This window comes from Capra hircus, chromosome 14, assembly GCF_001704415.2.
Source record: "Capra hircus breed San Clemente chromosome 14, ASM170441v1, whole genome shotgun sequence".
In the NCBI taxonomy this organism is placed as follows: Eukaryota; Metazoa; Chordata; class Mammalia; order Artiodactyla; family Bovidae; genus Capra; species Capra hircus.
This window is the reverse complement of record NC_030821.1, coordinates 65,903,395-65,975,483: the sequence shown is the minus strand read 5'-3', so window position 1 is coordinate 65,975,483 and position 72,089 is coordinate 65,903,395. Positions and strand designations below refer to the sequence as shown.

The 72,089-nt window shown below is 39.5% G+C and overlaps 1 protein-coding gene across 5 annotated transcripts; it reads right to left on the bottom strand.

The window, feature by feature from the left end:
• Positions 21,036-62,783, bottom strand: FAM91A1 (family with sequence similarity 91 member A1). 5 transcript variants are annotated; one of them, XM_018058543.1, is made up of 24 exons: positions 62,451-62,783; positions 57,549-57,633; positions 56,228-56,379; positions 54,628-54,685; positions 53,870-53,937; positions 53,067-53,180; positions 51,755-51,845; positions 51,284-51,346; positions 48,443-48,549; positions 47,835-47,873; positions 47,218-47,330; positions 46,683-46,798; positions 45,741-45,853; positions 45,336-45,422; positions 42,799-42,931; positions 38,932-39,080; positions 37,240-37,374; positions 36,994-37,107; positions 33,320-33,392; positions 31,203-31,352; positions 28,775-28,879; positions 28,127-28,250; positions 26,892-26,961; positions 21,036-21,479 (listed from the first exon to the last, which is right to left on the bottom strand). In XM_018058543.1, the coding sequence occupies exons 1-24, from the start codon at positions 62,520-62,522 to the stop codon at positions 21,234-21,236; spliced, it is 2,577 nt and encodes an 858-aa protein (XP_017914032.1). In that variant the 5' UTR covers positions 62,523-62,783; the 3' UTR covers positions 21,036-21,233. The 5 variants fall into 5 exon arrangements, with proteins under 5 accessions (XP_017914032.1, XP_017914030.1, XP_017914031.1 ...); XM_018058541.1 differs by having other exon boundaries at positions 53,067-53,198; positions 62,451-62,768; XM_018058542.1 differs by having other exon boundaries at positions 45,741-45,850; positions 53,067-53,198; positions 62,451-62,768.

The following is a 72,089-nucleotide window of genomic DNA, read 5'->3' as shown; positions in this document are numbered from 1 at the left end:
TGGGAAAACTCAGCAGTGGCCACAGGACTGGAAAAGGGCAGTTTTCATTCCAGTCCAAAGAAAGGCAATGCCAAAGAATACTCAAACTACCACACAACTGCACTCATCTCGCATGCTAGCAAAGTAATGCTCAAAATTCTGCAAGCCAGGCTTCAATAGTACGTCGTGAACTGTGAATTTCCAGATGTTCAAGCTGGATTTAGAAAAGGCAGAGGAACCAGAGATCAAATTGCCAAAATCCTTTGGATCATCAAAATAGCAAAAGAGTTCCAGAAAAAACATCTATTTCTGCTTTATTGACTATGCCTTTGACTGTGTGGATCACAATAAACTGTGGAAATTCTGAAAGACATGGGAATACCAGACCACCTAACCTGCCTCTTGAGAAATCTGTATGCAGGTCAGGGGGCAACAGTTAGAACTGGACATGGAACAACAGACTGGTTCCAAATAGGAAAAGGAGTACATCAAGGCTGTATATTGTCACCCTGCTTATTTAACTTATATGCAGAGTACATCATGAGAAATGCTGGGCTGGATGAAGCATAAGCTGGAATCTAGATTGCCTGGAGAAATATTAATAACCTTAGATATGCAGATGACACCACCCTTATGGCAGAAAGCAAAGAACTAAAAAGCCTCTTGAAAGTGAAAGAGGAGTGAAAAATTTGGCTTAAAACTAAACATTCAGAAAACTAAGATCATGGCATCTGGTCCCATCACTTCATGGGAAATAGACGGGGAAACAGTGGAAACAGTGTCAGACTTTATTTTGGGGCTCCAAAATCACTACAGATGTGCAGCCATGAAATTAAAAGATGCTTGCTCCCTGGAAGAAAAGTTATGACCAACCTAGACAGCATATTAAAAAGCAGAGACATTACTTTGCCAACAAAAGTCCATCTAGTCAAAGCTATGGTTTTTCCAGTGGTCATGTATGGGTGTGAGAGTTGGACTATAAAGAAAACTGAGTGCCGAAGAACTGATGCTTTTGAACTGTGGTGTTGGAGAAGACTCTTGGACCGCAAGGAGATCTAACCAGTCCATCCTAAAGGAAATCAGTTGTGAATATTCATTGGAAGGACTGATGCTGAAGCTGAAACTCCAATACTTTGGCTACCTGATGTGAAGAACTGACTCACTTGAAAAGACCCTGATGCTGGTAAAGATTGAAGGCAGGAAGAGAAGGGGATGACAGAGGATGAGATGGTTGGATGGCATCACCATCTCGATGGACATGAGTTTGAGTAAGCTCCGGTAGCTGGTGATCGACAGGGAGGCTTGGTGTGCTGCGGTTCATGGGGTCCCAAAGAGTCGGACACGACTGAGCAACTGAACTGACTGATATATTATATAATGTACAGTAAAATGTATTATACATTATATAATAAAATTGTATATATAATGAACTACATACACAATAAGTCTATATAACAATATAGATTTCATTATATAATGAAATGTACAATAAAATTATTACAACTCTCTTTCTCCCTTGATCCTCTGATTATAACAACGGGTAAATTTCATTTTGGAGCTACTGTATCTTTATGCCCAAGGCTTGGCAAATCTCACTTTTTAACATAGAGAGCGAGTCCTCAAGATCAGAGCCTGACACAGGGCACAGAATATAACTAGAATTTAGTATGTTGTTTTGTTTTCCTCATTTTTATTTTTAGTTACCTTCTTTTTACAACATGGCCTTCCATTTTTATTAGTAACAAAGTTTCCTTTTAAAACAGATATAGTTACATGTAAAAGTTTTATAGAAGATGAATAGGAAAAAAAAGTATTTGGACAAAGCCAAAAAAAAACGTAATTTATTTAATGTTCAGATTGTTCTTGCTACGTGCCAAGCACTATGCCAAATGTTTCACAAACATTAGCTCGTTTATCTCTGGGATGAGCCTAATGGGTGAAGTAACTCGAAGTCACACAGCTAGTGCAGGCAAGGCTTGAATTGAAGACCTCAGGGTGGGGTCCTGAGGCGTGGCTCCCACCCTCTGCCTCTCCCTGAAGCTCTGTCCCTGGGACAGAGGTCAGTAAACATTGCAGGGGAGGGTAGTGGCTCTTTGGGAGGTGGTAGGTTAATGATGAAAACCATGTCTTGATCAACTGTCCTGTATTTAACTTCATTGTTGTTTATTAGTCACTCAGTCGTGTCCAACTCTTTGCGACCCCATGGACTGTAACCTGCCAGACTCCTCTGTCCATGGGATTCTCCAGACAAGAATACTGGAGTGGGTTGCCATGTCCTCCTCCAGGGGATATTTCCGACGCAGGGATTGAAACGGGGTCTCTGCATTGCAGGCAGATTCTTTAACATTTGCGCCACAAGTGGTGAAATTCAGGTCTTGATCAACTGTCCTGTATTTCACTCCCATCCAAAGACTGCTCCAGGCTCTCCTTATGACTTTGACTCCAGGAACTCAGCATACCCTTGGCCATGCAAGGGTTAAAAAGTGGATTTGGGAGCAGAATGCTACCAGTGAGTCTCCTGACTTCCCCTGCTCTGATTCTCAGCAGTCTTGACACAGCTAGCTTCTTCCTGTCTTTTGTCTTTCCTGTTCTGGAGCATACCATGTTTCACCCCACCCCTTCTCCCAGCTGGTTTTAATTTTCTCTAAGACTTGTTCTCTGGGAAAGTGACACGAGATAGCTCAGAAATCTTAAACCTGATTTCTTAAAGAAGATGCTCCATTTTATTTTAAAAATAATAAAATAAAACAATTAGAGAACTTCCCTAGTGGTATAGTGAGTAGGAATCCACCTTCCAAAGCAAGGGACACAGGTTCAGTCCCTGGATCAGGAAGATTCCTTATGCCTCCGAGCATCCCAACTACTGAGTCTGTGCTCTTCAACTACCGAAGCCCACACAGCCTAGAGCCTGGCCCCACAACAAGAGAAGCCACTGCAGTGAGAAGCCTGTGCACCATCACACCCTGCTTGTCACATCAGCAACAAAGACCCAGCGCAGCCAAAAATTAATTAATTAAAATATTAAAAATAAAATTTAAAAATTTAAAAGGTAGCAAAAATGTGTTCATAAAAAAAAAAATAAAAAATTAGAGCATCAAATTCTTTACAATACCAAAAAGATTTATGAAGACCTACCTTACTCTCTCATCTGTACTTATAATGAAAACTGTGCTTAAGCAAAATAATAATAATTTGTGGGCCTCTATTATGGCTGGTAATTCTTTTTCGTGATGTTAACAACTTTTTTAGGGAAGAATCAATCTCACTAGAGATAATAATTTCATTTTCTTTGCAGGGGCAGGTAAAGAAAACAAAATTACAGGAGGCTTTTTTTTTTCACATGCATATGCTAGAGGATTTTTTGCATAATATGCGATGGTGCTTCCTGTCATTGGAACAACCTGATGAAAATGCTAATTCAGAGCCTGAGCGACTTAGGCTGAAACAACATGAGCACTCACAGAACAGGGCCAGAAACTGCCTGTCACAGCAGCAGGATGACAATGGCTCTTATCGTGCCTCCATTCCAAAGTGCTCTGCTGTTTCTCCCCACTTCATCTCATTTGATGCCAGACACGTCCAGCTGCTGGTGGCTGAACTCCCAAGCGTCCTGCTGAAACCCACGCGAGCCAGAGAACTCAGGTGTGTGAACCCAGGATCTTTGCCAGTTGATACAAACAGCATCAATCAGAGAAAATTATAGTGCTATTTTGGGAGCTCAGAGGAAATGAGACAGGGGAAAATATGCTAAATAGACAGAGGTTGGATAAAATCATGGCAGTGAACAAAAAGAAGGCTAGCAATTGCAAACAAGTCCAATAAATCAACTGTAATTAAAAATTATATGAATGAATGACTCGGGTGAGGGTATGCCCAGTTGCTTTCACATACATTATATCATTTTGTCCCTCACTAAGCATTTCTATGTGCCAAGTGTTGTGGTAGGGGTCAGGGCTACGAAGCGGAGAAGGAAGAATTGGTCCACACCTAAGAAGAAAGTCTTACAATGATAAGAAACTCTATCACACATTATGCACAAAATCCCCTAGCATCTGTGTATAATATATAAAAGGTTATATATATGCATATATAAGATTATATATTAATATAAAAGATTATGTATATATACATAGGAATATAAAATCTTATATATATATATATTCCCTTTGAGTGAAGAGAGGGCCACTGGAGGGCTTTGAGAAGCAGAGAGACAAGATTTGACCTACAATTTTCATGGACAGCTCTGGATTCTGAATGGAGACCAGACTATAGAGAGTATAGTGAGACTTCTCCTGAAACAGACAGGAGACACACTAGCTTGGGTCAGTACGGTAGTGACAGAAGTGGGGCATAGGGGCCCGCATCACTTGGGCTCACCCGGCAGGCGACAGGGAACAACTCTCCCTCCCTGTCTGAATCATTGACTAACCCTCCAATGGCGCTTTCTGAAGAGCTATGCTCTTGATGTCTTCCTATTATGCCTCTCTTGAAATGTCTGACAACTCTTTGCTGACTTCCTGCCTTGTGAAACCGATAGCTCAGAATTTGTTTTGTAGCTCTGCTGGTGAAAGATAGAGAAAAATGATTACCTCTATCTCCTGAAATTAAGCAGACAATGACTCCTACTAGAGTACAGAAATAAAGATAAATACCAATTCAAGTCAACAGACTTACTTCTTTACTGCACAGACATGCCAGCAAGTCCACACAGCAGTGCTTAGGGAAAGAAGCAGTGTGCTGACTGGGGGCCATGTCCCCAGTCATATGCAGGAAGCAGAGATCACTTCTGGGAATGGAAAACATGTGGTACTTAGAATGTGTTTTCATTATGTAAAGAAATGAACCTCGGTTATGATGTATAAAATCCCTGGGAAAAAATTCTAGAAAGAGTGCGACTAACAGATGTTTCATCTAGCAACTGGCCTGCTTTGAGTCATTGCCCCAGAGCACATGCTACTTAAGTTTTTATTTATCATTACTCTTCTTTTTTGGTCCTTTCCTCAAAGTTCAAATCACTAATTGGCTCTTCTGACCACACTTGGGACTCTTAAGTGCCAGGATTTTAACAAGGCAGCAAAGTTCACCCAATCCCTTTAATCTAGGCAGCAAGTTTTCCTCTTTAAAAATTTCTATTAAGTCACCCTCTCGTATATTTTCCCTCTGTGCTGGCACTTTATTATTTTCCAATAAACAGAGAGAGGGGGACAAGAGGGAGGTGGGGGAGAATGGAACTTTCAGATACAATGTTGAGTGAATGAAGCCAGACACACAAAAAGTACATGTGATATGATCCTGTTATACAAAGTATGAAAATAGACAGGAAAGAATCAAAGCTGTTAGAATTTAGACTCACGGTTTGCTCTTTGTGGGGAGTAGTGACAGGTAGGGAACAAAAGGGGTTATATGGGTACTGGCGATATGTCCTGTATATTAATCATGATGCTAGTTATGAGGATCAGTCCATTTGGAAGAAATTCATTAATCTGCACACTTGTGATGTGTGAGCTTTTCGTTTTGTTTGACTGTTTCATTGTGGCGCACAGCATCTTTGTGGCCACTTGCAGCATCTTCCTCTCAGCCTGTGGGCTCTTCACTGTGACTTGTGAACTCCTGTGGGATCTAGTTCCCTGACCAGGGATCAAACCTGTACCCTCCACACTGGGAGCACTCAGTCTTAACCACTGGACCACCTGGGAAGTCCCAGCTTGTGAATAAACACTTTGTACCACATTAAAACTTTTTTTAAAAAGGAAAATACTAGCCATCTTCACAAGTATGAGCCCCACCGGGACTTTCCCGGTGGCTCAGACAGTAAGGAATACGGAAGACCCAGGTTCAATCCCTGGGTCAGGAAGATCCCCTGAACAAGGGATTGACAACCCACTCCAGTAATCTTGCCTGGAGAATTCCATGGACAGAGGAGCCTGGCAGACTACAGTCCATGAGGTTGTAAAAAGTTGGACATGACTGACTTAACACACAGCCATCTTCACAAAAATAACCGCATCCAAATACTGTGAGAAATAGTTGACACTTAACGTATAAAGTGCATCCCCCATGGACCAGGCAGTTCTGAGCACACTGTGGGTAAATTAGCTCATTTTTATCCTCAAAAAACTACTCTGCAAGGCAAATACTAAGGTTATTCCCATTTTACAGATAAAGAAACTGAAGCTTGGATAAGTAACTTGCCTAGCATCACACAACTTGCCCAGAACACCCTGAACTTTGGATTTGAACCTAGGTTATCGGAACTCCAGAGCTCATCCTCTTAAGAGCTGCACCTTATGTCAGAGAAGCGAGGGCACTGAAGCTAGAACAGGGACTGGGATTCCTAGCTCATGTCGCCCCACATGACCCCAGACTAGCATCTTTCGCCTGGACTTTAATGCCCCTGTAAAGTAAACAGGTGGAGCCAATCATTCTCTAGCAGGGCCGCACAGCACAGTCCAGGATTTTATCATTCCTGTCCCCTGCCCACTGCACACCGGTAGTAAGCTGGTGATTGTCACAGTTAAGGCAGCACCACACTTGTCCTCCTGTGTGGTTCCTAAGAGGATGGTGCCCTGCCATGGTTGAAAACCATTGTGCCACATGGCTACTGTAACAAATCACCAGCCTTGGATATGGATATGGATAATGGGAGAAGTTACACTTGCGGTATATAGGAGGTATATAGGACATCTCTGTACCAGCAAGTCAATTTTGCTGTGAGCCTAAAACTACTAATAAATTCTATTAAAAACAAAACAAAACAAAAAAACTAGGGACTTCTCTGGAGGTCCAGTAGTTAAGAATTTGTGCTTCCACTGAAGGGGGTATGGGTTCGATCACTGATTGGGGAACTAAGATCCTCATGCTGCAAGGCACAATCAAAAAAACAAAACCAAAAACTAAGGCTACAAGCAAAAATATGGATCATGCAACAGACACACTGATGAGCAAAAGAAGCCAAATACAAAAGGGCACAAACTTCATGATTTCATGTATATGAAGTTCAAGGTCACAGAAAAGTAAGGTGATAGAGGTCAGAATACTGGTTACCGCTGCAGGGGAGGGAATTAGCTTGGAAGGAGCAAGAGAATTTCCTAGGGCTTTGGGAATGTTTATTTTGGATCACACACACACTCAAATTTGAGTCTTCGGATTTCATGAAGAGGGCAGAGATGGAGAAGTGTCGAGGGGCTATTCCATAAAGACAGCCTCACTGGAGCAATGATTTAGGGCTGGTAGAATCTAGACTGAGTCACTAGCCAAGTTTCTTTTAGTCTATCTTCTCTGTAACTTCTCAGTAGAAGCATATTTTATATCGATTCTAGGAAGACAATTTATTTTGTCAGTTTCCTTAGCCTTTGAAATGGATTGAGTGAGCTCGGTTGGTACAAGTTAATTTGGAGGACTGTAACAGAGGGTATGTAATTATCTGCTCAGGTTTCAAGTTACTCGAATCCCAAACATGGGCTTTGAGAGAGTCCCATAGTTTTTCCTGTTTATATTCAAAATCAGAGATGCTGGTGAGGCGTCAGAAGTGGCTGGAGGATCTGTTTGAGCTGTGACCCATTCGTGCCCCTGCAGTTCACACAGGTCTGGAAATTTGATTACTGCTCAGCTTCTAGAGAGAAATGATGTGTGACTGAAAGGCTGAATTCATGAGTCTTTTTTTGTGAAGGAGAGCAGTTTGGCAGGTGACACGGCAGCTGCAGAGGTAACAGCAGGAGCAGAATGTTGAGCGGCGTGTGTTTGGCAGGACTCCCTGAAGGTGATGATGCTCTGTCCAACTTCTAGATATCAGGAGCTCTCACTTTTTACCTTGGGTGGTCCTGGCATCAATCTTTGAAGTTGAGTCTTATTATTTCCATTTTTCGGATAAGGAAAGTAAAGCTCAGAATGATTAAGCAAACTTTACAAGTTCACTTAGCCAGTATCCTGAAAACCAGTGTCCCAGCCTCTGTTTTTAGAAAGCATGGTTCTAACAAGTGTCCTGACACACATCGGGGGAAACACAGAAGGGAAGGTTGCAGGAAGATGGAGGACTGGGATGATGCAGTTACAAGCCAGGAAATTGCCCAGAGCCACCAGAAACAGGAAAGACAAGAATGAATCCTGCCCTGGAAGCTTGGGAGGGAGCATGGTCCTACTGATACCTCAATTTAGAACTTCTGGCTTCCAGATCCATAAGAGAATTTTATTAAAAAGTATGGTTCTGAGAACCATTACATCCTGGCTCCTAGTGGGGGCTGTTCCCCACTGTGTCATCCACAGCATGAAAACTCAAGATGAGTGACGGCTGGACTGAAAAACTATTACAAGATGGAAAGAAATGCTCCAGCATGTAGACACAATTGTGAGTGATCCCCATAGTCTGAAGAACTCATTGAGTTTATGAGCTTCATTAAGTCCAATGAACAGTGAGACTCAAGAGTCTAAGTACTTTCATGGAATGGGAAACTTTATTTATCTAACTCCTTATAGTATACCAGCCCTTTTCAAGTGAAAGGACTATTCATCTTCTCGCACAGTAAGGAGCAAAGGAATATTCCTAAGAATAAAAACATAAATTGGGCAAGGAAGGAGGAAACGTATTAGGTATCTTCATGTTGACCTTTCTGTTCACACTGTCTATTTAAATCTTTAACGCATCATGGTGGCTCAGAGGCAGAGAATCTACCTGCAATGCAGGCAACTGGGGTTCCATCCCTGGGTTGGGAAGATCCCCTGGAGACGGAAATGGCAACCCACTCCAGTATGCTTGTCTGTAGAATTCCACGGACAGAGCAGCCTGGTGGGCTACAGTCCATAGGGTCACAAAATAATCGGACACAACTTAATGACTAAACAACAACAAAAAAGGGAAAAGGTACATCTCTATTTCACAGAGAAGGAAGTCAAAGTTCAGACAAGTGGTAGAATTTGCCCAAAGCCACACTCCAGGGAAATGACTGAACTGGTATAACGGAGAGAAGTCAGACAGCTCTGTGTGCAAATTCAACCCCAGTAATTCCTTGATCAGTGACATTGAATAACTTATCTCACTTATTTGCGCTTTGGTGTTCCAGTCTAATAAATAATTTATTATTTAGGATGTTTTGGGTTACATGGAATAGAAAACTCAAATCAAAATGCCTTATAAGGTAAGGAAATTTGGGGACCTTCCTGGTGGTCACACAGTTAAGAATCCACCTTGCAATGCAGGGATTTGGATTCCATTCCTGGTTGGGGAACTAAGGTCCCATAAGGTGCATGGTATGGCCAAAACAATTAATTAATCAATTTTTTAAAAGATAAGGAAACTTTATTATCTCATCAGATAAGAAGTTCCAAGGTGAGAAAGCAGGCTTAACTAATTCAGTGAATCAGTGACATCATTAGAGATCCAGGTTCTTCCCAATTCCCTGCTCTGCCATCTTCCAAAAGTTAGCTTTGTCCTCCAGTCTAGTCTGCCCTTGTGATGGTCTCGAGCTTGCTGCCACTGCTCCAGGTGTCACATTTAGACAGGACAAAATCCAGAGGAATGAAAGAGGTCAGTTCTTTTTATATGATTCTTTCAATTAGCAAAGAAGCCTTTCCCAGAATCCCTACCCCAGTGGATTTGTTCTCAAATCCCATTGTCAAGAATTGAACCATATATTACATCTAAACCAATCACTCTCAAGGAGAATGGAACTAGTATGGCTCACTTAGACCAATCAGGATTAACTTCTGAAGTAAATACACCTAAAGAGTAGATTCCCAAACAAAATCAGGTCATTCAATGCCAGCAAAGAAAAAGTTTATTGCATAGGGTAACATGATGTCTTCTAAATAGGCTTGACAGGTGAAACACAAGATACCCAGTTAAATTTGAGTTTTTGGGTAAATGGAACATATACTTTTACCAACAATTTATTATTTATTTAAAATCAAACTTAACCAGACATTTTGTATTTTCATGTGCTAAATCTGGCAAACCTATTCTAGAATTACCAAGATTAAGAGGAGAGAAACATATGGGGTATAAAATTTCATCTTCTCGTAGAAGTGGCCCTGGGTCTTGGTTTAAATTTGGTGGAAAGAATAACGGGGCTTTTGGACTTCCTTGGTGGCCCAGTGGTTAAGACTCCACACTGCAGGGGACACAGGTTCAATCCCTAGTGGGGGAACTAAGATCCCATATGCCATGCTTTGAGACCAAAAAAAAAAAAGTAAGAGGGCTTTTATAAAACCCCAAAAATGTGAAGCAGGAACACTTATGCACAACGGTATGTCTTATAGATTGTTATCTCTGTTCTTTCTTCATTCTGACCTTAATTCAAAGAAAAACTTTCACTCACAGTAATAGTTTTTCTTTGGAAGGAATCAGATCTTTCACTTTTGAGTCATTTTCAGGGGCTAAGGCACTTGGGCTGTGTCCAACTCTTTGGGAGCCTACTGACTGTGGGCCACCAGGCTGCTCTGCCCATGGACTTGGTAGCCATTCCCTTCTGCAGGGGAGCCTCCCAACTACAGGCAGATCCTGTACCATCTGAGCCACTGGGGGGGCCCAGTCTGACCTGGTGTTCAGCTGGCTTCTTTACCGCTAGTGCCATTGGGAAGCTCTGTGTAATGAAACCTCCATAACAAAACCCGAAGGACTGGTTTTGGGTGGCAAACACGTGCAGATGTGGAGACAGTGGTACAAAGAGAAGCAAGACTTGTCTCGCCTGAATCAAGATTCCTAAACATACACTTCACTGCCGCAGAGAGCCTGGAGTCCTTGGGTCATGTGTCTTGTGAAGCGCTTCTTGGGCGTCTATCCATTCAAGATTTGGAAAGATCGTCACCATGGCAACAAGGGTCAGTGTTGGTGTTCCTACTTTGTTCTCTTGATGAGCCTTAGTGAGAGTGAGAGGCACTCTGTGGTGCCCGACTCTTTGCGACCCCATGCACTATACAGTCCATGGAATCCTCCAGGCCAGAATACCGGAGTGGGTAGCCTATCCCTTCTCCAGGGGATCTTCCCAGCCCAGAATCGAACCGGGGTCTCCTGCGTTACAGGCGGATTCTTTACCAGCTGAGCTATCAGGGAAGCCCTAATGAGCCTTAGAAAAACCCTAAATGCCTGATTTTCTTTTCAATTCGCTATTTTATATTCTTCTGGTCAGCCTCTTCTATGGTTGAACCACAAATATCAAGTTTTTAAATTTTCTTTCTTGTAGCTGCTGTGATCAAATTCAGACAAATAAAAATTCAGCAAGAATGTTTGGAGTACTGTAGATGAATGACAATTGGCAAGATGTTTAAACTTAGAAACTGTCCAAAACACTTTTATATAATTTAAATTTGTTGAAAACCTCTGAAGGATGAAGCAGCAATTATAAATATGTCTCTTAAAGACGAGAGGTTTTATTAAGCACACAAAGCAAATGATTAAACAGAAAAAAAAAAGTAAAAAAAAAAAAAGAAGAAAATTCGTTTCTTGTTGTACCAAATGTCCAGTTTCATTATTTAGATACAACTGAAGAGATTGACAATGGGTAGAATATAGTCACGATTATTATCTCTTACACTAGGCTTGTTTTATGATTTTAACATCTGAATTCTTCTCCACAGACCTAGATTATCCATCAAGCAGAGACGTTTACATTTCAGAGGGATAGGAGATGAACTCTGAAAGGAAACAATTTGACAAGAGAATTGTTATCTCTTTAGAGAAAATGTCAGAGAAAATAAAGAAGAAAATGATTAAAAAAAAAAAAACATGGTTGAGCTTAATTATAAGAACTTTGTCTCAAGTTGATTAATTCATAAAGTAGGTTCTTTGTGTAGCCTGCCTGGGTCCTTGCAGGAATCATGCAAGGATGAAGAAAGAATATAGAACATAGGATCTGAAGACACAAAATACTTCTCAATCCAAGCCGTTTACTTCATTTTCCCTGTAATTAAAGACGATTCCTGGGACCTCTGTGTCAGTCCAGTGGTTAAGACTCTGCTTCCAAATCAGGGGGTGCGAGTTTAATCCCTGGTTGGGGAACTAAGATCCCACATGCCATTTGGCCCCCCCCCCCCAAAAAAAAAGACATGATTCTCTTCTCCAAGAGACTCATACTTCCGATGTCATACTTTCCCTTTTCAGAGACAGGACTTAGCATCTTTTTTGCTTTCACAGTAATCCACAGCGTTTGAATCAAGTCAACACCTGTATTTTGACCACCGGTCATGAGTCATACCCACCATGAGCCCACACAGTCTTCGAATGAATAAGATTCATTTCAGGCTTACCTTCTGAGAGCTCAAAGAGCAATCTACCCGCACTGTTTCTAGCTACCGCGGGATGTCAAGATATAAAGGCGCAAGCCTCACCCAAAATCTTTGCCCTTAATCGGGTGATGCGAACACAAAAGCAACAAAGATTCTACTGACATTCAGAATACTTAGGTGACTCAGCTTATTTCCAGATGACCAGAGGCATGCAGCTTTCTCCTGACTGCAGAAAGCAATGTTCTTTTTATCCTTTTGTTATAGTATTGTATTGTTATAGTATTGTATTGTTATAGCATTGTTTGCTTTACAAACACAGAGAACTTGCCATTACTTTAAAATGCCTAACACTGTCTTGCTCCTGTGTGTCCATCCTTTGCATAGGATATACACTCCTGCACTCCCCGTCTGGCAAACTCCTATTCTTTTTTTTCTTTTTTTACTGTTTCCTAAAGAGCCTCAGAACCAGCATTAGGTGTTGTATTTATTTATTGGGCTTGAGGCATGTGAGATCTTAGTTTCTGAACCAGGGATCCAACCCACGTCCCCTGCATTGGAAGCACAGAGTCTTACCCACTGGACCGCCAGGGAAGCCCCACTCCAATTAAATTGCCACAGCAGCCTGTTATAAACCCCACCCTGACTCTCTTCTCCTTTCCTCTCAGCACAGCACCCTCCTCTGCGCTCTGCACCTCTTCCTAAGCAGCCGTAGGGTACCACCCTTCCTCGTTGTGTTATGGTCAGCTGTGTGCGCGCTTCCTCTTCTTGGCTGAACGCCTTTGGGAGCACACAGCCCCATTCATCTCAGGGTCCTCTGCACAGGTCATGGGTAATGACCTTGTTTTTTATTAGTGGTCTTGCATTTATGTAATTCTCTACCTCTGGAAATTTAAGAAGTGTGTCTTGTCCAATTATTGCACACATAACCTAAGGATAATTGCTCCATTTCTGGAAAAACCAAACCTGTATTTCTAACTATCCTCAGAAAAAAGACCTTGGTTTTCCCGGGCTAATAAGAGAATAATTCATTTAATAAGAATTCTTTGAATGCCTTCACTGTGTCTAATGAGAGGAGTCAAGAAAATTAGAAACCCTTCCCGCACAATAGGAATAGTTATTGCTATTCCTGATATTTAACAATACAGTCATTAGTATTGTGTCAGATGTCCCCTGGCCCCAATCTAATCTGCTCACATTTGCCTACTAGAAGCTAGCGGCTCATCCTCGACTTCCCCACTTATACCGTTTTTGCAGGAGCACGGGCTTTGCTGGGGCTGTCTCACCATTTCCTCCCTTGCTCCCAGCTGTGTGGTTCTGAAACGGAGCAGGACTCTATGGTCCTTGCGCCCAACCGTGTCCTCGCCCTGCCTTTTGTCCGTGGAAATCTCTAGTCAAAGAAATTTAACCAGAGAAATGAGAAATACAGAAATAAAGGAAAACAGTCAAAGGAGAATAAATAACAATAATTTAGACCTTTAGTTCTTTCTCAAGGACTATAGATAATATTCTGAGCCATATCCTGTGAGCTGTCTTACCGACACGAAAACACCAGGTGGAGGTTAATTACATGCTGACCAGCCTGTACCCAGGACATGAGCTGCCACAGTTCCGGGAACTGGCCTCAAAGAAACAGGAACAAAGGGCCCTGGAACTGAAGAGTAACTGTACCTTAAACAACCAAGATGATGCTGGTCAGACCACTGATGACCAATGTGAAGATGACTGTCAGAGAGGACGGCTGTTTCTGCATGTAGCCCCCCTCACCCTGTCCGTAAGAGCTCTCACCCTCTGCTTGTCAGCAGGGAGAGGGGGGCGGGAATCGGCCTTTGGACAAGATGTCTGCCACCCTCCCCATCCCTAGTTGCCAGCATCTGAAATAAAGCACTTGAGAACTGGCCACAAAGAAATGGAAACATGTGGACCCTGGAACTGAAGATTAACTGTACCTGAGATCAAATTGCCAACATCTGCTGGATCATCAAAAAAGCAAGAGAATTCCAGAAAAATCTATTTCTGAAATTTTATTGACTATGCCAAAGCCTTTGACTGTGTGGATCACAATAAACTGTGGAAAATTCTAAGAGAGATGGGAATACCAGACCACCTGATTTGCCTCTTGAGAAACCTATATGCAGATCAGGAAGCAACAGTTAGAACTGGACATGGAACAAAATACTGGTTCCAAATAGGAAAAGGAGTACGTCAAGGCTGTATATTGTCACCCTGCTTATTTCACTTATATGCAGAGTACATCATGAGAAACGCTGGGCTGGAAGAAGCACAAGCTGGAATCTAGATTGCCGGGAGAAATATCTATAACCTCAGATATGCAGATGACATCACCCTTATGGCAGAAAGTCAAGAGGAACGAAAAAGCCTCTTGATGAAAGTGAAAGAGGAGAGTGAAAAAGTTGACTTAAAGCTCAACGTTCAGATCATGGCATCTGCTCCCATCACTTCATGGCAAGTAGATGGGGAAACAGTGGAAACAGTGTCAGACTTTATTTTTTGGGGCTCCAAAATCACTGCAGATGGTGACTGCAACCATGAAATTAAAAGATGCTTACTCCTTGGAAGGAAAGTTATAACCAATCTGGATACCATATTAAAAAGCAGAGACACTACTTTGCCAACAAAGGTCTGTCTAGTCAAGGTTATGGTTTTTCCAGTAGTCATGTATGGATGTGAGCATTGGACTGTGAAGAAAGCTGAGTGCTGAAGAATTGATGCTTTTAAACTATGGTGTTGGAGAAGACTCTTGAGAGTCCCTTGGACTGCAAGATCCAACTGGAGATCAGTCCTGGGTGTTCATTGGAAGCATTGATGTTGAAGCTGAATCTCCAATACTTTGGCTACCTCACGTGAAGAGTTGACTCATTAGAAAAGACCCTGATGCTGGGAGGGATTGGGGGCAGGAGGAGAAGGGGACGACAGAGGATGAGATGGCTTGACGGCATCACCGACTCAATGCACATGGGTTTGGGTGGACTCTGGGAGTTGGTGATGGACAGGGAGGCCTGGTGTGCTGCAATTCGTGGGGTCACATAGAGTCGGACACGACTGAGCGACTGAAATGAACTGAACTGAACTGAAACAACCAAAATGATGCTGGTCAGACCACTGATGACCAATCTGAAGATGACTGTTAGAGATGACTGCTTTTTCTGCATGTTGGTCCTTTCCACCAACCCAGCCTGTCTATTGGCTTTTGAGGGGCAAACATCCGGAACTTCCCCCCACCCCCAGCCCCACCCCACAATCTTTTGGTAACAGATCTCCCACATTATCTTCCAAGCTTCACTGAATTCTTATTGCTCTCTTCTGACACTCTTATGAGGTCTCACATTTATCAACCAAATGGACCTAACTTAAGGATGTAAGTTACACAACCACTAAGATTTAGACCTAGAAGGTCTCAGAAAAGCAATGAGATAGCATCCAAAGACCATAGATGGGGTTTCATTTCCCCTCATTGTTCAGTATTTTTTTTCATATTTTCCCTTTGGGAGGGGTGCCCTCCCCAACAGACCTCCCATGCTGTTTCATCAGCCAGAATTAGGTCACACAGCCACTTAAGGACCAACTGCAGGACAATCAACCGGGAGGAGTAAGTCCCAACGTCCTAAGTAGTTATCCACGCGAACCCAGTCCTTTAATGGGGCTGGAGGCAGTGGGTGACGAGGGGGGCTGTAAATGAATTCCGCTTCCTCTGTTGTCCTCATGAAGTGAGGTCCCTCAGAGAAAGGATTAAAAAGTGAGACACTGCCACCCACTGGAAGAGAGAAGCCTGCAGGCAAACAAAGCTACTGAAACCGCTCCAGCCCTCAGCTGCCTGGACCCTGAGCTTTACACACAACTCCCACTCTTTGCCCACAGGGACCTGGACAGTGACTTTTGAAATACCAGCAATAAAAACACAGAGAGATGAAGTTACGAAAAGTTTAATTGGGCAGCTGTTCCCTTTGGGCATTCTAAATTTTCAGTGGTTTTCAAAAGATAGCAAGAAAGGCCTAAATGTGGGTTTCAACTTGATTGTCCTGCCCGGCATTCAGCAGATGCCTGCCCGGAAAACGAAAGCCATTCATATATTTTTTTTCCTCATGAGCAAAACATATGAAAGCAGACTGCTGCCGTTCTCGCTCATGGTCCCCAACCTTTCTAGCACCATGTGCTGCTTTCGTGGAAGACAGGTTTTCCAAGGACCAGGGAGTGAGTCGTGTTTGGTAGGGGAGTGGGGGGAGGAGGGGGAAGGGATGGTTTCAGGATGATTCCAGCACATTACATTTATTGCACACTTTATTTCTATTATTGTTACATCAGCTCCACCTCAGATCATCAGGTATTAGAATGTAGAGGTTGGGGGCCTCTGATATATCTAACACAATTTACCCTAGCTCCATTTACCCAAGTCCCATCATTTTTTTTTTTTTTTTTTTGACATGCATGCCAGGCATGCCTCTACCAGTTAGCCTTTGCACAGACTATTTCTTCTCCCTGAACACTCTTCCCTAGATGTTTGGCCCACATTCTAAGCCTTTGCTTAAATGTCATCCTCTCATTAAGGTCTTCTCTGACCAGCTACTGATAAATAGTAATTCCAATTCCTAATATTTCCCATCCTTTTCACTATTTTTTCCTTAGCAATTACCACCTTCTAACCTGCTATGCAATTTGTTTACCGTCTCCACTAAAATGTACACTCCACGAAGACCAGAATTTCTTATTCACTGATCCATCCCTTTCCTAAACTAGTACCATGTCTGCCATTTAGTAAATCTACAGTAAGTGATGAATGTACACATGAAAGAATATTATTTACCCTCTAAATGACAGTGAGCTCAGAGTGCTTCACTCTGTGTAATCATAGCTCTCATGACTTTTTTGGGATTTTAGTCCTATTTTTTTACTCTTCCAAATTAAATCTATTATTTTCATTCAGAAAAGAAATTTAAGGTTAATCAGTATCTTTGCTTAGCATTCCTCTCATAAAGACATTCCTTGTGAAAAATTTTTTAATTTTTTTAAGATTGATCTAATGATAAACTTGGTCTTTTTATATTTGAAAATGTCTTCTCCACACTTGTTCTTGAAAGATAGTTTTGCTGGATTCGCAATAGTTAGGTCCATAGTCATTTTCTCTAAGTACTTTAATGATGTAATCGAATTGTTTTCTGAGTTCATTACTGATTAACACTATCGATAAATACGATGCACTGGATTCCTGTATCTCTGGATTCCCATCTTTCGTCTGTTGCACATCTTTCCAGGCCATTTTCTCTTTGGAATTGATCTCACTTCATCTTTTTGTATTATCTCACAAGATAAAAGGACAGCAAGAGTACACTATGAAAAATAAATACCCCTAAATTCAGTAATACAGAGGAAACAGACCAATTTTGTGAATGATATAAACTACCAAAACTCACTCAAGAAGACATAGATAATGTGAATACACCTATTATAGAAATTTAATTTGGAGCTCAAAACATTTCCAAAATAAAAAACAGAGAAAGAAAATCTACAAAACAGTCACCCAACAAAAATCAAAGAAGTTACAGAGATTTGCTAGGTCAGTTCTCCATTTGATCTATAGAGTCAATATAATTTTGATTAAAATCTTTGCAGGCTTGTGTGTAGATGTTGAAAAGCTGATTCTAAAATTTATATGGAAAGGCAAAGGAACTGTAAGAGCCAAAATCAATTCAAAAAAAAAAAAACAACCCTGCAAATTTGGATGACTAACAGTATCCAATTTCAGCATGGTATTAAAAGGACAAACACAATGATCAATGAAACAGACTTGAGTGCTCAGAAATAGATCCAGACCAAAAAAAATGTCAATTGATTTCTTAAAACCACTTTATTGAAGTACAATTTACATGATAAAATTTACTTGAGTGTACAGTGCTTTTTGAAAACTTGAGTTGAACCACCATCAATCACCACGACCCTTTTATAGCATTTCCAGCACTCCAAGAAGATGCTTCATGCCCATCCGCAGCCACTTCTCATGTCCCCCGCAGGCAACTATGATCTGCTTTTGTCTCTACAGGTCTATCAACCGATTTGTTTCAATATTTATTTGGCTGCGCTGAGTCTTAGTTGTGGCATGTGGGATCTAGTTCCCTGATGAGGGATTAAAGCCAGGGCCTCTGCTTCGGGAGCATGGAGTCTTAGCCACGGGACCACCAGAGGAGTGCCCATCAACTGGTTTTTGACAAAGGTGTTACGGTGATGCAGCAAAGAAAGGATAAACATGTACCTCATGCATTAAAATCAGCTCAAATGGGTCAAAGACCTAAACATAAAACTATGCACTTTGAGAAGAAAATGCTCCATCTTGGGTTTGGTGATGAATTTTTAGATAATAGCATCAACAGCACAATCCATTTAAAAAAAAAAAAAAAACCACTAACAAATCAGACGCTGTCAAAATTTAAAACTTTTGTTCTTTACCTTAAAAGACACTGTGAAGAGAAGGAATAGACAAGACAGACTGGGAGAAAACACCTGCAAAGCGCGCATCTGATAAGACTTGCGCTCATTTACTGAGCTCTTAAAACTCAGTACTCCTAATTTTTAAAATATGAGGAACAGATCTAAACAGATACTTCACCAGAGAAGATACATGTATGGCGAATAAGCGTATGAAAAGACGCCCAACATAATTTTTCACTGGGAAAATGAATTATTTCAACCACTATAAGATACCATTGCAATGGGAACCTTTATTCATTGCTGGCAGTAATGGAAAATGTCATAGTCGCTTTGGCAAGTTTGGCAGTTCCTTATAAAGTTAAATACACACTTACCAATGACTCAGCAATCCCATTCCTAGGTATTTACCCAAGCAAAATGAATTGTTTATATTAAAATTTGCACATGAATTTTAAATGACATTGATATGTCCATACAATCAAGTACTCAGCAACAGAAACAGAGCTATTGACTCACACAACACATATGAATTTAAAACGCATTTTGTTATACACAAGTGGCTAGGCTTAAAAGGTTACAAACTGTACAATTCCATGAATTTATATGACATTCTGGGAAAAGCAAAATTATAGGCACAGGTAAGTGGCTGCGAGGTGTAGGGTAAGGGGTTGAGTACAAAGGGGGACTTTTAGGGTGACATTCTGGATAGCACAGGGATGGTGGGCGAACACATGCCACGCATTTGTCAAAGACCTGGTAGAGTAAATTTTATTATGTGGGAAAAATGTAAAACTTTCTGGAGAAAATGAAAACTCTGCACTTTGGGTTTGTGATGTCAAGGGATCCCAGATGGAATGCAGTGTGTGACAAGCGAATCTGTTTTGCAAATGTATAACTTCAATGAAGCGAACAATGAGTGTGACAAATGAATGTTTTGCAAATGTATCTTATAACTTCAATGAAGGGAACAATGAGCTGTACTAAGTTACTTTGGAAAATGTTTTGAGTGAGTACTATTTAAGGTTAATGGAGAAGGCAATGGCACCCCACTCCAGTACTCTTGCCTGGAAAATCCCATGGGCGGAGGAGCCTGGTAGGCTGCAGTCCATGGGGTCACTAAGAGTCGGACACGGCTAAGCAACTTCACTTTCACTTTTCACTTTCATGCATTGGAGAAGGAAATGGCAACCCACTCCAGTGTTCTTGCCTGGAGAATCCCAGGGACGGCGGAGCCTGGTGGGCTGCCGTCTATGGGGTCGCACAGAGTCCGACACGACTGAAATGACTCAGCAGCAGCATCTAAGGTTAAAGACAAAAAAAAAAGTACTTAAAGGAAGACTATACCCTAGTTGGTCAATCTGTTTCTCACAGGGGTACAACACAGTTATTCTGAAACCATTGTATAAGATTTAAAGCGTTCAACAAATAAGCAGATAAATTGTAGATAAAAGGAGCCAGGTTTCTCAGAATGAAACTTATGGTGCTGAATGAGAATCAGTTTAACTGAATATGCCAGATCTAAACATAGACATGTGTGCCCATATACTGGTCAGTATACATATTTATACCCCTTAGGTCATTTCACCGAAAAGGCAAAGGCAAGCACACCTAAACCCCCATCTTGCTTTCTAAATGCCATTCTGCAAGAAAGGAACCAAGGCTCCTTGGGGAAATAGCTAATTCTAGGGCTGGCACCAGGTAACACCTACAGTGCTAGAAAGTAAGATTAGTCTTAAAAAAAAACAAAAAGTTAAAGGATTTAGAGGCCAGCTTCAAAGAGCTCCCAATAGGCAAAGCTAAACAATTTGCACAACAAAATAACAGGTATACTGAACTTTGACTCAAAAGTATAAAATAAATAATCATGCTTATGTACTAATATAAACAAGTGACCAAATAAAGGAAAGGAACAAATCTTTTTAGTATAAATTTAATTGGAGGCTAATTACTTTACAATATTGTATTGGTTTTGCCATACATCAACATGAATCCGTCACAGGTGTACACGTGTTCCCCATCCTGCACTCCCCCTCCCACCTCCTTCCCCATCCCATCCCTCTGGGTCATCCCAGTGCACCAGCCCCGAGCATCGAGCCTGGACTGGAGATTCGTTTCACATATGAAAATATACATGTTTCAATGCCATTCTCCCAAATCATCCCACCCTCTCCCTCTCCCACAGAGTCCAAAAGCCTGTTCTAGACATCTGTGTCTCTTTTGCTGTCTTGCATACAGGGTTATCGTTACCATCTTTCTAAATTCCGTATGTATGCATTAGTATACTGTATTGGTATTTTTCTTTCTGGCTTACTTCACTCTGTATAATAGGCTCCAGTTTCATCCACCTCATTAGAACTGATTCAAATGTATTCTTTTTAATGGCTGAGTAATACTCCTGTGTGTGTGTGTGTGTGTGTGTGTGTATATAACAAATCTTTAAAAGAAAATTTGTAAAAAATATAGATACCACTCCTTCCCTTTGAGTGTGGGCTAGGTTGAGTAACTCACTTTCAAAAAAAAAAAAGAGTATGGCAAGTGAAAAAACCTGCAGACACCATCACTGTGACCAGTGAAGAGACGTCACTGGTAACATCTGTTAACTATGCGACCCCTGATATGAGGCACTGTGGAAGGGCGCATGGCACCTGTGCCACCCTCCCCAACAAACTACAGCCTCCAATCTGATAAACACCAGATGAGCCCACTGTGAGGGCCAGCCCACCAAATAACCAAATAGTGCTCTTCACAGCCTCAAGGTCAGGAAAGACTGAGAAACTGTCAACAGACTGGAGGAGACGGAGGCAGTGATGACTAAATAAATGCACCATGGAACCTTGGACACGGTCCTGGAACAGAAGAGAACATCAGAGGAAAAATAGGTGAAAATCAAACATAATCCGTATTTTAGTAAATAGTATGGTACCAATGTAAATTTCTGAGTTTTGACAAATGCGTCATAGTTTATATAAGGTGTTAACATTAGGGGAAGTATGCGGAAGGGTATAGGGAATATCTCCAGATTACCTTTGCAATTTTTCTGCTAATTTGAAATTATTGTAAAATTAGTTTGTTGTTGTTGCTTTTGTTTTTTCTTTTAAAGTATAAAAGCCTCAGCACTAAAAGCATGCTTGTATTTTAAATTATGAAAGGGACTTAATAGAAGATTATACACATTTTCACAGCAACTTGATCAACACCACAGTTTATTTGTAAACATATTATAGTGTCAATAATCAAATTGACAACACTTTATACATTTCATTGTATAATATTAACATCATACCAGAAAAAAATCCACTGTACTCAGTTACAGTTTTGGTATTTTAAAACCTTTAAATACAAACTGTATTTGAAACACTGAACATAAAAGAGAAACACAAATGGCAGAGAAAAGTGGAAACAGGTAAAAGAAAGCATTATTCCTGAAAAAAAAAAAAAACAGAATTATCTGATTACAATTTTTAAAGGAAAAAAGGAATCAAGGAAGTAAGATGATCTTAACAACATAAAGTTACATTTCTTCAGACCTATGTGAAAGGTGAAATTGTACCATTCTAAATTCTATGTCTTTTTTTTATATTTCTTTTTTCTCTTGGTTTCTGAAGTTTGCCAACGGTTTAAGCTACATTAAGGACAAAAAAAGAGGAGGGAGCGCAAAGCCAAATGAAATTTAAATGTCTGCAGAAAAACTGGATAAAAATTCCTTCATAAATTTTCTTTGGCAAATAATAAATTCTATATTTTACCTTTTTGTTGAATAGGATCAACACATAAGATTTAAGCAACGCATCTCGACATGAGTTAAATGTATGAATGAAACAAAACCAAATCCACAAAGTAAAGCATAAAAGTGGCTTTCACATTTTGCTAACAGCTCTAAAAATGCAGGTTCTCCGTCTTTAAAAGTACGAGAGGCCTTCAGCTGGAAGGAGACTCTCCTCATACACGTGAGAGACCAGAGGTGGCCACATGCTTTCTCTTGTACTTTCCCTAAAATTCATGATCAGTATTAGGTTCCATTTCTTCCTCTATTATCCCTCAAAGGAAATATAGCAGCAAATCACCCCCATATTTTAAGTTTTAAATTCACCAACAACAGGGTTCACTACCAACTACAGACATTCAATGCTTTATTAGTGTACATGTCATCACCATAGGCTTAGCTTGTTAACACAGAAATAAATAAAATAACTACAGTTAATCTGAACAAAGCAAATGAGATTAAAGAGCCCTGATCAAATGAAATACTTACAACAATCAGGTGAAAAACTATAAAAGTTACATACATACCTAATAGCACTAGGAATGTACAGTATCAATTATTGGAAAAATAAATGAGTGATTCACAGTTATAAGAAATTATTTTAATATTAGTATTTTTCCTTTTATAGACAAACATTTATAACATACACTTGGTTTCCACCTCATATAAGACAAAGGAGAATACTAAACGTTACTGCATTTACCCCAAACCCAGCAGTGACTGTGCCACAGGTCACCTGCTTCGAAACATTGAATAGGCAGGCCATGGCACTGAATCATGGCTATGCTAACAGCTTTAAGAAAGACAGATATTTCCAGAAGTATGTTAAATACACAAATGTCAGTTCTATAAATAACAACAATTATCAGCAAAAATGTTCAGGTTTAACCTTCCCAAATTTTCTAATGCTTTAAATATTTTAGACATATGCTGTTTGACCGGTTAGTTTGGTTATAGTTTTAAACTAGCAAACCGTTATTCTATGAGAAGAGCTAAACTATAACACTGCACAAACTTCCCAAGGAAGGTAACTCGAAAAATCTAAAAAGTGATTCCAATTATTCTAATTAACATTTGAGATACTAAAAGAATCAAGGACTGAAGAAAAACATTTTGAAATTACTCGATTTTTCTTTATCATTTTGTCTAAAACTAGTCACATAAATTTAAGATCCAAATTGCCTAACAATGTGTCCTCACAGCAGGTTTGTCGCTAAAATGTTTTGATCAGAAGACATAGCCTCAATGCCCCTAAATGTATTTCTAAGCTAAAATCAAAATCCTTGGTTTGAAACCTCAAATCCAATTCCGTAACAACTCACGGGTAAATGAGTCAGGGAGAAAACATGCAGCAGCCACAGCTACAAGAGTGGAAAATAAATTCTATTTTTCCATAAAGACTCTATGAAAATATAAAGCCCCAAATGAGCGACAACGCAAGTCCACATATAAACATTGTTTAAAAATAGAATGTTTCCCAAGCTTCTTATGAGATGTCAATGTATAGTCATAGTCTGCGTTAAGATCTTCTAAGTCAACGTTAAGCCATACCTAACTATGCTGATTTGCATACCTTTAACAATGTTCAATTGATATACATAATTTACAAACATCCACAGCAATTCGTAATGCCCCATCAGATCATCTCTCAATAATGGATGTTAACAGTTTTATAGTTTTTCTACTTTAAATACCAAGAAGCCTTTTCAGAAGAAGAGTTCCACCTCTTCCCATGATCCCTTAAAGAGTAGGTAACAAAATATAAAACTAAACAAGATTTATGTTTGATAAACTAACATATAAAATTACCATTGCAATATTCATAGTGACTGCTTATAAACATAACAGTCATCAGAAAGCCTATAAAGTATATCCTCAGTTTTATAAAAGAAACGCAGATTGTCTCAAGGTAAAAAATACAGTGCAGGCTGCTAAAAAGCTCTGTTGCAACAGGAGGTGCAGGAATGAGGAAAACTTCTGAAAACATGAACAAGTTCCCCAAAGTTTAACATCAGTTAAGCATGAATTGCACTGCAGCAGCAGGAAGCTTTTTAGTGGCTGGCACTATAAAGCTAACGTTAAGAAAGAAAAAAGTCAGAAAGGGTGGGCAACAAATGATGTGACCAAATTATTGCAAATGGAGATTAGCAATAAGAAGTGACGAGGGTGATCGTCCACTCCACTCCGTTAAGATTCCATCTTTAAATACTAAGTTCTTTGCAGGAAGGGGGACTCCCATGTCAGCACAGGATGACTGTGAAAGCAAACTTGGGAAACTGGCCTCAGTGTGAACATCCAGTGTTGAAGCACCTTCCTAGAGAGAGTGAGAAACAAGACAAAAAAAAATCCTATTCAACACTTTACCAAACCACTTAATTCAGCTAATGGTTACCTAAGAAATGTTTATGGAATGCAGAGCACTCTAGGAGATGCAAAGATGTACCTCACGAACCCCAAATAATCAAGGACTGGTGTTAACATATGCAGAAATGACAAATACACTCAGATGACGATAAGTACTTTGAAATAAAGAGAAGTAACAGGCTATGAGAATAAGAAGCATTTCTTAGATAATCTACAAAAACCCTCAGGCAACACTAAGCACTAGAACAACCCATCCACCCCCAGGGCTCTCAGATTCACACACTCAGCACAGACCTCTTGGAACTCCAGGATCCAGTCTCCTCCTATCCAACATCTATCTTTGGATCTTTCACCATAAATTTCACATTTGACATGTCCATAACCGAACTTAAGTCTTGCCCCACCAGGTCCTTCCCCTACTCCATGCATCAAGCTAGTCAAGAAGTATGAAAATTACCTTCATTCTTCCCTTCCTTACCACAGCCTTGATCTTTCCTCACATTTATTTAATCACCACGTTCCCTCAATATACCTCCAGCATGTATCCCAAAGGAGTTTACTTGATTCATTCACCACAGCCAAGGCCACCAGTCTCCACTGAAGTGCAGTCCTCACACCACAGTGAGGTGCAGGAGTGTGAAAATTTGTAAAATCTTTATCTATTTATTGCATCCAATAAAATTTTTGTTTTTGTGTGTTTTATAATATACACAATTTATATTACAGGTAAAGCAGTAATAAACAAACCTTTCCTACAGATACATTTTTTTTTAATGAAAAAGGTGTTCATCTATCAATATCTCTCACTACAGTTATTACAACAGTCTCCAAACCCGTCTTATTTCTAAGCTTCTGTTTTTAATCTATTCTCTAAACAGTAACTAATCTTTTTAAAAAAGTCAATTAGAAATGTCATTCCCTGTTATAAGTCTTTAATACTAAGAGTCTCTCTTTGCAGTAAGCATAAAACACATTTTTTCACATACTCTAGAAGGCCCTCCACTCCTCACCCACCTCACCTCTTGCCCCTACCCCACTTTCACGAGGTTTCTGCCACACTGGTCCTCTCGTTTCCTTGCAGGCTGAGTGCCTTCCTGACACAGGACTGACATACCTACTAACCTCGGCCTGGAATACTTTTTCCTATTCTTTAGATTTCAGCTTATACATCACCTCTACCTTTTTAAATTTGGTCTGCCTTTAGATTCTATCAAATCTGAAGGGGTTTGGCTCCTTTAAGGCACACATATTGAAATCGGTAACTACTTGTATATTTCAGGGTTTCCTTGACTAGCTCTCACACAACACTTAAGCTCCATTAGTGTCTTAGCATACTGCTTCCCCAGCACCTTGTAAAGACTCTGACTCAAGTATTTACTGAGAGAATGAATGAAGCCAAATTCCAAAATACTAATTTCATAATGTTAGAACAGATATTTCAAATAAAAAATATTCCATTCTAAAAGCTTATCTGCAAATCAAGTCTACGGTATCCATTCTTTCCTTGGGGGTAAGACAGAAGGTCTAGAGCACTGGCTTTCACTACCGTTTAACAGTCAGTCCCATCTCATTAATCACTGCACTGGGGAATCACTGCAGCTATTAATGGAAGTGTACTGACTCAAGAGGGGACTTCCCTAGTGGCTCACTGGTAAAGAACCTGCCAGCCAATGCAGAAATCACAGGTAAAATTCCTGGGTCAGGAAGATCCCCAAGAGAAGGAAATGGCAACCCACTCTAGTATTCTTGCCTGGGAAATCTCTCGGAGAGAGGAGCCTGATGGGCTACAGCCCTTGGGGTCACAAAGAGTTGGACACGACTTAGCAACTAAACAACTGACCCAAGAACCAGACCCTAACATGGCCCATGGCCCATGGCAGATGCTTAAAACACTTCTGTTAAATGAAGCACCCCCACTGGAACAAACAGTTCAAGCCGCCTAAAGACCTGGCCAGTGAAACCATGTATAAGCCAGTTAACTTTCTGAATTTCAGTATCTTCATTTATACATTGAAATTACAACTTATATCATGTCTTACTGCTGTGGAGACTCAGCACAAACACTGAAGAGTTTTGGACACTATAAAAGCTCTATGCAAATACACCCTGGGTTTTTTTTGGTTTTTGTTACCTGGAATGAGTGAACAAAGTTAAGGACTTGTAGAGACAGTTTTCTACTGGAATGTAAGAGGTTTTGAAGGCTGAAAAAAAGGGGAAAAGTTTAAAACAAATATAATAAGAACTAATATCTTATAAGAGTTTAATTTCAATAAACATGTTAATGTATGTATATACATCTCAATTAATCACATAATTTTTTAAAAACAATTGCAATGGTTCTCATCAATGAAATTTCTGCTTGTTTTAATAATACGGAGTAAAGATGAACTAAAAAGACCATTTCAAAATAAAACATCATGTGCAACCAAAATTAGAAAAGTACTATTAAAAGGAAAAGTTTAAACTACTACCAAATATAAATGTTAAATGCAAGAACACTTTAAAAATAAAAATGTAGGAACACATTTTCAATTGTAAATTGGTAACATATGTAAACTGGTAACCATTATAGTGGCAATCATTAAAGCTATATAGTATTTTTACCTTTTTATTCATGTATATTATTTTATTTTCAAGATAGTTATTAAAATTATCTGTCAATTAAATACCTTAAATTTTCTTATACAGACTACATTAGGCCAATTAAATTATTTATTCTCCAACTTTGTTTTCCTAATTAACAATGTCAAGGATGTCTGTAGATAACACCTTTCTCTAAGCCACCCACCATGATCATCAGATTTAGTGATACTCTTCTCTGCTAATCAGACTCAGGACCCTTACCATGCTGCCTCTCAGCAGCTGCTCCTAACCAATCGGAGTGAGCATACAAGATAAAACCTACTTGTCATGACTGATGAGTAACATATGTTCATTTAGAAAATGTGGCAACTGAAGAAAATTTAGAAAGTCAGCCATAATTCTACTTTAGGAGATAATCATTACTAACATAACTTGAGTTGTGTATATTAAGAGAGAACTGCACAGGAGATATTTCTATATTTACATATTAAAAAAAGCTAGGTGCACACAGTCATAGAAGTATGCCCATTTAATCCATACTCTCACCAAATCTGAGTAATTCAGTATCATTAACCAAAACATGTCCAAAATATCTGCATGCGCCTAATTTCTGAGGGACTGAACTTTAATTTTAAAATACACAGCAAAACTTTTAAATGAGCCATCTTTATTCAATCAATGAACAAGCATGTGTGAAATAAGAGAGAGTAAGGTACAGCAACTAATACTGAGAGCTTAAAAAGTCTCATTCATGAAAAGAGGACAGCAAACAGAAACCCTCACCTCTCTTTTCTGCAAAGGCCATGGGTAGCAATTTTTCTGCAGACTTTCTGGTTTAATTCAGAACTAAACAGTGGAATCCCAAAGCACAGCTCCAGAGGAACCCAATCTGCTTCTGTTGTGGCAACTACAAAAGGGTACACAAAGTTATTAATCATGTATATTTCATGTATTATGACTGACCAGGGTTTAACTGGTCAGTCTGATCTCTGGTCAGAGATCCAGAGATTTTCATAGATTCCTCCTGCTTCCACTGACACCCACGTGGGTTTAGCGGGGAGAGGACTCAGAGGGGTGTCAGTGAATCTCTGAAACGGGAAATAATGTTTTTTGAGTATGTACATGCTTCTGGGAAGAAGGCACACAGCTTTCATCAGACACTCAAAGTGGATTTTTACACCAGAAAAAAAAAATCTAATTCAAAACATCTACAAGATGAGAAAATTAACATAGGAAAAGTGAAACATTTTTTATTTTCATGTCACATTTTATAATATTTTAATTATTCTAAATATATAAAAATGTTTCCTAGAAAATACTTATGAAAAGGTCCATTACAATAAGAGCAAATGATATCCAAACAGTATCATCTGCAAAAGGATTAAATCTCAGAAATTAGTCAGAGATTGCAAATAATTTTTAAAGCCTTACCAGAGCTTTGCTTTGCAGCTGAATCTAGAGTTGCTTCCTCAATGACCATTTCAAATGACTCTGTGCTCCCATTCACATCTGAGCCTGAAGCCAAATCAGGTTCTCCTTATAAGTGAAGAGCAAACACAATAAATATTAGGACTCTAGAAGTTGGTATACATTGTTGATAAATCAGTCCTAACAGAAATAACAATGGAATATAGTGAATGGTCTTTAGCCTAAAGACGTTGTTAAGTGGGGGACAATTTTGTCCCACAAGAAATATTTGGCAATTTTGACAAGGTTTGGTCACCATGAACGGGGACAAGGATGTTACTGATATCTAAGGGTCCTAAACATCCTACAATGCACAGGACGGTCGCCCAGAACAAAGAATTACCCAGCTCAAAACATTAATAGTATTGAGGTTGTGAAGCTTTGGCCTAAAAAAACAAGATTCACAAGGCAGAACACAAGTTTAGACCTTCACTTCACTACTAAAGTCATTTCTGTCCCCATGGAAACATGCAGTCTGATTACATCATTCCCTTTCAAAATATTTTGACTCCCTATATCTTTCAGCATAATACATCCTGAGATCCTCTAGATCTTACCTATTACTTCTCTACTCTCTTCTGCTGCTATTGCTGCTAAGTCACTTCAGTCGTGTCCAACTCTGTGCGACCCCCATAGATGGCAGCCCATCAGGCTCCCCCGTCCCTGGGATTCTCTAGGCAAGAACACTGGAGTGGGTTGCCATTTCCTTCTCCAATGCATGAAAGTGAAAAGTGAAAGCGAAGTCGCTCAGTTATATCTGACTCTTAGTGACCCCATGGACTGCAGCCTATCAGGCTCCTCCGCCCATGGGATTTTCCAGGCAAGAGTACTGGAGTGGGGTGCCATTGCCTTTTCCATACTCTCGTCTACAACAGCCCATGAAACTCTTCTGGCCAAGATAAGCTACTCACTTGCCTGATCCCCTCTGCCTAAAGCTGCTACCCTCCAAATAAACAACAATCATCTATGTGTAGATAACACCTCATTTTTCAAAATTCACTTCAAACTTTACCCTCTCTAAGAGGGTCTGATAGCTCAGCTGGGCTGAGATAAGCCTTCCCGTCCTGCTTTAGCACTTGAAGCAGACCCCTGTATCTTAGTCTCTTAACATTACACAGTAGGCTGATTCAGTTGCTTGTTTCTCCCCCAGGGTTTTTTACTCCTTGAGAGAGTGAAGTCGCTCATTCGTGTCCAATTCTTTGCGACCCCATGGACTGTAGCCCACCAGGCTCCTCCGTCCATGGAATTTTCCAGGCAAGAATACTGGAGTGGGTTGCCATTTCCTTCTCCTTCGGTCTTAGTAATAGCAATATCTCCAGCACCTAAGCAGGTATTTTGTAAATGTGCACAGAATGAATGAAATAAAACATGACAGCTCTAGTAACATTCTTTGAAATGACTAATCCACAGCCCTCTTCTCTAAAAATGCTCCTGGCAGTCAACTGTTAAAAGTTACCCAACTCCTCTGGCCAAAGGTATATGAACCAGGAGTGAATATCTAGTTCAATTCACTAGATGGCTAGCAATTAATCATATTCTCTCAGCATTTCAAAGGAAGAGGTTCAGTGAATATAATCGACGATACAGAGATCTGAATTAAAAAATTCCCTAGAGTTGTGGACCAAAGGTGACACCATGGCAGCCAAAGCCACATACAAGCCAAAATTATGCCAGAGCAGAAAACAATTAGTAATGAGAAGGTGATTTGAAAATGAATCTTTAAAAAGAAAGGTATCTAAGGAAAATTAGCTATTGTCAATATGCAAGATGGGTTGGAGACAGAAAGAAGAATGAGGCCAGGAAGACTAAGCGGGAAATAGTTGCAATAAAACGTGTAAAATATTAAGACTCAGACTAGAATGGTAGTTACAGAGAATTAAAGAGAGAGGGAAAGAAATGAATATAAGACATTTCTAAAGACTAACTCACAGAACTAACTAGGCTGAGTGGGAAAGGAGAAGGATGAGACAAAAACATGATTTTTAAGGCCTGCATAACTGAGACAATGGTGCCTCCGACAGAGGAAAGCTGAAGGGAAAACTATTCATCCGGGTTTAAAAATAATTTTACAAAGAGACTAAAGTTTTGAAACCATTACCCCATAAAGGAACTTAAAGCCTATAAACAGAAATATGACAGTAAAGGGCTAAAACACAATAACCATTCTGTATTCCACCCCCAGGTCATCACTTCTTTACTTATGCACTTAGTATTTTCTTCATTTGAATAACTGATAATTGTCCCAATGACGTCACAGAGTATTTTCAGTGGAAAAACATTAAGTATTAAATAAGTCAACATCCCTACAAAGTCCCCATGCTTTTTAAATATTAAGTTTGTGATGCACTCAATGCCAGTTATCTTAACTCAAAGGACACAACTATTGGCTAACCTCTCTCATCAGAAGCATCACTGAGTTTTCTGTTTGCAAGTTGGCTAGAAGCATTCAACATGGTGACATATCCACAAAAATGCTGCAAGTCCACCTTGTTCCTCAATGTCTGCAATGCTTTGTGAACACCCATATTGACACGAGTAAACTCTAAGAACAAAGAGTTGACATCAATTATCAGTCAATAGTTTTACAACAAAACACCCAAAACTTAAATATACTTTCCTTTTGTTAACATCAAACAATTCTCAGAACTACTTTTATATTTTATCAAAATTGATTCCAATGAATAAATATCTGTAAATGTAAAAGGATGCTGTACATTTACAACATACTTTATAGACCTCAGAAGGCAACTGCTGTAACAAAACAATTTACCCTCTAAGTAAACAAACGTGGCCTGTCAATGGCAAATTTTCTAGGCTTCTCTTTGTACTTCCATTCTGCCTTAAGTACTTACTTAGTGGGGTTCTACCAGGAAATTCCATATTAAATCACATTTTTTATTTTTTAAGAAAAGTAAAAGTATTCTTATTGAAACTAAAGCTAACAATGTACTTGAAATTATATCCCTAATAAATTATTTAAGTATCAGCTCAAGTTCTCATAAGTATGTGAACTTACAAAAGCGAAAGATGCTCTATAGCCAAATACGAATATTTCTCTTTTTTAGAATTTTCACAATAATCTCCAAAGGCAAGAGAGTAACTGATCAGTTCTCGAGATTTTATGATTTTTAAGATCCTGTTGTCACTATCCTGTAACTTCTGAACAATTAATCTGTCCACAGAATGTATAAAGTACCAGAGGATTAACTAGCAAAGTTTAGTTGCAGAGAAATACTTATTTCTGAATAGGGGCTCTATTTTGGAGGAGAAAACTCTCCTCTTCAAATTTTGTACACACTTATTTCACAACAGCCAAAAGAGAGTACTTAATTTCAAATGTGAAGCATTTAAAGCCTGCTCATGTGAAAAGGAAAAAAATACTTATGTAAATCTTCTTCTTTTTTCTCTGCTTTAGGGAAGGAAGGACAATGGTGACTAACATTTTGGAAGAAAAGTTCTTATATGAATTAACAAAAGTTAAATTACTTGAATGATTCATTGCTCTCTAAAATTCTAAGCAATATGACTCTAAGAACAAGAAAAATAGATCTAGAATGACAATTTTGAATGGAGCAGGAAACATAGGTGCTGAAGATACTTTCTTAATAATCAACAGAGGAGAGATGTTTTACATTAAACAAAAGGAAGAATGAATTTGCTTTTATAGAAATTCCCTGAGCATCTTTCATCAAATGTATTACAGCTCACAATTCTAGAAAGGAGTAACATTAAACAGACCTTTTCACCCTTCAACCTAGAATCAGCTTAATTTAGCTCAGACTCTACAATTCACTCAAGTCCTCTCTAGCAGGAAAGATAAAATTTAAAAACAATTGTAAATTATTTATTCATTTTAAATTAGGTTTTATTTAAAATGTTTTCTCATTTTCTCTAAGGACTCTAGATTGGGAACTTGTAATACTATAGAACAAACAAATCAAAACACACTGACCATTAATAAAAAAAAATTCAATTTGTTTTTGCTAAAAACAAATGCTGAAATAGGAAATAATACACAAGTTCTCTGTAAACTATAAGTTAATTTACAAATGTTCATTAATGTCCATAGAAGCCCCACAAAAATAATTAAATAAAAGGACTGTAATAACATCGGGGGAAAAAAAAAATCAACTTTCTAAGCATAAAATCCTCCCTGTGACTTGTATTCTCTGCCAACCTACGAACAAATAAACAATAAAAGGAAACTAAAAGGCTACACATACAGAAAAGCTGATCTTCCATCTAAGTAGCTGCCTACTTAGCTTCTTCATCTGCAGGACAGACTATTATTGCTTCTAGTCCTAGGTCCTAAATGAGTCTAACCCTATTAGTTCTTTGTGGGAAAAGGCATGTGACAGAAAACTACCTTTCCCAATACTCTTTAAAAGCAGAAAGATTTTAAGACCCTAGAACTTAAAAAGTTTAAGAATTTACTTCTTGCTGTGCTTCCACTGATTGACAAGACTAATTATAAAGAAGCCAAATGGATACAATTTGAAAGTAAGGTACCTCCTTGTAGTTCTGTCTCATCAAATGGGAAAGGTATGTGGACAGTTTCTCCTATCCCATGCAAACCATGTCCCTAAACATGAAAAAACACAAGTTGAAAGGTATATGTGAAACCTGTATTTCCAACAGTAGATACTCAAAATGATAATTAAAACTGTGCCTCATGATGGTGTATTCCACCTTAATACTCCATCGAAATGCTCTCAATAATTCTCTGCTTTTCTCTAGCAAGTAAACATCTTAAATCTTTATTAACCTATTAAGGCAACGTGTCTAAAGTGAGGGTACGGGTTAGTGAAAAAACTGGTCAATCAGGTGTCTGCTGAGTGAAGCCTGAATGAGATCCTGTGCATTCATGAGGGTTAGCTGTAGTGCTGAGAAAGAAAAGTGGCGGAGGATCCCTGAGTTCCCTGGCACGCTGTGGATTAGGAGTGCAAATCTCAAAACCCTGCACTGAAGGACACATATTCAAAATGACTTGCTGCAGCACTGTAACTGTATACAATCAGAGACAACCAAAATGCCTGTCAGCAGGGGGCTGATGAAATAAATCAATGTGCATACTTTCAAGGCAGCTGCAAAAAAAGGACGCTCTCTACAAAATGAAATACAAAGGTCTCCAGTTGCTAAGTGGAAAAAGCATGGGGCATAACTGTATGTAATTGCTTGCATGTGTATAAAGAAATTCTAGAAGGGTACAGCAGAAACAAATGTGGTTGTCTAATTTGGAGGAGACTCAGGGAGTGGGGACTGGACAGAGTGTTAAGAGGGCAGTGATACTCTTCTCTGTGTATCTTTTAATAGTGTTTTATTTTTGAAACGTGAACTTACTATCAATTCAAAAGTTAAATTGAAAAAAATCTATGAATCTAACCCATCTCAGTCCCATGTTACAAACAACTGATTTCTCACATTCAAATAATTACAGTTGCGAATGATAAGCATAAGGTATTTCACTTTATGCTTATATAGAATCATTTTAATAGAAAAGTTAACACTGGGGATCTATACATTCTTTCCCTTTAAAGAAGATCCACACATTAATCAAATTCAAGATACTGTGATGTAAAAGAAAAAAATAATTTCAGGGGGAACAAAATCATATTCATTTACTTGGTTCATATAACAACTTGAATATGCTTCTAATATCTTGCTTCTATTCTATTGATACATTTATGATTCCAATCCTAAACAAGATGGTTATTTACAAGAACATAGTTTTAATCAAAAATCTTAATTTTGCTGTTTTAAGTTCCAGTAAAGGTAAATTTTTCCATAAAATTTAATAAAAGAGACATTCTTTTTTAGAAAAGGCACAACTCCTTAACAAACAGTTTAAAACTCCTCTCACTCTGCTTCCACCACTCACTGCCACTGTAGTGAACATTTTTTTGAGATGTTCTGATGTACTAAACACAGAGTATTTTATGTTGAATCTCCCATCTCAGTCATTCTTTTCAACAATCACATAAAGGTAAGACCTTTTAGTATCTCTAATTTGCAGGTGAAGTCACTGAAGTTGAAGGAAGTTAGTTAACTTATCCAATTTAGCCAATACATGGTGGACTCCAGATGTGAACCTGGGCGGTGTGACCCCTCAGTTCACGTCCAGCCCATCCTACTCCGTTACCTCCACCACCCCCCTACACTTCATGTCTGCCCTCCTGGCTAACGCATCCTCTCACGGTTTCTACTACTGCCCATGTGCTGATGCTGACACTCAAGTCAATCTCTCTTGTTTGAGCTCTGATTTGAATCTCAGAATATTTTCAATTACCTCCTAGATATTTCTACCACCCAAATGTCCCACAGGCCCCAAACACGCCACGCTCATCTGCTCCCATAAACCAGCTCTTCCTCCTGTGTTCTCAAATGCGATGCCACCATTCTTCCACCTTCACAAGCCAGGTTCCTGAGGAATCCCTCTTCCTCTTCCCACCTCCTTCTCAGATATCTGATCAGTTCTATTTATTTTGTATTTGTAATAATTCTTCCTTTTCATTCTTATTATAGCTAGACTGTCCTCATCTCTTATCTGGCCTCCAAGAGTGCACGCTAATCCTATCTTCTCCCACCCAGTCATTCTCAACAGTCTTCAGGCTGATCTTCTAAATCGCAACTGACCATGTTAATCCCTTGCTCAGCACCCTTCACTGGCTACCATGGATCTAAAGGGAAAGTCTAAGCACTACTGTAGGACAATTAAGGTGCACTGCCCTCCAGGGCAGGGCCTGCCTACTGCTCCAGACGTATCTCTGATCACCATCCATCACACTGCAGCCCACCCCTCAAAATGACGTAACAGCTCACAGGTCTGAGAACATGCTACCACCTCATATTCCTATTCATTTATTCAACAAACACTCACTGAGCAACTTCTGCGAGCCAGGCACTATTCCAAGCACTAGGGAACTAGTTATGAAGAAAGAAGAAAAAACTCTCTACCCAAAGATTTATTCATGCTAACCGTACCTCTCTGCCTGGCCTCACTCTCCTCTAAATCAGTCTTTTATACCTAGCCCAGGTCTCATTTTCTCCAAGGAGCTTTCCCTAAGCCTCTGTCCTTGCCCCAAAGCTAGAAGGTACTACTCTTTAACACTTCCCCTAAAACTCTCTCTAACCCTCAGTTAAAAACTGGAAGCAACTGCTTACACAACCTTTCCCATCAGAATTAAGTTCCCTGAAGACAGGGACCATGTCTCATTTGTAAACCCACATTAATTAGTACAGAATATGGCAAGTACAACTGCCAGTTCAATGAATTAATGCGATCTTTATAGAGAAACTATTATGTACCAGAAAAAGTGCTGTATTCTTCACACACGCACCTCATTTCATTCTCTCAACAATTCTAAAGCTAAAAATGCTTCCTTTGGCATTAGCTCTTACTATTATTTTTGTTGTTACACAGTAGATATTACCATCCTCATTCTGCAGATGGGAGAAACTAAGTTTAAGAAGAGTATCTCTAAAATGTTACACCAGCTAGGGTGGTTATTATGAAAAAATCAGGTAATAACAAGGGCTGGAGGGAATGTAAAGTCACTTTGGAAAACAGCCCAGCAGTTCCTTAAACAGACAACACATAAAGCGACCACATGACTCCACATTTCCATTCCTAAGGATATACCCCAAAGAAGTGACAACATGGCCACTTGGACAACAGGAAAGCAGCCTGTATATGATTCCATGTATCTGAAATGCCCCCAACAGGCCTTCTACAGAGACAGCAAGTGTTGGGGGTGGGGGGTTGGTGCAGTCAGAGTGGCACAGGGGAAAAGGAAATGCTGTAGCACTGAGTGTGGTGCTGACTGCAGACATCTGTGGATACACTAAACACCACTGAATCACACAATTCAACTGGGGAATACGGTATGTGAAGCACATCTAAATTTTAGAGCTACTATTAAAAAAAATAAAACAGGGCCACACTGGTAGCAAAAGCTGAGGCTGGAACTCAAAGCTGAGTCTGCCTTCAAAGCCCACATCGTTTCCACCACTCTCAATCTGCGAGACAAAGGCCAGGATGAAAATCCCGATCTCTGGTTCTTTATGTGTCAGTTTGACAAATGTCTAATTACTGACGTCTGACTGTGACTCAGCAGAGAGTCAAACAAATCACAATCTTTGAAACTAACATCCAAAACTGATTGTTTGAAATAAGGTAACTGTACCTGAATCAAAACCGCTGAATGTGTCAGGGCATCGTTCAACATCGTGAGCACGTTTGACGTAGGAACCACCCCAGGATCATGACCCCAAGATGTGATTAATAATCGATCATAACCCTAGGGACAAGAAATAAATAATACATACCAAGGCATTTAGGAATTTTAAAAACTTAAGTAAGTTATCCAGAATAGTGCTTACCAGTTTCTATCTTCCTCAAAAATGATTTTAAAAAACCCACAAAAACATACCTGGAACATATCTGGCAGTTTTCGAAGTCTTGTCCCTTTGGACAGCAGAAGAGACGGTGGGCCTTGCCTGGTGACGTGGTAGATGTACAGTTTAAACCAGACAGAACTGACTTCTGGGATAGCTGGTCCAATGTGCTAAAGTCACAGAGCAGGAAAAGTAAAGCTGTAAATACTTACCTAACGAAGCCACATTTCACAAGGGACTAAGTATACTCTTACAGCTAATGCCTCATGGAAGTGCTTAAACTGTTCTTAGCCTTACGAAGATAAATGTTAAATGATCCATTCAAGCAGTTTCATATATATACTGGAATTGAGAAGACAGTTTTTGTCACTGCAGTTAAGAGAATGGACTCTGGAGCAGTCAGGTTCTGTCTGAAACTTGGCTTCATCCCCTCAGCCATATCGCCGCAGGTTACTTAAGGTCTCTTGTGCCTCCTTTTGCTCGTTTGTAACACGGTAACAAAATACCTCTTCAGGACATTGCTAAAAGTTTAAACCAGTACCTGGCAGCACATGATAAGCACTATCAAAGTGTTAATTATTTCCACTAACAATTTTTCTCAAAAGAGAGATTATCTATCCTTGCATCCATCTTACCACTCATTCAATTCATGGATTCCTACTATGCCCAGAGGCTGTGTTAAACAGTAGAAGGAAGTATGTATGTGTGGCAGAGGGGAGGGGACACAAAGAATTATAAAACAAAGATCAGTAAATGCAAATCTATACCCACTCCCACTGAACAGAGGACAAAACTGGGCTAAGGGGGGAGTGTGCTCATGAAGCAGCTAGACTTGCACAGGCAACAGAATCATCCATGTACCAGAATCCCTTCCTGTTTCCTACACCATGAAACCCAGCACACCGAGGAAACCAGGCAGGATGTAGCACAATCCTCGCACTTTGAAAATGGTACACGTCACATGGTACATGCCTTGCTAAGTATGCAAATATATGAAACTGATTTATTTTCAAAAAGTAAAAGACCAGAAGTCATCTTCACAATTTTAAAGGTAACTAGAGTTCTATCTTTCAAGTATAATCTTTTCTTGTCAGCTTATTCAGCATCACAGCCCCACTTCCGAAACACTTCGTTTCTTCCTCATTAAAGTTATCTTATCCTTCAAGGCAATCCAGGTTTCCTTCTTAGAGGATCCAAAAACATTCTCTTTGAAATTCTGCTTTCAAGAAGAGAACTGTAATCACATGTGTCATTAATCACTGGACAACGGTGGTTGGTGGTTTAGTCACTTCAGTCGTGTCCAACTCTTCATGACCTCATGGACTGTAGCTCACCAGGCTCTTCTATCCATGGGATTCTCCAGGCAAGAATACTGGAGTGGGTTGCCATTTCCTTCCCTACGGGCACTAGATTATATATATATATATATATATATATACATACACACACACACACGTATATATATACACACGTGTGTATATATACACACACGTGTATATATACACACACGTATACGCGTATATATATAAAAAGTACCAATTATACCTCACAAATTGAACATCTTACAACAGCAATACGTACAAAACTGTTTTCTGAGCTGATGATTTTAGTATCTGCTGCCTACAATTTGAGAATCAATACATGAGACCGTTAAACCTCCCCTTCAAGTTGCCATGAGGAAGAAGAAAATAGTGGCAGAGCAGGCTTCCCAATGGGTCTTTCTTTACCTGAGGGGTGCAGCTGCTGACAGGCCGGATTTCGTTGGTGAGAGGAGCCATGGAAACAAGCAATGTGTAATTTTTGTTTAGAACTCTGCTGCAGGTTGCAGGGTCCAACCCAAGAAGGCTTTCGCAGCGCAAGAGATCCAGAGGAAAACCTGAATTGTGATCAACCACATACACAGAATGAAAGACTGACAACATGAAACAAAAATGTCAAAGATGAAAATATTGAGAATTGCCTTCAATTTTTTTAATAAAAATTAAATTTTTAAAAAATAAGGTAGAATATTTTTTTAAAAGCACTTTATTTCCTAGGAGGTCAACTAAGACTTTCTACGATTTAAAGCTAAAAGTCTTTATTCTGACCCAGAAAGATGGATGTTTCTTCGAGCTAACCTTTCACTTTAAATACGTTTGCTTTACCTTACTTCCTCTCCATCATGGCAGTGCCATCTTATGAAAGCCAAAGTGCCATGGGAAAGCTGTTTCCTTCCCTCTCCCAATTTTCAATCTCTATAAAAACTTCACAGCCAAATTCTGAACTGACCAGAGGGGCAAGAATTCCTATTTAGAAATACATGCCCTAAACTGGGGTCCATAAAGCATGAGCTAAGCATGCAAATGATGTTAAGTGTTCCCACTTTGAATCCTTCTGGAAAATTCCAACTCTATTGCTTCTAAAAAGAGTTCATTGAAACTTCAGAAGATCAAGTTAGTCCTCTAAGCAAAAATGAATCTAACAAAGGATATGGCTTGCTAAAAGAGCCTAGAAGCCCTGAGTACAATTGGCACCCAAGATCTTGGTCTTTAATACCATTCACCACTAAAAGAAACCAGGCTCCTAGGGCAGGAGGCTGATTCCAAGGCTGGAGCAGAAACACAAAGATAGCTTTGTCAGAAAATAAGGAATTACTCCCCACCAAATTAAAAAAAGAAAAAAGATAGAGGCACAGCATGACAAGAGGAGTCCCACTGGCAAACTCTGAGACAATGTAGCAAAAAAATAATGAGACAATAATGACTGGTTATAAATCACTGAAAAAATAGAAACTGATAAATCCATACTGAGAATAAAAGAGAAAACTTGGTCCCAAACGTTAAATGAGGAAGAAATGGTGGAGTTTGGGGAAAAAAGATCAATTCGCAGCCATCACAGACAAGAACCAACAGAGAATGCTAAATCTAGGAGGAAACACTGATAGAGCAGGGAATTTGCATGGTCGTAAAGTGTCTCCCTCTACAGACTGTTTATTAGCTGTGGGGGGAATAATACAGAAGAAACCATAATTTTCTGATCCCTCTGGTCACTTCAGAATTTGGCTGTGAAGGTTTTATAGAGATTGAAAATTGGGGGAGGGAAGGAAACAGCTTTCCCCTGGCATTTTGGCTTTCATAAGATGGCACTGCCATGATGGAGAGGAAGTAAGGTAAAGCAAACAATGTAGAAGTCAGAAAACACACTACCTGGGTGGTCAAAATTCCTAATATCGCAAGGACAGATGCTTAATCACAGTTTGTTTAGCAAGCGTTTTGTTTTGCATGACTGGGGGGACAAGCAGTCCACCTAACCGCCTATGAGGCAAAGGGATTCTGGAGGGTGTTTGTGTTTGGCCTCTCACAAATAAGGGGAGTGCCTATGATCTTAACTAAGTTAGACCACACATTGTTTTCATTTTTCAAGCAGTGCGCCTCAAGCTGTCTAAAACCAGAAGATTACTAAGAAATTAGTCTTGTCACAGTATCAGAGGTTTGCTTCTTTGATAGCATCACAAGGCTTTTTGCTTTACAATGAATATCAAGAACTACATAATATACTCAAACTACAAATTGATAATGACATAAAAAGAAAATTCTTTCTACTCAAAAATAGATGCTTAAACACCAATACTACAGAGTTTCTTGTTTAAAAAGGAGTAAGACTGAGTTATCCCATCTGGCACCTACAAAAAGCTACTTTGTTAACATGGAGGGTATTAAGCCTTAATGCCCTAATAAAAAGTTAATTCTTTATCTGGAATGAATGGCCTTTTTTTCTATGAATCTGAAAGGGTACTAGTTATACACCATTATTAGAAACATTGAAAATAGTCACTTAAATCATCTTCTGTGGTTCTAATGAGTAGCCCCAGTTAAGAAAGGATGGTTAGAAGAATGAAACTTCATAAACAATCCCCGATCTGGTCTCAAGGGGAGGGAGGAGTTACTTACATTTTAACTTTGGAGCCACATGAGTTATTCTAAGCAATTAAAGCTCCAGAAACAGTCAACTACTAAATCTGCTTTAAAGGTTAAATTTATACTTTACTTTCACACAGAATAAGTTTAGGTTTACCAGTTCGTTGATGATACATAGACTATTTATTATTCATGTGAAAAAGTTGAGCGCAACCCCTTAAGCAATAGACTGTTCAGGAATAAATCAATAAAAACCTCAGTGTTCAAGAGAAGATAATGTAAGGGACAGTGCAAAGGGAAAATATTCCAGAGACATGGATTCAAGCCCCAGCTCTTCCATTTACTAATCATATGAGCTTTAATGACTAAATGCACAAGAGAGTTAACCAAGAAAAGCTTGAATTTCTTTATCTATAAAATGAGTTACCCCTGGGTGGTCACTAGCACTCTGTAACATTCTTGGATTCTATGATGGGCAGGAGGACACTTCAAATATTCTAACCCATTATCTCTGAAAATCACTTAAAAGTCCAAGAAATTCCAGGGTTTGTATATCCAGAGATATATTCAAGACTGTGGCATTCACTGCTAGGTCACATGATTTAATATTTGGTAACAAAAAAATGATTACTATCAACAAATGTTTATCAAAAAGAGCTTTAGTCTCTTGGTATTTGGTGACTTAACACTCAGTTTCAACCGTTTATGAATAACCTCCAGCATGGAATCATCTATAATCCTACTAAAGCATGACTCTGAACCAAACACTCTAAGCTGACGCAGTGGGTCACCAGGTTTAGAGTGTCTAGCCTCACTCAACTCAACTATCTAGGGTTTTTGTTCTCCCCTCCACAACTCTTGTGAAGTGACAAATGATTCCATCCTAAATATTTTTAACTGAGCTGAAAAGAAAGACAGATGCTGGTGAAAGAAGTAGAATGAAAATGGTATGACTAAGAAAATGATGGTTCCTGGCCAGAAAACAGAACTTTTAGGTAAATGAAACAATGAGTAAAATCAAATGTGATAGTGGTGCCAAAATTCACAAGGCCTCCAAAAGGCAACTCCCATAAATGTCCAAGGACTACAGGATGCAATTACATTCACAGTGTAATGTTCTTACACTGGTGCCCAAGCTGATGCATCTTTTTAAAAGCACATTCCTGGGGCTACTCCTCAATTCAGGAGCTACTACATCAACTCAACTCAAGTCTGGGAACCCCTTTCTATCACAAAACTGAGAAGGAACACCAAGGCAGCAAGTAAAATACTTCAGTAAATATTACAGCCGCATTTGAACACAAAGGCCCTGTTTCTTTTCTTTATAAAATGAATTCTTCATTCTTGATGCTTCATGCTTCCTAAATAAATAGTCATTTGTGCACCTCTCAAAACAGATGCCTGTTTCACATCTGTAGATAGGTATCTACAGATGCCTACATCCCATCCAGCTACTTAAACAAATTAACACTCTCACTCTTCTTGCAGATAGCTAAACAAATTTAGACACTACAAATGTGAGCGGCACACAAGAGAAGAGAGAAAGTAATATAAGAAATGGCTGACGAGTAAAGAAATTCACAGAACAAGAAATGTTTTAAAATAAGTGATGATGAAATAAGTGAGCATGACTTGTTTAATTTCTTAGAAAGAAGTTCCATAAGATCATGTCTTCAAAATCGAGTATATTTATCATACCATAACTGGGTTGGTCTGGCTGTGCAGTCTGAGCAACTAGATCTTTATTATGACGCAGGAACAGTATTGTGTTCCTCAGAGTGAGCGCATGGTCAAAGTACCTCTGTGCTTCCCCTTCACCAGTGCTCTGAACCTGAAACAAGAGAATGTACGGGTTGCAACAAAAACCACTCCCATGCCATTCATGCTAGTTTACAACCATAAAGTAGAAATATGTAGACATTATTAAAAAATCAGCCTTTTCATACTGTGAAATTAGTTTTCTGCTTGCTCCTTGGAAGAAAAGCTATGACCAACCTAGACAGTATATTAAAAACCAGAGACACTACTTTGCCAACAAAGGTCCATCTAGTCAAAGCTATGGTTTTTCCAACAGTCATGTACCGATGTGAGAGTTGGACTATAAAGAAAGCCAAGCACTGAAGAATTGCTGCTTTTGAACTGTGGTGCTGGAGAAGACTCTTGAGAGTCTCTTGGACTGCAAGGAGATCCAACCAGTCAATCCTAAAGGAAATCAACCCTGAATATTCATTGGAAGGACTGATGCTGAAGTTGAAACACCAATACTTTGGGCCACCTGATGTGAAGAACTGTTTCATTGGAAAAGACCCTGATGCTGGGAAAGACTGAAGGCAGGAGAAAGGGATGACAGAGGATGAGATGGCTGCAATGGCATCACCGACTCGATGGACATGCGTTTGAGCAGGCTCCAGGAGTTGGTGATAGACAGGGAAGCCTGGCGTGCTACAGTCCACGGGGTCACAAAGAGTCAGTCACAACTAAGTGACTGAACTGAACTGAAAAATCAGCCAATCAGAAATTTGCCCAGGCAATACTGAAACACATATTAACCTCAATCTTGGTTGAGCTTCCATTTGACTACACTTTGGAAGGTGAAGAAATTACCCCAACAAGTAAAACAACTTCAGCAACAAAGTAATGCCAAATCATAACATTATATGCTCCATATATGATTCAAACTGGGTGCTCAAAACACTCTAAGATCTGTATATGCCGCTTTGTCTCGAAAAGTAGTCTAATCCGTGGTCACCAATGATGCCACTATTTCATCACCCTGTTCACAACTCTGCAAGGGACAACAGAGCATGTGACTCAATACAGCTGTTCCGTATCGCTGAACACACAGCCTTAAATCACTCAATAAGGATTCACTGAGCCCCTGTTCTGCGCTATGACTGCTTTAGGATGTAAGGACAGAGGAGTGGACGGAACTCCTGCCTTCACTGGGTTTACATTTTAATGCATGCTCTTCTGACACTGAGTCAGTCACCTGTTTAATATGTAAAAGCACACACATTCCAGCAGCAGCAGGGAAAATAGAAGGCCAGGTCTACAGGGGGAAATAACTAATCATATTTGCATAACACTAACAAGATCAGCCAATTAAGTTTGATCAAGAGGAAGCTTCTTAAAAAACAGCTAAGAAACTACTTTTAAAAACTAAACTTCAGACTGAAGGGCTTTTCTAAGAATGTCTATGTGGTAAAAAAGAAAATAGATATATAAAGCATAAAAGAGATCTTCCAATTTGCTGTACTTGACAAAAGACCAGCTGAGGTGAGAAAAATAAAAATCTGGAAAACATGTTAATATGTGCTAGAATATTAAAAATTTACTGGAAAAGATGATACACAATAAGAAATGGGGCTAAACAAGATATTAAAAGCATTGAGGAAATAGTGAAAATATAAAGATAAGAATTAAGGAGATAAATTCATAACAAGGATCATCTCAGACACTAAAAGAGTAAAAATCCTATGGAGAAGGTGGGGAGGAAAAGATGCCATTGGTGGTTTTTGGGGGTTTTTTTTTTTTTTGAGATATAAAGTACAAAATTACCAAACATTCTCTAAACATACATGAGTTCATCACCAAAGCAAGGAAGGTACAGAAATTATTAGTCAAGGAAGAGATTAGACACACAAACTACTTGCTTAAAGAAGCACAGAGGACAGAATAAAATACTCAGGGAATGAAACACACCGAAAAGGCGATCAAGATTTAGAGTTAAGGAAAACTAGGCTGTACTCACGGGGAAAAGATGGTTAAAAATAAATATGGCTGACGTCTTCAAGATGCTAAAATGGATAGTGAGAGTGGACATAAATACGATACCCAGGGACATTGTTCCAGACTAAGTGGAACAAAAATTTCAAATAAAATTGCTTAAGAGTAGATTTTTAAAGTTATGATGAAAATAAATAAATAAATAAATAAAGGCTATTTCAGAAAAGTGCATAAAAACGGCACATGGACTTTATGATTTCTGTACCCCATTTCTTCATTAAGTCAAATTATGCTAAGAGCTTAGATGAGATAAATGACTCTTTAAAAATCACAAAATTCATTCATCCACTCAATATGTTTAAAAATAAATGACTACCACAGTATTAGGGTGGGAATGAGGTAGGAATGAGCAAGAATATACCAAAAATCTACATAACCAACAACTGATGCTTTATCAAGCAAGAAAAGAGTCCAAACACCCTGACATTCCATAAGCTACCCAGATTTACCTTTTCTAGTTCAATAAGAAAGCTGTCCAGAGACTCATCGGAGAGTTTGCCAACTTCAAACATTGTGACTGCATGGCTTTTCAAATTCTGCAATAAAGAAAAAAAACAAAACTGAAATGTACTTTATTTATTAATACGCTCTAGCTTTCCCTCTGAATGCTAAGCATCTTATCTTGATACTATGCTTTCCAATATATTTAACCTCAAGTGTGCATAAAGAGTTGATTCTTCTAATTACAAAAGCAGCCCTCACTAAAAAGCTGCCACACTCCTCTAAAGAATATAAAACAAAGCTGGCTGCATTTTCAGGAATAAATTTGGTACTAAAAAAAAGATATAAGAACACTGAATTATTATGTATCTAACTGTTGAACATTTTCATATTTCAATAAGAATTTGACTTACTGGTGAAAGGTTTCCCATCATTAAAAAGGCAGTAAGTGTTGAGTCAAATAGGAACGCGATACGCTTTGTGTATCCTGTAGACAGATTCAAACTGTTTATACTGGCTGTATCTGCTGGGGGGATAAAAATCATAGTTTAAAAATCAATAAAATGAAAACTGTTCATTACTTATCATTTGGAGTGAGAATGTATTTCATTTCAGGTTTATTTAATAATCAAAAGTACATAATATAGGCAATACTGTAAGTCATAAGAGGTCCCAATTCTACCTTATCTCCAACATAGAGAAAGAAAAAAATAATTTTTTTAAGCCATTCACTTGTGCAGTAAATTTTCTGAAAGTCAATAATAAACTAAGACTTGATCACTGTCAGATCAAATGACTACCTAGCTTAACCTCTGTAGACAAGTCGCCAGGCCCAGGGAACAGAGCTACCAAGGGCAGGAATAGAAGCCACTTGATTGTGCCCTTCTCCTCTCCCCACACAAGCACGTGCGAGCCCCTCGTCCACTATGCTTTGTCCCCCTCTGTACCTAGAGGCCTTCCTGCGATGGTCTTCCTGCAGTCGCCAGCTGGCACTCTCTCAGTCGTTCTCAGCCCCAACACCAACTTCTCCACAAAGGCTCCCTAAGCCCCTCTGGGCAGAAGGAGGGCTCTCCCTCTTTGCTCCCCACAAACACCACAGTGCCTCTCACGCCACGGTGGTTCTTACGGCTACATTCTCCAGACTCAGTTTTTAGAAGGAAACTATTGTTTTTCCTATCAATTTTATACCCCTAAGATCTAGCAGCATATGGGTAAGTACTGAAAGATACATACTGAGTGAGGAAAATCCAGACCAAATCACAAATTAACCGTTAAGCCTGGAGAGTTAGCTTTATGAGTGTATGTGCAGACACACGGCTTATTTACAGACAGGCTCCTGCTGAGTCACAGCTAACCTGGGTCTTCTTGACTGTTTGTATCCGTGTCAGTAGCCGATGAAGCTTCCTGTACAGGGCTCCTACTTTCCCCGCCATCCCACGACAGGAGCATCTTCTGTGGATCTAAAGTACTCCTGTTGATGAAGAAAACAGTCACTTCTGAAAAATCACATAGATGACCATATACAAAAACAGCCACCGAAGTCAGTACTGAGGTTACAAACATTCACCTAAATCCACTCTTACACTCAGGCCCCAAACTGGGATGTAGCCCTAAAATATTCTGCACCCGCAGCAAAGGTTCTTAACTAAACCCATGGACAGGCTTCAGAGAATCTGAGAACATTTTAAATTTATATGTAACATATAGTATGAGCTTTTCTCTAGGGCAAGTGTCATAGTTTTCACCAGATTCTAAAAAAAATTCCAAAACACACAAGATTAAACACCACTAATACACAGGGTTCAATCTGCTGAATAAATAAAATTTTGTACATAAAATTATATTTTTTTCCCCAAAGCAAAAAATTCTCATACTAAATAAATGAGTTACTTTAATCTGTTTACGGATGGAACATTCTTCCACGATGAATGAAGCTGGTCCAAATTTATTACTTGTCCTTTCTTGTGGGCAAACCCCAATCGGCAATACATTGATACAGCATTCTAAAAGGAATATAAAGGAAACAAGTGTCTGACATAAACTAGACGTCAGAATGTCTGTAGATAAAAAAAACTATTATGGATTACATTTATAGAGATCCTCAAATATCTTCATCCCGTAGCCAGAAAAAAATATTTCAGTAGGCCTGGTTTTCCCCTAAAATCTCCACATAGACAGGCGAGGGAAAGCTTCCAACCTCTGGCTTGGCCCTCCCTAGATCCACCCCGTAAGAAGCAGGAGTTGTTGCTTTAACTGACGTCACTGCAAGACACTGTGACTTCATTACAAGGCACTGGTCAGGCTGCTCCCTGCTGGGCAGAGACAGGTGAGGACAGCTTTCCCTCCCTGGGGTGGGATACTGTTTCAGGGTTCTGGTCTTGCTCTGCTCTACTTCCTCTGTCAGCTAATAAGCATCTCACTGCTTCCGCTTCTCAATATCAAGACAAAAATCTATACCCCATTCAGTGCTCTTAACACAAGTGAAAAAGAGTAGGAAAATTACATACCTTAACCAGAGACAGGTCTATCTCAAGAACATTTGCAAGCTGGAAAATAAAATTAAAAATTATTTTACATCCTAAGAATTATCAGTATATCATAATAAACAGTTACAGATAACTTCTCCATCATCAGCAAAATTTAAATTATTAATAATGGAAATACTGAATAAATTTGGTAAGCAGAATTTTCTTCTTTCCATATCTTTAAGATACTTAGAGTAGTACAAATCCAGGCAGTGACCCTAACAACTTAGCTTTGAATTATAATTACGTGAGCTACTTTAATTAGAATTTTAATTAGAATTACTTAGCTTTAATTTTCTCATTTAAAATGAAAAAATTCTAGATCGTTTACAATGCTTTTACTATAAAGTCATATAAAGTTATTCAACCAAATTATAACTATATACATATGCAGGAAGTAACTTAAGAATAGTAACTTAAGTATATTAATAGTCTAAGATCTAACCATGTACGGATTTTTTAAATATTTTGGTTATATTTTGGTTTCTTTTGGGGCTTTCTATAAATTATTAAATAATTTTCTCCACTTTACACAAACTTATTTTATAATCTTGAGGCTAAACTCTTTCATAAGATGCTGTCACACTTACCTCTGCAACATTAGTATGCTCATCTATTGACACAAATATCTTATAGAGCAGAGTTTCAAAATAATCACCTTGCACTCGATTCATTACAAAACCTTCAAGAGGAGGAACTAAAATAAACAAAATAGATGTTTCTCAGCAATTTAATTTTATAAAAGAAGAAATTTCAATTCAAATATCTATTCAAAAAGAGACCTCCAACTTAGGAAATGAATTCAGCTTTTGACTCATTGTATCAACTCCACTGCAAGTTTTTCTAAAACTCCCAAAGTAAAGGTCATATACAAATGCTATCTACACTTAGTAGACTCTGATGGCACAGCATAAATCCATAGAAGTAATTTCGCCCCCAGGGACCGCTCAGCATTACTCAGGCAGAGAAGTGCATACAGGCGTGGACTCAGTAGAAAGGCAAGGGGGACTGTGGTTGCCAAGGGTATGTTTTTGATTGGTCTTAGGCAGCAGGATGCCTGGTCTGAAGCTAAGAAACAAGGGCTGCGAGCTGCCATGCTATACAAAACCAGGGGGACAGAAAGTATCAGTTCGTCCTCCTCCCATCATCCCTGTTCCATCCTGACAAAAGGAGAAACTCCTATGTGTGACTGCCACGTTTATCATTGATGTAATCTGCTCTTTGGGGCTTTCTATTCTGAATCCTCCTTAATGCGGAAGAGGGTCAAACCCTTTGTCAGCACAAGAGGCTGCCCAGTCACTACTCTCCACCTGGCAGTTTGTACTCACTTCTCTCCATCTCTTTGGTCCAGATGCCCTACTCCAATTTACTAGGCTGCTCTTCCCGACCATAATGAGGAGGCACCGTGCTTGCCTTTGGCAGTCTCCCCTGTGGGCACACTTTCCTTAAAAGCATTTGGGAAGATGTGTGCCTAGATCACAGGAGGATTTGGTGTCCCTGTGTCCTCTGACCCTAACACTACCTCACTGCACCCAAAACCTAAAAGTATTCCCAAGAGAGAGCTGTAAGACAAAACTCAAGTGAGCAAAATGAAGACACTATGAAGAACCACAATGTACACATCAGAGTAGGCTACCCAAGTCACAGCTCTGTCTCATGGCATTTTCTGGTTTGGTGCTACCCATATTTCTAATCACCCCAGAACTGTTAAGGATCAAAAGTTTCCTTTTAGAAATATTTGAGCAATATTTCACCATTTTTTCAATATAATTAACTCTTTTCCTACAGTATCAACTAGGTGAATAAGAAGTGTCAAAACTTACTGAATGCTTACTAAATGCCAGACTATACTTCTAGCTGCTTTATATATACAAATTCACTTAATCCTCTTAATATCAAGAGTTGTTAAAAACTATACCCTATCTTAGAGAAGAAGAAACCAAGGCACTAAGAGATTGGAAATACGCAATTTACATTTGGGCAAAAAGAATGAGAAATTCTTTATCTCTACATAAAGAGATATAGAATAGTCTTCAATATATATTAAGTTAAAAAAGCAAAGCATGCGTTGGATATACCATCTATGTAAGAATAAAATCACACAAAAAAGGATATATATACATTTGTGCATAGTATGTTTTTGAGAGAGTATATAGGCAACTTAGCAGTAGTGGCCAAGAGAAACTGAGTAACTCAGGGCAGGCATCAGAAGCAGGTGTTTTTATACTCTTTTGTAAGTTTAGGATTTTATAATCCTAATTATTGCCTACTCAAAAAGACATTAATAAAAGTAAAGAAAAATACCTGAAAATAGCAAAGAAAAAAAAATTTTTTTTTAAATAAAGGACAAGGAAGGCCTGGGCATAAACACATGTAAATACAAATAAAACATAAAGGTCAGGACACACTGGAGCATGACCACTTGATGTGAGGGAGCGTTTCTATAATAAGCCCTATCACTCAGTGGTTAACAGTAAGGTTCCGGAAATTTTTTGACTCTTTATATATTTGATTATACAAATATCTTAGAATGCAGATGATATCACAAACAAGAATAGCTAAAAGATATGATGGAAAACACATTTACAACACATAACCTTAATGTACCAAGTGCTTCTACAAATTGGTAAGAAATCTAACCTATAGAAAAAAAGCTCTACTGTGTTCAAAGATGTTAACCACATCACCAAAACAGATAAATAAGGAAATGATCTAAATAACCAGCAACAGAGTAATGGTTTAGTAAACTGAAACACTGCTGTTCTTGTTCGTTTGTTTTGTTGCCAAGTGGTGTCTCTTTTGCAGCCCCACAGACTGTAGCCCACCAGGCTCCTCTGTCCATGGGATTTCCCAGGCAAGCACACTGGAGCAGGTTACCATTTCCTTCCCCAATCAAACCTGTGTCTCTTGCACTGGCAGGAGGATTTTTTTACCACTGAGCCACTTGGGAAGCCCCAAACTAAAATATACAAGGGTCTTAATATTGATTTAACTTGGGGAGGGAGTGAAGAAGGGAGGAAGAGATAAGCCAAAAAAGACAGTCATTACATGAAAAAATAAGACAGATATGTCTGATAAAAACGAACAACATACAACTCTATGATATTACCGAATACATGTAGAAACTTATGCAGTGAACAGGTTTAAAAGGTGACATAAATTTATAAAGACAGATTTGATTTAGGATTTTAAGAAATTTACCTTGGATTTCTATTTTAATACAGTGTTTACACCATAAGATAAAAATAAAAAGAAGGAATTTAAGTAAAATCACCACAGTGTGCTGTAACGTAATGAGGAAAAACGGTTTTCTTTGAAAAATTCTAACACAAAGATCCCAGGATGATGTGTGTCTAACTTATTAGGGTGATACAGTGCCCAGCACCTAGCAGTCATTCAAAAAACACTGAGAAATATTACCACATACTCACCTGCTATGCAACTGTCATCAGAGATTGGTACATCCAGATAAACAAATCCTTTGTTATATAAACCTATAGAAGCAAAAGTATCTCGTTTTAGATGAAACAGTAAACATTAGTAGTTAAAAAAATAAAATAAAAACTTTATTCTTGATTTTCCATAAAGATTCTTACAACTTAATGGTATGTAAAAAGACAAGACAGAAGAAAAAAATTATTATCAAAGCTTTCAAAATCTTGGTTTCCCTCAAATGCTCAGAACTGCAAAATTTTTCTTATGATTCATTCACATAAATTTCTAATCTGTGTGACTAATTACAGCCACACTGGAAAACAATGGACAAAGGCCACATTTCACACAATACCACACCTTAGGAAACATTACTATTCTTGTCTAATTGATGAATAATTGCTGCTAATTGTTGATGGCTTAAAATAAGTTTTTATGTTGACAGAAGACCATTTCTACTAACCACTTACTATGGACTACATTGTAATCTAGTGATCCAGAGAGTTGAGGGCCTGCATCAATGATCTTATCAATAGCGCATTTCTCAGGCAAAGTGCATATCTAGGAAAAGCAAAATATTTTCAATTAAGTTCTGTCCAAATTAACTAATTGATAAGTCTCCTCAAATCTATTGACGTTTAAACCAACGACTGTATGTCATTAATTATATGAACTACCTGTTATATTCATTCTTTACTCTAGACTTCAAACAGAAAAGGCTATGCACATAACCATCAACTAAGGTGCCAAAGTATGCTACCAACGGAACTCACAAAACAAAGTAATTTTAAGTGCTAATACTTGCTGATAAGTAACATGTTCACTAATAAATACTAATATTCATTCACCCTTTTTGAACTGGAATCTGATCCACATACTGATTGTGAATCTCTCAAATCAAAAGCTAATTCACTGCCACAGGACTATTATCAGTGACAAGACCACTATCTTATGAAACAATCTGATATCTTAATTGGAAGTAAATGCACTGAAGCAGAATTTCTAAGTCTTGCTCTCACTGGATTTATTCTGTCCTTGGAAGTAAAATAAAACGCAAATTAAAAAGAAGTCCACATGCTCACTTAATTCCTTCAACCACAGGGATATGACTGGTCTCTAGGCACCTCATCTATTGCTCCACCTCCTTCCTCTAAATCAACATCTCTTCTTAAACGTATACAGCTTGTAACAAATGTGGTCTGACCACTGCAAACAGCATTTCCCTTGATCTTGACCTTAGTGCTCTATCAAGCACCTAACACTTGAGTATAGCATTTCAACAGTGATTTAAGAGCACAGCAAACTGTCCGATTTAAAACCCCGGACTTTACTGTGACTGGAGTCATTACTTCACTTCTCTGTGTTCATTTTCCTCACATGAGAAATAGGCTACAAACAACCCCACACCATTGGGGTTGTTATGCGAGTCAAATGAGACAGTATAAAAGGCACTTGGAACAGTGCCTGGCACCCTGAGCACACACCAAGCACTCAAAAAGTGTTATCAATGTTACTGCTGGTAGTTACAGCATCATGTCAACTGTACATGAAACATCCATCTAATTAAATCCCCAGATGACTGTACAAGAACCACATCAAGTCTCCCTCATTAATACAGAGTATTTTCGAAATGTAATAATATCGCCTACTGAGATCATTTACAATTTTGAATTTAAGTTTAATTTCCTTCAGGAACACTAAATAGTGTCACGTTTCAAAAAGACTTCTGCAACTATAGTTACATATAATTTTTAAAAATAAAAATGTTTTAAAGATACCTACCTTGATGTCATCTTCCGTGATATATGCAGCCTGCACCACCCACCAGGCCTCTATGGCAATTTCCACTGGCTTTACTGGTAAAAGATCACGCGCCGTTTTCCTTCTGAAAAATTTCTGCAATGGTTCAAATATCTGAGAATTTGCAATCAATCTAAAATTACTATTTTCTTTTTTATTAATCATACTATAACAAGATAATTTCTAACAGGCTGCTGCTTCTGCTAAGTCGCTTCAGTCGTGTCCGACTCTGTGCGACCCCATAGATGGCAGCCCACTAGGCTCCCCCGTCCCTGGGATTCTCCAGGCAAGAACACTGGAGTGGGTTGCCATTTCCTTCTCTAACAGGCTAAATACCTTTTAAAATTCTCACGTTTTAAAATCTAACGTATTTTAGATATACTGAATGGAGAAAGTCATTCTTAAATTATTTCAAAATAAATTACTTCAAAACACTATCATTAAATCTGAATCTAAATCCAGATATTCAAAAGAAACCCAGGTGAAAATGTGTATCAATTTCACTCATAAACTGAACCCTGGGGGCGGAATGACTTAGGTTAGAAGATCAATGGAGCAGATTTTTAAAAATAAATGAAGTGTCCTATACCTTAAAGATTTTAAATTCAATAAGCACTTAAGCTATAACCTAGAGACACTGATGAGTTGTTGTTGTATTATTTCTATATTAAGCATACTTTATTTGATCCAAAAAAATCACAATTCATTATTTCTACCACTTAAAAATTTAACAAGACTGTGTGATAAGAGGGACAAGAAATGAGAAAGAGAAACAACTAGCTTACTTTTGATGATCTGCACTGATTCATCAGATCAATGTATTGGTTTCTTCCTATGCCAAGAAGCCTTAGACCTAAAAGAAAGAGTCTTTCTTTTAAATTCATTTAATACATCTTGAAAAGTCAGTACACACACAAGTTTACTAGGAAAAAACCTTTTGACTTTCATTCTTCTTTTGATTATTACTGACAATTAGGATCAAATTAAAAACAAGTCTTCAAACGAAATACAGAAGAACCAATTGGGAGAGATAAATTCATGCTGACACTTTTGACAGTGCTAAATGAGAAAAAAATTTCAAAGCAGAAGTCCTCCGAATTCCAGGAAGTCAAAATGTACTTCTCAGCAAAAGTTTCTTCTTAACACAACAGAAACTGTCACATTTCAAATAGACACACTTCATTAAAATAAGTATAATTTTAAAAAGCAGCTAATTTTGTTAGTAAAAACCATGTACTGTGCTGCAAAAATACTGTGAGTGAATTTTCTTCCTCATTTAGTATACACCATAGCCCAAGTATGAAAAGGAACTTCACTCTCTAGAAAAAGACTAGTCCCATTTGCCTGATTCTTCCACTCCAAAATATCCCTCTCTTAGACATTTAAAAACTAAATCTCATACTTGACTTAAACCACCTGATAAAATTATCAAGAATCTTGCTTATGTTCTCATCCTTCACGTTAAAATGCACACCTTACAACACAGATAAGAGCACACATGTGCACAGACACTAACCATTACCTGGCTCAGAGCAATACTTACAGTCAGCAGCAGTGAAATTTGGCAATGAATCATAACTTTTCTCACTGTTCATAATGTCCTTTTAAAAAGAAAAAAAAGTAAATGATAAATGCAAATGTCCTTACACAGAACACTGAGATCAGAGTCTGGCAACCCAGTGCACACAGGTCACACAGTGGCACAGACCACGTGGTCTCTTGTCTAAGAACTGAAGGTCAGGCTCTCAGCTCTGGGTTCCTCACAGCGCTATGAAGCCCAGACAGTTGCCCTGCAACCTCTGCCCTGCAGAGGCTATGCAAGGAATACCTCCCTTCGAGCTCAGGATTGCGACTCTCCACACTTCAAACCTGATCCTAGACTCCTACCCCAGGGCAAGAGAGAATCCCAAGAGAAGGCCTGACAGTGGGTCACAGCGTTGCCAACAAAAGCCTAACGACTAAGGAGTCTTTGCTCCTCCAAGTCACAACGAGCAACTCAGACACAGTCAGTATCTGGCTTCTTCCAACCCTCATCTGTTTCTCCAGTAATAAACCAGCTGTTTACTGTGGGGATAAGACCCGTTTTCAACCCAGGAGTTATACCCAGTGGTTTAAGAACAGAAACCAGAGAACAGCAAGCATATGGATGCAACTGAGAGCTGGAAACTGGACAAAATCTCACTCTGTTATCTCCCCTAAACCTGTGGACAACACCAGGAAAATAATCAGAGAGACAGCAACAACTATTCTACACACTGCTCAGCTGCCACCTTCTTTATACTGCACTGGTTCCAGGGAAAGGGACTGACAGAAACTCAGCTGCCAGGCCTCAACCTTTACTTTGTATTTCCTCCAAAACAGGGACACACAGGAGACACGGGGCGGTAGCAGTGCCTTGAAAAGGGGGCTTAAGAAGACAAGTAGGGGGAGCTCCTGTGAAGGCAGCCTTATCCTGCAGGCGCCCAGCTTCTTCAGTTCTATGTGCCCTCTGCTCTTCAAGGGGCTAGTGAGCCCAGAACAGCAGCACTCAAACAAAATTAAATCATCAATGAATACCAGATAAATACTGCCCATCTTTACATAAAGCTCCCTTAAAAGCAGTATATGAACTAGTACTTAAGGCTATTCAACACAAGCCTAAACACTGCCCTTGGAAAAAGGCTAACATCTAAAAGTTAATAATCACAGAAAGATTAGCAGCCACGACCAGTAATATATTTCTAGTCTTCTGACACATGCATTATATACTGCTGAGTCTATATCATCAATGATTCTTTCTACAGGTAGCAAATAGCTAAATACATTAAGCTTCAGAGCTTAATGTTCAATTCTGTCAGCCACATTTTCAACCTTAACCATGTATTAAAAGCAATGAATTTTATACAAACTGTGCTAACATAAATGACTGATTACAAGGGGTCAACAACATCTTCAAGAACACAGAATAAGAACAGATACCTTCCCGCTGTGAAAACACTGCTAAGCACAACTACTTGTAGCACAACAGTTACCTTGTAAACGACTGTCCTTTTTACACTATCAGTTCAGAAACAATGTCCACTGTGGCTGGGTGCATCATTCACAAAGTGTCCGTGACGTGAAGTCTCACCCCTCCCCTAGATTCATACACCCTGCAAACTCACCTCCATGATCCCAGTATAATATGAGAACGGTGTTATCCTCAGGCCTTTCACCATGATGTCTGATAAATGGTAAGGGTACAGCATGAGATGGTCGCGACTGTACTTCAACAGTTCCTCATAGTACTTGCGTTCATCTTTCTTGACGTGCTTAACTGGGAGGGAGACAAAGGGAAATTCTCCAGTTTTATTTGACGTCTTACTAGTAAATGCAATGCTGAATTCTTTACAAGTTAGTATTGTGAATGCAATGTTAAATTCTTTACAAGCTGGTATTAATTAAAAATATGTAAACTGAAAGAGAACAACTCAAACAACCTAAGCTGGAACAAAGAAACAATTACAGCACAAGAAACAGACGTCACAGAATGTAGGTAAAATGCACAACGGGACAGATAAGTACAAAAGGAGTTCTTAACAAATCAGAAAGCAAAGAAAGCGAGCATGGAATGCCTACCCCGCCCAAAACATAAGCTATAAACCATCCAACCCCTTACTATGATGCTTTACAAAATAGCCGATCTGAACGGCAGCTTTCTGTGCAATCAAGTTTATTTTAAAAAATTATCTGCTGGTCTTTGTGCTTTAAATGTAAAAAGACCTCTGAGTTCCATAGAATACACACTTCACATAGAAAACCTCTCTCTGAAATACTATGTTTAAAATAAGAGCACAAATGGGAGGGAAGATCAGCAGGGCAACAGAATAATCTGACAAATAAAAGGCAAACATTATGGGGAGGGAGGCGGGAGGGGGGTTCAGGATTGGGAACACGTGTACAAACGTGGTGGACTCATGTTGATGTATGGCAAAACCAATACAGTATTGTAAAGTAAAGTAAATTTTTTTTTAAAAAGGCAAACATTAAAAAAGAGAAGTTAAAAAAAATGGAACCAATTATGTTTAAAATTTGTTCCAATTATTATAGAAAGAGGCTTCATTAAAGTTACATTATTTGGAAAATTTACAGAAAACAAAAAAAAACCCAAAAAACTCAAAGTCAAAAATCAAGAAGAAATGCAATTCTTTCTGGCATATTTTCTCACATACAGTAAAAAAGAGGACATCTGAATCAAAATTAGTATTCTATAGGTAAAATAAATCTATAAACAAGACTCTAAAAAATAATTTTCATTGGAATTAAAAGGAAAAATCTACTTGCTAATGCAAATTATTGTTACGTGTAATGGGTCATTATAGAATTCCACAAAGTCTGTACATGAAATGATTTCAGTGCTATGAAATATGGTGAAAAGATAGATTTATGAAAATGATAACTCAGTAACAGTCAATTCTATCTCAATGTAAAAATGGCTCTACTTACCTAAGTTGTTTCTATATCGTAACTGATTGCGGATACTATACAGGACAACCTGCTTCTCATATTCTCTCTGTGAATTTCCAAGACTCTAAAAAAAAAATTCAAATAGATTTAAAATAACTAAACCAACAGTATTCTCCATCCTTAAAATTTCAATACCATGCCCCCTAATTTTATCCTGGAATCTCTAAGTTCAAGAACTGAGTAAAGGTTTTCTTAAATTGTATCATACAAACTTTTCTGCAATGGTATTAGAGCGAAAAAAAAAATGGGTTTATCTTCAATCTGCCTTTCTAAAAGGATTAACTGACAGTATCTAAAGTATTTTATATATATGTATATGTGCGTGTGTATGTGTGTATATATATATATATATATATATATATAAAGAGCAGTCAGAAAGCGTAACTGCACTTAAGTTAACAAAAAACTAAATTTTACTAATAAAAAATTTCCTTCTTGCCGGTTTCCAATTTGTGTGAATGGGGATGGATGGTTCCTTGCACCTTCATTTTTTAAAATTTAAGAATAGCCACTAAGAACAAATCCCTGTCTGATAACTACTTACAGGTGAAGGCTATGATTATTAAAAATTAAGATTTCTGAGGAATATATATTTCAAATGTACCTCTAAATAAGATTATTTCTTAAAAATGTCATCTAATGGTCTCATTAGAAAACATTTAGACAATTCTAGAAAATAGAGTTGTCTAAATTTCCAATATATTTTTTAATGAGCAAAATACTTTCTAGCTGTGAACTTAGTGTTTTAAGTTCAAAATTGGTTTTTCATGAAAGCAAAGTATAAGCTGGTCTGATTAGAGTTAACATTACATTCAATGTGAGACCATAAAGTACATTTAATATGTGACTGCTATCCCCCTTCTAATTATTAGCCATGATCGTTCCAATATACTATAAAAAACATCTTAGAGATTAATGGAATATTCATTGGAAGAACTGATGCTGAAGCTGAAACTCCAACACTTTGGTCACCTGATACAAAGAACTGACTCACTGGAAAAGACCCTGATGCTGGGAAAGACTGAAGGCAGGAGAAGGGGACGACAGAGTCTGAGATGGTTGGATGGAATCACCCACTTGATGGACATGAGTTTGAGCAAGCTCCGGGAATTGGTGATGCATAGGGAGGCCTGGTGTGGTGCAATCCATGGGGTCGTAAAGAGTCGGGCACGACTGAGCCACTGAACTGAAGAGATTAATGACAGGAAAGATCAGAGGATTCAGTGACTATACTTCTTACTTGTAGGTTTTTGAGAGCCAAGGTAAATGTCCACATACACACTTTCATTTAAGACCATCTTCATTAGGCAGATGAAACATATCTAACTGGTACATAACTGGAACTACTGGTGGGTACCATTTTAAGAAAAAAGGGGCATAATGTGAGAAAACTAAAATGCTGAAATGTATGTGCTTACGTTATTTTCATCCACTTTAACATTGCAGGTAGTTAGAAGTTCAAGTTTATCACAGAGAAACTGCTCTCCTGTCTCTGATGCAGCCCCAAAGCCGAGCTCAGGACTGAAGATATTTAGGGGATTCAAAATACCAGGCTTTCTGTAAAACTTTTAAAGGATCTCCTCTAGCTCTACTGCTAAATAAAAGTCTCTTTCTCAAGGAACACAAAACACACACACACACACACACACACACACACACTCACTCACACAGCAGACAATCTGCTAAAATCTTAACAACTCTCAAACTTGAGGATTTGCTCTTCTGTTTCAAAATACGTCCCTTAATTTATCCTAACTTACAACCATTTTCCTCCTTTAAAATTCTGTTCCTGGTTAACTCCAGGATAAAAAGTGTAAATCAAACCACTTACATAAAATATAAGGGCCCTGTTATTTGTAAGCTAATTAGAGAACAGAGCTATTAAACATCTAAGTCTTTGCCATAGTCATTAAGTGATGACTGGTTCTAATCAATACATGTGTGCTCACACAAATAACTAAAAGCTACATTAAAAGCTGATTCTATTCTTCACTACCCTGGTACATAAAATATTAACTGCTATGTTCACAAAGATTCTTTGCCTTCTCTTCCACTCCTACCCCAAATTTCCCACCATTCACATTTTAAAACACTGTTGCCTCTATAACTAAAGAAAGGTCATTTTACTCTGAGACAGTGCTGACCCTGCAGAAATTCCAACCAGGTCTGACAAATGAAGCTGGGCTGCATATAAAAGGAACTGTAACAGATGGAGTGCCACAGAAACTGGCTGCAAAACATCCACTGTGCATCAGATTAGCATAAACGCATTTTTTTCTAAAGCTTTTGCTCCACAAATCCTGTCCCAATATGCACCCCCCTCAAAGAAGTACGTAGTATTTTTTTTAATTGACCCTCCTTGGATCACACAGAACCACATCATAAAATCTCCCTTCAAATAAAACAACTATGAATTGTTTTGAACAATGAATACTGGTAAACCTATAGTTTTACCAGTAATCCTCAAATCCTCAAAAATCCCCCCCAAATCCTCAAACAATGGTGTGATCCACAACTTTTTAATATATTCTTGGAAGTCAAGTATAGCTCACAACAAATAAAAAAAACCTTTCATCTTATTTACATTTTAAAAAATTTTAATAATTTTTAAAAATTAAAAAAAAAATCTGAATCACCTTCCCCTAGCTTTCAGAAATCAATCACTTTCAAATTAAATGCCTCAAAACTTAATGGAAACTCTTATCAAAGTACTTAGTATCTGTTAACACACACACACACACACACACACACACACACACACCCAAATTCTTTTCACACAAGGACTATTCCCCACTTTTAAACTGACTTTAGCTCCAGGAAAAAAAATCTCAAACTGATGCTATCATTCCTTCACTCCAAAAATATTTACTGGAAGACAACTACAGCCCTATAGATAAGAAATACAGTGCTGGGGGTCAACTACTCTAGATTTAGGTCGGGGAAACATTCCTGGAGGAGTTAATATCTGGATTCAAGAAGCAACAAGTAATCTATGGCAACAAGTGGTAAAAGGGCTGGGTTTGCATTTTAGAAACCTCACCCCAGTAGAGTATGAGGAATGGATAGGAGGGTCTTTTTCTGAAGGCAAGAGACCAGAAAAAAAGCTGATGTAGTAAACCAAGGTAGAGCCTGACCTAGGAAAACAGAGCAAGGCTAAGTCCATGAAATAACTTGTACAGAGGGGTTTTGCAACACCTTCGACAAGTGGAAGCTTATCTTAAGCGAAAATATCAATTCTTTTAATTGATGTTACCAAAAGAAGTTTTAATTTAATGTCATGTTTGTACCAGATTATAACACTGTTTGGAGATTATTTTTAATAGTTGTGACTAAGGTTTAGAAAGGCTTTGCCAATACTAGTTAAGATCGATTATTTGTTGGGCATAATGGAATCATCCATCTCTTGTCTATCAAGCTACATTTATTTTTGTGAAAGGAAGAGTAAACATGGAAACAAAGGCTTACTGGTTCTTCCAGTTGTCTTGCCATATGCCACAAAACTCTAAAGACGAAAGTGTCCATCAAGGCCCTCATTCAAGCTTAACAAGAGAAGCTGATTCCTCCAGCTTTAGAGCTTTCTTCTTCCTGTTCAAGATTAATGTCACAAGGGCGGCCACTGCCACCCAAGGATTCAGAGTTCCTTAAATTTATCTTTCCACTTGTGTTTTTGATATCTTGAAGTGAAAGCATTTTCTCTGCCACATGATACACTGCCAGAACCTTAAATTATTCATTGCCTGGAACTAAGACCCCAAGCTGAGAGCTGCGGCAAAGTAACAATCTGTATACCATCACCACCACCATCCCAAACCCTCCAAATATGCCAGTGTTCAGAACCAATGGAAAATAGAATTTCACTCCCAACCAAGTAATGCGGTGGGAACTTAAAGGCCAACCACTGGCCAGAGAAAAACAGTGCTTTCTATACAGCACTCACCACTCCCTTTCATAAGCTTCACCACCACTCCCCCTATCATGTATTTACTCATTTGTTTACTGGCTTTCTTTTCTAAAACGTAAGCTCCATGAAGACAGGGCTTTCCTTGTGTCGACTGCTGCAAATCACCGGCACCTCAAACAAGGCATAGTACACAGCAGGTGTTCAACAGATATCCGCAAAACTGAGTAAAAATGACTCTCAAGCATTTGAGAACTACTTCTGAGGGAAAAAAAAAGACCAAACCTCCTTGTCACTCTCTTGTTGCAACATCTCTAATAAACCCACCTCGTCGGGAGGCTAAAGCCCAACAAAAGAAAGTAGGAAAGCTCCGCAAAATCCGGCCCTGACAGCTCCCACCCCCAAACACTAACCAAGCCCCACCTCCAGATTGTGAAAGCACGCTTTCGCTCATCTACGCTTTTCAAAATGACTTTCTCTCTCGTTGGAAAATCTTTAATCCCCCTCTTTTCTAGCTATCTCTTATTTGTCTTTTAAAACCCATTTTAAATACCTCTCTTACACATTCTCCTGATGCTCCATTGACAGTTTCTGAGTCCCTCCTCTGTGCGCGCCCCTACACTATGATGCTGGTTCGTGTGAGCAGCTATCAGCCTGTAACGCAGTCATTTGTTTCTCGTCCCTTTGCCACCATCCCCAAGTTCTGAAGATCAGGAGCTGTGTTTCAAATTTGTTTCGAAGGTGTCTAGCCTAGTGCCTGGTGAAACGAAGACCGCGTGCGAAGGCGCCAGGCGAGTCCTGTGGTTTCCATCCCATTTCGCAACAGCCCCATCCTGCCCCTCTGGCCCCAGGGCCACCCCCTCCCCAGCCGCGGGTTTGGGATCGGTTAAATCCAGACCCTTAGCCGGGGCAAGGCCGGGAGTGAGCCCAGAGGCGCGCGAGCAGGTGGCAGCGGGGCGGGACCAGGTCCGCAGCTTCCGTACCTGCCTCACGTTGGCCGGCAGCTTGCTCCAGGGGTAGTTGTGCCGGATGTGGAACTCCACGTCTATGTTCATGATGCCGGGAGCCTGGGCGGGCGGCAGCGGCCGGGATCGCCGCTGGAACGACGCCTCCCGCCTGCCCGCCCTCGGCCCGTCCAGGGAGCCCGCGGGAGGCCCCGCGCCTCACACTGCGGACGGCCCGGGCTGCCCCATGGCCTGGGCTCCCGACAGCTCGGCGCGGCCCGGGCCACGGGGCACGGGAGCAGCGGAGAGGGGCTGCCGGACACCTCGGCGGCTCCAAGTTTCTTCCTAGTTTCGGGCTGGCCGGAAATGGCTTAGGGTGTGCGTCACTTCCGCTCGCCGGAGCGGGGCCGAGGGGCGGGGCCGGGGCTGGCCTGCTGCTCAGGTCCCTGCATGCGAGTGGACCAGGCAGGTGGAGGCGGTGGTACCCAGATAGTGACTCCCTGTCCGCGCGCCCCGTATCCCTCTGTTAGTCTCTGGATAAATCAATTGGGTTTGTAGTGCCAGTGCTGGATGACCCACTTTCCCCAAATGTGAGCCCGGATGGCCCTGGAGCAGGCGGCTACAGGCATTCGGGTGGGATACCTAGAAGGAATGACTTGGGATGGGGGCCATAGTCGATTTTAAAAAGTGCAAGAGCGGTGAGGTTCCCGGGGGCCCCCCAATAGCCAGCCCTGAACCGAGGCCAGGGGGAAGAGGTCCAAGCTCATAAAGGAATGGGTAAGTCAGCTGTCCCCACAGTGGAGTGGTAGAGCAAAGGGCTAGTGATCCTTCATCACCACCTGGTAGTTGCATCTTGTGCAAGAGAAACAACTGGGCTCTCCTTCAAAGGTCCAAATGCTCGTTTTGCTTTGTGGACTGCCCTGCAGCTTGCAGGATCTTAGTTCCCCAACCAGGGATCGAACCTGGGTCCTCAGCAGTGAATGGCAGAGTCCTAACCACTGGACCACCAAGCAGTTCCCGCAAAGGTCCAGATTCTTACATTGCAGGACTTCAGGGAACTGAATGTTAAACAGCTGGTGCTGATGTGGGAGAGGCCCGGAGGGAATCTAAGATAAACATTCTTGCATACAGCTGCTCTGCTCCTTACAAATGTCTCCAGAGTCACTTTTAAAAGGCAAAAATTCAGCCTATCTTAATTTCAGTTCTATTAGGAAGACCTTTGAGAACACTTTCATCCAGAATTTGTTACACTGGCTTAGCAAATTCATGACCTTTGCTACTGGCAAGTAGCCACAGACCAGTTCAGTATTTTTGTGACTACATTTCAGTTTTAAACAATGGTTTTAAAAAATATTCTATTACACACATGCCAGATATACAACTTGGAAAGTTTTATGATGCCTAGGGCACAGCTCAGCAGCTGGCCAGTCCAACACATAGCAGGGACCTCATTATGTCTGATGAGTTGAAACAAATGGGCTTCCCAGGTGGCATAGTGGTAAACAATCAGCCTGCCAATGCAGGAGATGCAGGAGACACAGGTTCCATCCTTGAGTGAGGAAGATCCCCTGGAGGAGGAAGTAGCAACCCACCCCAGTATTCTTGCCTGGAGAATACTATGGACAGAGAAGACTGGCGGGCTGCAGTCCATAGGGTCACAAAGAGTCAAGAGTCGGACATGACTGAAGCAATTGAACATGCAGGCATGCAGTGGGTCTTCTTAATTGCAGCACGTGGGATCTTTTTTTAGTTGCAGCATGTGACTCTTGGTTGCCAGTGGCATATGGGATCTAGTTCCCCAACCAGAGATCAAACCCAGGCCCCCTGCATTGGGAACTCGGACTCAGCCACTGGACCACTAGGGAAGTCCCCATGGAGCCTTGGTAAACAGTAATGTCCATCCTTTTAGGTCCTTGACCCAGGCCTCCGGTCATTTCTGCTTCAGTAGGACTTTGCTATTCAAGTTTCAGAGAGGTCAGAAACTGCAGAGTGTTGGAAGCCCCATACCAGAAGCTACCATTCAAATTAACCTTATGGGTAAAAAATATGTTTAAAATTACAAGTGCAATGAGATTCAGTCTTCTCTGACTTTCCCAATGTGGACTAAGGAAAATTACTCAGGTGTCTTGAGCAGCTGCCCTTCAGAAAGACTACAGAACTATTTCATTCCTACAACAAAAAGAAGGAGCAGAAACAACCTGGAAGTAGGGAGTTATCTGGTGGTCTAATTTCACAGTCTCCAGAATGTTACTCCCTGTGTCCGACAGATTAATGACTCCCAAAATGTCCATATCTCAATCCCTGGAACCTGAGAATATGTTAACCTCACGGAAAGGACTTTGCTGATGTGATTAAGCGAAGGATCTTGAGATGGGAGGTTATCCCAGATTATCCGAGCAGGCTCAATGTAATCCCAGCGTCCTTAGGAGAGGGAGGTGGGAAAGCCAGAGTCAGAGATGAAGGTGTGACAGCTGAAGCAGAGGATGTAGTGACACAGAGCCACAGGGCCTTCTTGGATCCAGAAAAGAAAAACAAATTCTCTGGCAAAGCTTCCAAAAAGATCCTAGGCCTGCCAACTCATTTTGGACTTCTAATCTCCAGAACTCTTAAGATCATGCATTTGTGTTGTTTTATGCCACTACATCTGCAATAATTTGTTACCACATCCATAGGAAATTAATATCCTCCCACACCAGTCAAGTACTCCAACACTCGAATAGCTGATGCATCCAATTTCATAATTAAATCATTTTTTTTGAAGTATAAATACCCTTGGAACTTCCCAGGTGGCACAGTGGTAAAGAATCTGCCTACCAATGCAGGAGATGCAAGAGACTGCGAGTTCAATCCCTGGGTCGGGAAGAGCCCCTGGAGGATGCAATGGCAATCCACTCAAGTATTCTTGTCTGAAGAATCCCATGGACGAAGGAGCCTGGTGGGCTGCAGTTCATAGGGTGCAAAGAATCAGACATGACTGAGTGCACAGGCACACATACATACTCTTAGTGGGAATAAAACCTCTTTAGTCTTATCGTTTTTTATTATGGACAAGCTATCACATCTTTTTAAAAATACATATATATTTACTTATCTATTTACTTATTTATTGTCAGCTTCGAGTCTTTGTTGCCACGTGTCAGCTTTGTTCTAGTTGTGATGTGCAGGCTCAGTAGTTGTGGCACATGGACTTAGTTGCCCTATGGCCTGTGGGAGCTTTGTTCCCTGACCAGAGATCGAACCCACGTCCCCTGCACTGGAGAGTGGATTCGTAATCCCTGAACCACCAAGGAAGTCCCTGTCACATGTTTTTCTGAGAGGCAGTCTGAAAGAGAAAGAGCCCGAGGATTAAATGAGGCCAGGGAACCACCAGTAGAGGAGGACAAAGTAGCTAAAGAAAGGAAAGAGGAAATCACTGTGAACATTTTCTGCTTCACAGTTTTGTCTGAGCCTGGCCTTGGCCATGGTTTTGCCTCCTGAATGTGCTTTGTTCTGTTCCATGAACCAAGGCATCACCCCTGGCCTAGCTTGTTCCCACCCCACGGCTTTTGCCCTTGCTGTTCCCTTGGCCTTGAATGCCTTTCCCCAGACCTCTGTTCAGCAGTTTCCCTTCATTCCACCCGCTGTCACTTAGAGTGACCTTCTTCAACTTCTCTGTCCAACCTAGCCACTTCTCCCCCTTGTCTCTCCAACGTGTTATCTTGGTTTATTTCTTTGATGCAAAGAATTGCTATTTTGACATTATTTTGTGTGATTTCTTGTTTAGTGTCTGTCTCCCCAGCAAGAATATAATCTCTGTGAAAGAAAGAAGCTTGTCTGTCTTGTTCATCAGTCTATCCCCAATATGTAGATTCATGCTTCACACATAAGAAGCACTCAATAAATGTCACTGAATACACTGAATGAGTGAATAAGGTATGTGACATCTGAGCTCTCCCATATCACCTTTTCAGTTAAGTCTTCCCCCAATCACGCTGTTTAAGATTGTAACACTGCTGATGAGCCCATTTGCGGGGCAGGAATAGAGATGCTGATATAAAGAACCGACTTGTAGACACAATGAGGGAAGGAGAGAGTGGGACAAATTGAGAGAGCAGGATTGATGATCATGTGTAAAACAGACAGCTAGTAGGAGGCTGCTGTATAACATAGGGAGCTCTGCTCAGTGCTCTGTGATAAGCTGGGGGAGGAGGGGTGGGGATGGAGGTGGGAGGGACACTCAAGAGGAAGGGGATCTATGTATACTTACAGCTCGTTCACGTTGTACAGCAGAAACCAACACAACATTGTAAAGCATTTAATTATCTTCCAATCAAAAATAAATTAAAAAATAAACAAGCAGAGGCTGAAAAGACCTAGGCCCTATGAGTGGTTACTCAACCAAAGTAAATAAATAGATAACAACCAATCTCCAGTCCTCCTCAGCCACCTTTTACATCATTTTTCTCCATAACGTTTATTATCATTTAATATATTTAATAAGTTTTTAAAATTGTCTCCTCAATTAGAACTTGAAGCACCCCAGAGGTGGGAGCTTCTATCTGCTTTGTTCTCAGCCGTGTCCTCAGGCTTAGCACAGCACTTAGTATTGAATAAATGAATAAATATGGCCTAGGGAGTAGAAATCCCATTTAAAAAAACAATTGGGGGATTCTCTCGAAAATGTGGTAAATCCCGGAGCATTAGACCCCCATTCCCACATCAGTCAGTGAAGCTGAGGACAGGCTTCCCGGCTGAGACAGAACGTGGGCTTTCTCCATCACCCCTGCCTCTGGTAGGAAGCTGTCAGTTGCGAAAACCATCCCGCTTGTACGTTATCTCAGGGTAGAAAAGTACTTCTCTAACCTTGTCTCTGTTGCAAGTGGTAAGTGAAGGAAATGAACGCTAGACTTAAAAGCCCAGCTGTCCATCCTCATCTGCACTATAGACTTCAGAAACACCAAGACACTTAGAATTTCCTAAACATGCCATGCCACTTACTCCCTTTGGGTCTTTGCATGCAGAATATCCCTGTCTAGAATGCTTTTCCTCCTTCTCTGCCTGAAAACCTTCTCGTCCTGACACTGTGAATGGAATACTGGAGAATCAGGAGGTGAGGATGGAGAGGTAGGAAGAAGCACCATCATATGGGACCATTGTTCTCTGCATTGAAGAGTTTCTAGCATTCTCTTCTACAAGTGATGGAAAACAAGAGCTGTCTGTTTTAGAGAGAAGCACGGAGATCCTTTGCCACATACCCTGTGAAAGATTAATATTATATGTTTATCTATAAAAAATAGAATGTTATATTTCTGCCATCTGCAGTCTGTGTTTAGAATATTTGTGGTCTGACGTGGCCATGAATACTGTTCCAGCATCAAGCCACATCATCTCAACTCCAGGGCTGAACCATTGTAATCATTAAGGTGCCCGCTAGGGGCTGATCTCACACAACATTTCTACACCTACAACCTCCAATTTCTATACTTCCCCATTTCTGACCGTTGACTTTTATGCAAACCATTTTCTCAGGCCTTAAAGTTCCTGCAATTCTTTCTCTAATTTGTCTCCAGTATCTGATAGCACCAAATACTTCCTTGGAAACTGATGGACTTCGGATTGCTGAGCAGTGGTCCAATTGAGGTTTGTACAGTCTCAAGGTCACCACTGAGCCTCAGGTTTTGTGTTCCTTGATACCTCGGGTAGACATGGTAAAGTCAGTCAGCTACAAGGCACGGTTTATCCTTCATTGAAAATACTTTCACAATATCCATGATGGGGAATAAAATCACATTTCAAGTGAATAGAATTTCTGAATTTCTCAGTAGGCATTCAACTTTTTTTTTTTTTAAGAGTTTGGACTGTGTGTACTCAGTCATGTCTGACTCTTTGTGATCCCATGGATTATAGCCCGCCAGGCTCCTCTGTCCATGGGATTTCCCAGGCAAGAGTACTGGAGTGGGTTGCCATTTCCTACTCCAGGGGGTCTTCCTGACTCAGGGATCGAACATGTGTTTCTTGCATCTCCTGCATTGGCAGGTGGATTCTTTACCACTGCACCACCTGGGAAGCCCCAAAGAGGTTGGACTAGCTGCAAAAATAACTCTAGAGGTAAAAGTGACAAGATCATAAAGCCGATAGAAATGAGGAAGTGTCTAGAGAGTTTCCTCTCATTTTTTTCCCCTTCATCTGATAGCAAATTAAGTAAGTGGATAAGATACAGAATAAAAATTTTAATGTCACTTTTTAATGGAGGGAGAATGTAGTTTTATGAGCATAAAAAATCACCTGAGAAGTCTTTTAAATTTACCAACATCCAGACCTCAGGCCAGAGCAATTGTATCAGAATTCCTCAGCTGGAGCCCAGGAAATGCATGTTTTTAAAAAATATTCCCTGGTGACTCAAAGCACAATGTTGACAACCACTTCTCAGGCCTCTTTGGGCCTCAGGCGCTCAATAAGCACATGTTAGAATAAATTTGTCGAACGAAGAGGCTAACAAAGATGACATCTAATGTCCATTCTAACTCTACAGTTCAGTAATCCCATGCCCAATCATAATACAATATTTTCATACACAAAATAATCCCCCCATTCTAGACTTTTCCATACAAGAAATAAGCAAGCATCTATTCACATACCCACTCCAGTATTCTTGCCTGGAAAATCTCATGGACAGAGAAGCCTGGTGGGCTACAGTCCATGGGGTCACAACTTAGCAACTGAATAAACAAGATCAGGGAAATAATTTCTCTACCCCTTGTTAGCCATTGGGAGAGCCATGAGATAAATGAAGAATTTCTTGCTATTGGACTAATATGGAAATTATCTGAGTTTGTGTTACATATATGGTATGTGTCCATCTCAAATCTTTTTAGCTTATTTGGGTATATTGCCACAATGGCTTAGAACTTGGTTGAAATGGAATATTTTTGTTTCCTTCTACACGGTGTCACTCAAACTTTACACCTTGAGCAACACGTAATCTAACTGTCCAGGGAGAAATACAAGTTTGTCTACTAGTATGATCTGTGATCAAGGATCAAATTAAGTGTAATAGGACTGTTTCATGACCTCTGAAAATGAGACCTCAGTGTGAGATAGGATACTTTCTTGGCTCCCATTATAGCTGATCCCAGGAAAAATGGATATTGGTTCTTTCTTGGCCCAGGTCTATGCAAGCATTTGTTCTCTCACTTTACAGAAGTAAATTCTCTTTCTTTACAATTTGCAAAGATTGAATTCAATGTCATTAGTGACCATAACGTCTTGGAATTTGTAAAGCCTCAATGCATAGTGATTTCTTTCTTTCTTTTTCTTTTGGAAGATATTACTGAATCAGGTATCTGGTGAAAGGTAGGCCTAGGAAAGCAAAATTCAGGAAAAAAAATTAATCAAAAAGTCAAGATCATCCATTTGCCTTTGAGCAAATAAGGATGATTACAAAGAAAGTCAAGATTCATTTTCTGAAATTTTTAAAAATGGGATTTTTGAGTCCAAATAAGACAACAGTCTTGAAAAACAAGTTTTGTTGAGAAAGAGTTTCCTGACTTATTTTTATTTTAGTTCCTACTGGCATATCTTGAGGAGAAACGGAATAGGAAGACGAAATATTCCATGTGGAGGGTCGCTGAATAGAAACCGTAGCCCGTGTCAGATGGCTGCATTTAAACAGAAAGAGACCAAATCAGGAGTAATATATACCTGAAATTAGCATAAATAAATCATAAATCAACTATAATTTTTTTAAAGAAGAGTATCTTAACTGGTAGATTTAGGAACCTACCCCCTGCACACATACTACCCAGTAGGGTGAGAGTGTCAGAATGAAATGATCCACCTTCAAAAATAAAGCAGCTACAGTATTTGTTGATATGAATGGTCATGTATGAACCTTCTCAACCCCAAAATAACTGCCAGCTTTAATTTGAGCTCACTTATTTCTCCACAGAAGAGATAAGGAGCAAGATTGAACTGGAAGGCTAATCCCTCACTTAATTGGATGGAATATGAAGAATATAAAGATGGGAAACAGATAACATGTGGGTCCAGGGGAAGGAAGTGGCTCTTCTGATTACAGCTTCTGGAGGCAATCATGGAGGAGGTGACTTTTGCTGGGCTTTGACGCTTGAATAGATCTGAAGGGATTGGAAAGACGGTTTCGGCTGGCAGAGAAGGCTGTGGGAGACGCCATGGAGGCCAAGGCACAGTAAAATAAAAAGAATTAGATGATGCTATTGCTAGACTCTGGTGTCTAGTAAGATTTGATGACTTAATGACCAGAAAGCCCCACCTGAGAGATGATTTGTCCTTTCATAGCTCTTCAATGTTTTACGATGTATTATTACATCGTGAACATAGTATTGATCATCGTCCTGAAAATCCTACAACCATATTCAAATACAGAGAATGGACCTAATTTATAGTCTATCCCATTTTTACATAGAACACCCTCTCTCTCACACACACACAAATTCTTGATGTGACCAAACAAGTCAAGGAAAGAAACAGGTACTGGCTTAAATATTTCAAAAGATTGAGTTCACTTGTCATTTCTTGCCAAGTGTACAGCCACAGGATTCTAGAAAATGAGAAGCTGGTTGTTCATTTTATACATAAACCACAAAGTTAAAGATTTACCACCTATTGCATTAAAAACCAATAGCTGGTACAAGCTGGCACTGTGTATTTGTTTCTGATATGAGAAATGAGACACACCTGCTATTAACAAATAATGACATGATACTGTGGAAGAATACCCAGGAAAAACATGCCAGGGCAACTTAGTCACATCATTTTATCATGTTGGTCATGATTCCTAGGCTTCTCGCTGAGAGACTTCGGAATTCTCTAGGCCAGGAGTTCTCAACTAGGGGCAATGTTGCCTCCAGGGGACACTGGACGATGTCTGGAGACATGTTTGGTTGTCACAACTGAAGAAGATAATACTGGCATCTAGTGGGTGAAAGCCTGAAATGCTGCCCTAAAACGCACAGGACAGCTTCTCACATACACACAATAACTAACGCTCAGCATAACAATAGTGCCAAGGCTGAGCAGTCTCTTTGGCATGAAAATGAGTACTCTAAAAGCACTCAGCCCCAGACTTCTGACTCCAAATCCTAGGTCAGTTCTGCAGCTTTTTGGTGCAATCACTGTACAGGAATCCACATCCACCCTAAATTGCACAGTCGTCAGGTAGAGAGTAGTGGCCTGAATTCAGATCCTCATTTGACTGTTTACTGACTAAACTCCCATTGTTTAACCCTTTTGGGGCTTAAGTCCTCTATCTGTAAAACTGGGAAAATAATAGTAACTATCTCATAAAGTTAATATGATGTGTAAGTAAACAAACAAATGGAAAATTTTTAGAACAGAGTCTTACCCAGAATGCTAAATAATTGTAAAATTTTGTATTATTAGTATCAATTTTACCATCATCATTACTTGGAACAAGGCAAAATATAGAGATTTGTATTTATCTAATTTCCAAAAATGCAGTCATTTGAATAAGAATTTTATCATTTCCAATATCATCCAAACTACTGTTTAGATTTTTAACTACTTAAAATAGTTTAAAGTAATTAAACCTTAACTACTGTTTAGAGTTTTCCTTAAATCATCACACTTCATACTCTTTATAAACTTTTCCTGTCCTTTGCTGTTTGATGTCTTAACTGTACTGTATTTTCCTAATGCACA

Bases quoted from the DNA above. Each gene is read 5' to 3' on its own strand.
- FAM91A1 (XM_018058541.1), bottom strand. From the start codon at position 62,522: ATGAACATAGACGTGGAGTTCCACATCCGGCACAACTACCCCTGGAGC. The intron at 51,347-51,754 runs GTAAGTGGTTAG...TTGCTTCTATAG, and splicing joins AGATTACAATGTAGTCCATA to GTTTATATAACAAAGGATTT. The intron at 45,423-45,740 runs GTAAGTCAAATT...TCTTTATTGCAG, and splicing joins TGATGGGAAACCTTTCACCA to AATTTGAAAAGCCATGCAGT.